The sequence below is a fragment of the Ochlerotatus camptorhynchus genome, unplaced genomic scaffold (assembly GCF_037179485.1).
Source record: "Ochlerotatus camptorhynchus isolate MF236.1 unplaced genomic scaffold, CSIRO-AGI_Acam_v1.1 ptg000423l, whole genome shotgun sequence".
Classification (NCBI taxonomy): Eukaryota; Metazoa; Arthropoda; class Insecta; order Diptera; family Culicidae; genus Ochlerotatus; species Ochlerotatus camptorhynchus.
The window spans coordinates 639692-710143 of record NW_027040909.1 but is presented as its reverse complement, the minus strand read 5'-3'; the positions used below and the strand labels follow the sequence as shown (position 1 = coordinate 710143).

The 70452-nt window shown below is 38.2% G+C and overlaps 3 protein-coding genes and 1 pseudogene across 3 annotated transcripts; 3 read left to right on the top strand and 1 right to left on the bottom strand.

Moving 5' to 3' along the window:
- Window positions 1-25558: 25558 nt before the first annotated feature.
- LOC135711120 (heat shock protein 23-like) lies at window positions 25559-26224 on the top strand. Its single transcript, XM_065233861.1, has one exon. The coding sequence runs from the start codon at window positions 25602-25604 to the stop codon at window positions 26190-26192; it is 591 nt and encodes a 196-aa protein (XP_065089933.1). The 5' UTR covers window positions 25559-25601; the 3' UTR covers window positions 26193-26224.
- Window positions 26225-31547: 5323 nt separating this feature from the next.
- RpS27 (ribosomal protein S27) lies at window positions 31548-32208 on the top strand. Its single transcript, XM_065233892.1, has one exon. It carries the CDS (start codon window positions 31701-31703, stop codon window positions 31953-31955), a length of 255 nt encoding a protein of 84 aa, XP_065089964.1. The 5' UTR covers window positions 31548-31700; the 3' UTR covers window positions 31956-32208.
- Window positions 32209-42341: 10133 nt separating this feature from the next.
- Window positions 42342-45606, bottom strand: LOC135711136 (probable pre-mRNA-splicing factor ATP-dependent RNA helicase mog-4; annotated as a pseudogene).
- A 6722-nt stretch (window positions 45607-52328) lies between these two features.
- Window positions 52329-68034, top strand: LOC135711167 (RNA-binding protein 45). Its single transcript, XM_065233935.1, has 7 exons — window positions 52329-52468; window positions 52542-52918; window positions 52984-53620; window positions 53688-53855; window positions 53906-54195; window positions 54254-54409; window positions 66008-68034. Exons 2-6 carry the CDS (start codon window positions 52619-52621, stop codon window positions 54326-54328), a joined length of 1470 nt encoding a protein of 489 aa, XP_065090007.1. The 5' UTR covers window positions 52329-52468; window positions 52542-52618; the 3' UTR covers window positions 54329-54409; window positions 66008-68034.
- Window positions 68035-70452: the final 2418 nt, after the last annotated feature.

The window sequence follows — 70452 nt, the reverse complement described above, 5'->3', positions numbered from 1 at the left end:
TCATACCAATGCACACAGGAAATCATTTCGGATCTCTAATTTAGCCAATATTTTATTGAAATTTCTTGGATTTTATTCCAAGGCTAATGGCATTTTCGTCATATGGCGACAGAGGACAGCAGGCAAGAAAAACACCAAGCGCAATTTCTTGAAATTTTTAATGCAGAACAGAAAAGCATAATTCATGATTTTATTTCGAGCACTGTTTTCTTTTTACAAGAGCAATTCATTTTTGTTATTAGAGGGTAAACGTATATTTCTATTCTACGGGTGCATCCGATGAATTTTACAAACATTTGGAAAAGTTTTGAATAGTACATTAAACTTTATGAAAAAATATGCGTGATTTCCACTTTTTGTCCTAGAACTGTCAGCATTCTATGTATTTCGACCAAGATTCGACAGTGTCATCCCATGAAAAAAAAAGGAAAGAAAAGGAAAGAAAATTTTCAATGCTGATTGTTGAATTGTTGTGACCATCGACTGTAAATCTGATAAGCAACGCAAGTTGGCATAGGTATCATCCTCCGACTCCAGATAATTATATATTTCCTCTTCATGAGTCATTTTTGGTGTAGCAATGTGTCCATTCGAAGTGAAGATGGTTCAGAATGGTGAGGAGGCACACTCTTTACAGCTTCCTTAGTAACATTAGCAGAAAATGCAGCGACATTTTTTTCTTGGTTGGAGTTATTCACGAAGGTTTGCGGCTGACTGTAGCAAATAAACGGGCTCATGCTAATATTTTTGTTGATTTTCTTTGTGCTCCGCTTGGAAGTACCGGAAAGTTTTGATTCTTTCTATGTTGTAAAAATAACACTTCTGACAAGTTGCAACTGAATGCTTTATAACTGTTTCATGGCCAACTAGTTTTATTGCGCTTACTTATATAGCAATAAAAGGATTTATTTTTGGGTTTTATAAGGGCAATTCATATTGCTTTTTTATACTTCAAGGCAATCATAAAACCTTTCATAAGTGAAAATAGTATAAGCATCAGTTGGTTTTTTTATTAGCTTTATAGGAGTTTTGTAGATAGCTATGAGAATGTTCCATGACTTGCATTGTATATGACCGTCATAGGTAATGATTGCAGCTGCAATAAAACCTTTATAAATTTTGAATATAGCCAAGCCGCTCTGGATTTGTTACTTGGGTTTGCAGAGTTTTCTTCAAATAACGAGCCTATATGTTTTGGAAATCAGATCAAAAATACTTATAATATGGATATATAAACAGTGTAACGTGATAATAAATTTATCCAGATTAGCTTGAAGTTCTACAGGTTCAAACAAGTATTTTATGATGTCTCTAAGTAGTACACAATATCCCGTTCGTATTTTTGATTCTCTAGTGCTTCATTGAGCCCAAACCATCTGTAGAATACATTGTTATGTTGACAAAATATTTCTGGTTCTACAAATCATCCTGAAATCTTAAGGTTCTACAGGCTCAACAATGACTTGTATAATGTAACAACAGATGTTTTTAACACAACCCGCATCATAGAGCCCCGTTACATCATGTGATGCATGCAACGGTGTTATCAAAATATGTTTCATTCTCCAAATTGATCTTAACGTTTTTCGGTTTTAACGCGGTTACTCGACTAAATGTGTGAACCCATAATGCTTTGTGGAGCCAGAATGCAGATTTAGCTGGAAGGATAAGTTTTGAGCCGGAAATTGAAATTTTAGACAAAATGTGTATTTAACACAGTTGTTGCATATAGTTAGGCCCTTATTTTTATGGCAATGAATTCTAGGGTGGTATTTTTTATTATTGAAATCAAAAATCCAATTTTTTTTTTGTAGAAATTAAGGTATACATTTTTCGGTAAAGTTATAGTTGACCTAATTTGAAGCAACTTTGTTATAAACAATACTTTTTTTGTATCTCATGAATTGACCGATTTAGAACAATTTTCCTAAATTGAGTTAGAATGTCTCTAAAAAACAAGTTTTTTTTATCAAGTTATCTATTTCAAATTTCTCAGCAAAGATGTCTGCAAATTACTTTTAGATCTTTATAAGGAGCAAATTTTTGCTGCACATAGCTGTCGATATCTTTCGCCGATCAAGAGTTATTGAAGATTTTGCCCTTTTCAAATGTTATTATCTCTAGTTGGGGCCAGCAAAAAATGTTTTTTACAGCATTTGCAAGGGCGTATGTAATTCTCAATAATATGTAAAATAAGATATATATTAGTTTTTAAACTCGCATAAAATCAATTTGAATTTATTCATATTTTTTACTATAATTGTCTTTGGGCCTCCCTTAGCTCAGTCGGTAAAGGCGCAGCTACAAAGCAAGACCATGCTGGAGGTGACTGGGTTCGATTCTCGGTCCGGTCTAGGAATTTTTCGTGTTGGAAAATTTCTCGACTCCCTGGGCAATAGAGTATGATTGTACTTGCCACACAATTATACTAATGCAAAAATGGTACAGGCATCGAAAGCGCTCAAGTAATAACTGTGGAAGTGCATCTAGAACACTAAGTTGAGAGCACGCAATAAGCTTATATGCCATAAGCAATAAGCTTGAAATGCGAAGAAGAAGAAGACTATAATTGTTGATATCTTTTTTTATTAGAAGAGATACTGACAACAACTTTTCCTATAAAACGTGCGTAATAAAAAGCTTTAAAATTCTCAAAAAGATGACTTCCATGAGAAAATTTGAAATAAAGGAGTTATTGGCAAAAGATGGTTTTCATAGGACCACTCTAATAACAAATTTAAATAAAATGTGCTGGTACATTTTTTCAATATTTGGACATTTAGTGTTTTCGGAGAAGTTTTTGTGCTTAAAAATTCCCTTCTTTTGCTGTTTGCAAACGTCAGGGTTGTCCTCAAATCAGAGGGTTTTTAAAAACTAACTTTTTTATTTTACAAAATACTTGCATGTGTTGTTTAAAAAAGTTGTAGCTGAGTTGAATTCAAGCAACTTTGGAAAGATATTTTTTTTCTATCTCTTAACGTTCTCGTTTTAGAGTAATTTTTTGGAGTTGACTTAGGGTGTTCCTGGAAAAATAGTTTTTTAGTAATAACTTTTTTCTCCGGAGATGAACTAGCCATAGGCTAAAAATCTTCTTAATAAAGAATAAAAAATAAAAACTAACTTTTTTATATCAAATTTCTCATGAAAGTCATCTTCTAGAGACTTTTAAAGCTCTTTAAGACAAATGTTTTATAGCCAAAGTTGTTGTCTGTATCTCTTCTAAAAAATGATACCCCCAATTATAGTAACAAATATTACTAAATTCAAATTGATTTTATGCGAGTTTAATAACTAACATATCTCTTATTTTCTGATTTTATTGAGAACCACATACGTCCTTGCAACTGCTGTAAAAAAACGTTTTTTTTTTGTTCGCCCCAACCAGAGATATTAACATTTGAAAAGGACATATTTTTTTCGTAGAAAAACTTCAATAACTCTTGATCGGCGAAAGATATCGACAAGTTCTGTGCAGCAAAAAATTGTGCCTTCTAAAAATCAGAAAGTAATTTGAAGACATCTTTGCTGAGGAATTTGAAATAAGAAAACTAGAGCAAGACAACTTTTTTTTAGAGGCACCCTAACTCATTTCAAGATACAAAAAAGTATTGTTTTAACAAAGTTGCTTGAAATTAGGTCAGCTATAACTTTGTCCAATAACGTATACCTTAATTTCATCAACCAAAAAAGTTAGATTTTTGATTTCAATGATAATAAGAACCACCCTAGAATTAATTGTCTTAAAAATGAGGGCCTAACTATAAGGAACAACTTTGTATAAGAGACTCTTAGTCTAAAGTTTCAATTTCAGGGTCAAAACATATCCTTCCAGCTAAATCTGCATTCTGGACCACTGTGCGTTGGAACGTGATACCAACAATCAAAACGAAACTACACGCAAACCAAAAATCTATTACAATGAATGTTAGTTCCGTTTCCTATCATCCTCTGTTCATGAACATCGCAGCGAATTATATGCGACAGTTAGAAGATACTGAGAGGTTAGCACATATCATCGGCAAGAGACGTGCGTGTGAGAAAATTTGCGAAAAAATCTAAGGGCACCGGTGGGATTCGAACCCACAATTCCCATTATAGAAGTTAGAAGTTGACCTTACAGGCGATGTAATGGTTTTTTGTCTTTTTCATTTCATGTTCTATCTACGCTTTCGACTATACCAGTAAGCTTGTAGAACGACACACATTGTAGAACATTGTAGAACGACGCACACACTTGCCTCGAATCTCTCCAGCAGAAAAAGCATACGAAGTCGAGTATGCGAGAAAATGAGCGCTTCATATTTGCTTTTAGGCTATCCATATTCAGGAGCATGGAGAGAGCAGTGGAGAAGGCACAGGTCTGACGATCGAACCGTTCTTGGTTCGAGTCCAGTCGATTGGATTCCTATTTTTTTCGACATAACTAATTTAACTCACTAATACACTCTACATTTTTCGGTCTCCAATTTTCTTGCATTGGACCGCAGCTAGGTATATCGCATCCTCGGTTCATGCAGTCTCCAATAAACATCCTCTGATGATGAATCCCACATAATTGTAAGCGAATCTAACATCCCTCGGTTGGGTGTATTGATTTGAAATTGGCTCACTACTTGACTAGCCTATTGGTCCCAAGCAAACTGATTAACGCCCCCCATTCTAGTCGAAATTTCAGTACTACACTATGTTTGTTTTGATTATCTATGAAAGTTTGACAGATAAAATGAGGGGTTCTTGGATTTTCCTATGTTTCGAGGGGTGCATCGATTAGCTTGGGACCGAAGATAGTACCAGAGCTGAGCATGCATAAGAGCGTAAATACGATGATCGATTCTCTTCGTCGATTTTCTCTTTTGTTAATAACTCGCTAGATTTAAAGTTTCTCGGTGCGTTTGCTGTTGATTTTGACTGCCAATACAACCTGTTACAACCCGGCATTGAACAAATTCTAGAAAATTGTTTCACTTAGCTGTAGAAATGCAAAGAGAAAATCGATGAAGAGAATCGATCATCGCGTATACGTCCTTATGCATGCTCATTGTCGAAATGACGTTCTTTGGTTTGCGACGACGTCACGGAGAAGCTACCCACAAGTGCTGATCCTGGAGACTCCTTTAATCACAGATACAGACAGGAAATCCTTCCTGATGAAAAGGAATCACCATGGATCAAGATGTATTCAAGGAGAGGCAGCACCATGCAGAAGGAGAGGACCAGCAGCACATTGACATTGCTCATGGATTTATTTGGTGAGTTCGTTCCTATTTATTAATTAACTTGTGATGATGACCGTCAAAAGCGTTGAACAGCCAAAAACAGGTGCAGAATTAGGTGAGATGGGTTGACAAAATTTCCATTACTGTAAATCATATATTTTAAAACATTATACTATATATTGGGTTGGGGAGGGGCAGCCTAAGGGAATCAAAGGATTTGTTGACTGGACGAGGGTTCGTGGATTTGCCAGTCCCTTGTCACGTGATTACAGATGGCTATCTAGTCGTTTTGTCTTCCAACGGTCTTCAATGAAGCTGATTCACCCTGCTGCAACTTTACAACCGGTAAAGTATCTGCAGACATTGGTAATCCTTGCACTGATGGTGGGTTCCATTCACATCACATCACATCACATCACATCTAGAAAGCCGGAATGAACTTTAATATGTAAAATTGATAAATCTTTGAATTTCATGCATCATCCATCGTTATGCACTGCTATGCTTCAATACGCTTCTGCTTCTAGTATGCGGAGATGAGTTGAGATGGTCACGCACACTACTATATGTTCTTAATGATACACTAAAATTCGAAAAAACGACTTCCGTGAGACTGTAAGACTGTAGGTCTGTAGAGCTTCTTGATGTGAAATTGATTTGGATGATTTGGAGGATTCGAGTAATTTTGTCATTTCAACTATATATACTACATGATTGAAAGCGAAGATGAACCAGCGTTTCGCTGAAAATCTCCTTAATAAAGACAACCAACCAACCAACCATGATATAAAGGAGCTACACGAGACTCTACAAATGCCAAAATTAAGTCTGAGCATCGTATAAAATCTCGTTGAGTCTATAGAACATCAATATTTGAACTTCAAGATGATTTGGAGGATCTTAGATATTTTGTTAACACAAATATATATATATCTCCCCTGATGTAATGAGTTATTTCAAAGCTCTATGAAGTGATACATTTAGTCGGAACATCTGGAAAAACTTAATTGAACGTGTAGAACTTCAAGATCAATTCTTCATGATGTTTTGAAGATCTTACAGTTCCTCGTATATGATGTTTTTGATATCATATGGTGTGTTCAGGTTCTGCGAGGTTTTTTGAACACATGTTTCCTTTGAGTCTCTGTTGATCCTTTAAATATAATGGTCTAAACTTCAGAATAATTTGTATGCCTAGATCATCCTTGTTTTTTTTTGTATATTTCATTATGAAGTAATAAAATTGGGTTGTTAGTGGAATGTTTTGAATAAAACAGCATAAAAGGATATCTTCCATTTAAATCCACTTAATTAATTTTGGTATCCATGACAGATACGTATTTCAACTACTTCATCAGTGTCACTCCCACTCAAGAACTTATCAAAAACCTAACTCCCTTAAGTACTTATCCCATAGGTACCTAACTAATAAAAACCAAAGATTAAGTAAACTAAAGGAGAAAAATCGATAGAAATCTCTAATAAGGAAAATTCCCAAAGGCTTGGTAGCCGTCATAATGAAGTTATTAAATTGGGTTTTTAGTGGAATACTTTGAATAAAACAGCAAAAAAGGTTATCTTCCATTTAATGCCACTTAATTAACTTTGGTATATTTCAATGTTTTTGTACTATTATAGCTGAATTCTACTAAAAAGCAAAAAAAAGTTTCTTATAATAAGGCTAAGAAAAAAATGAGATTGAAACGGTTATATCTGCATAATTTACGTTTGTTGCGTTAATAGGGGTAGGAGTGTATAAAACGCCCGCCTGGGGCAAAAGGTCCTCCTTGCATTTCTATGAATATAACGTTTATTTAAATTTTTATAATGCAACAATGATGGACAATCCAAGTAACTAGTGAGAGCACTCTACTATGCAAGCTGTCAATGTCAAGTTTCGAGAATCAACAATAAAAACAAAATTCTGAAAAGATTCCTTCTGTTGTAATGTTTTGCGTCATTACGATAAGCATTCAAGTGATAAAATAAACTAGTCAGACTAGGTTGTTCTGTTGTTATGCATAAAGTGAAGTTTTAAAAGTCAGTGTCATTTGAAAAAAATGCATGAAATGTTAAATTGGTTGTAAAATGATTAAATTATTTTGCTTCGGTTCACCCACGGGTAATATGCCCTACTTTCAACGAGGCGATATGCTCCATTGTTTATCATCGAATCTAGGATAAACATAAATGCATAATTGATTGGCAATCCAAGTATTCAATGGGAACACTCTACTATTAAAGTTTGACAGCTGTCAAGTGCCGCATATAAATATTGGAAAGAAAATTCTGAATTACATGCTTTTGATGTAATTCTTTACGTCATTCTGGTAAGCATTAAAAAAAATATTTATTCCATCGTTGTGCAGTCTGAAACATCTAATATTGACGCTCTGGGTGTGTCACAACTTCGTTTTGCGGGATACTATACTTTTAGTATAGAGCATACGGTCATTTTGTTGTTGAAGCAAATTATAGAATAGGGGAAAGCCTAGTAATTCCAAACCGCGGTCCATAACTTTTAATGGCACATTAGAACAGTCAGAACAAGTAATTGCAGATAAGTTTAATTATTATTTTGTAGACAGTGTTTCATTGATTAATCAATCCATTGAATTGGTCGATGAACCTGACGAAATTCGAAGAATAAACTTTCAGAACCTATTTCGGTCACCTCTGGGGTGCCCCAGGGCTCTCATTTAGGCCCAATTCTTTTTATTTTGTACGTAAACGACATTTCCTACATACTTAAAAAAAAATAAAAGTTCTTATATATGCAGACGACATGAAGCTCTTCATGGAAATAAGTAATTCTAGCGACACAGAAGAATTCCAGAATGAAATCAATTTATTCAACACTTAGTGTTCTAAAAGCCTACTCCAACTCAATGTAAAAAAATGCAACGCAATTGTATTTAGCAGAAAAGTAGAAACACCTCTTTTTGAAATATTTTTAGGCAACCAAGGGACCTAGGTGTGATCCTAGACTCCAAACTCACTTTTGTAGAACATTAAAATACAATTATAACGAAAGCTAATAGTATGTTGGGCTTCATTGAGAGGTTCAGCTATAATTTTCAAGACCCATACACTATCAAATTATTATATATTACATACGTAAGACCTATTCTGGAATACTGTAGCCTGGTATGGAATCCGTACATTGTCATACACGAGGAACGTATAGAATCCGTCTAAAAACAATTCCTTTTATAAGCTCTTCGGAAATTGAATTGGACCGCATTTCCTCTTCCATCATATGAAGCACGCTGTATGCTCATCAACTTACAAACACTCAAAGAACGCCGCGAATTTGCAATGCTTTTCTTCATTAATGACATTATTTCACATCGCATAGAATCATCAGAAATACTTTCACAATTAAACTTCTGCACACCCTGTCGGCATCTAAGAACATGAAAATTATTCTCAGAAAAATCACACAGAACAAATTACGCAAAAATGGCCCCTTCAATCGAATGATGCGACAGTATAATCTACACTGTGAAGTCATTAGCATCACTATGTCAAAAAAAGAAATTAAAGCCCAACTAAAACATTATAGAAATAATGCATAGTATGTAAGTAAAACATTGTAACCATTGTATGTAGTCTACTTTGCTTGACGAAATAAATAAATAAATAAATAAAAATAAAACAGCCAGTTAATAGTAGTTGTAGATTTAAAGGTTTTCACCCAATGACATTAGATGAACTTAGAGTTATTTGTTTTTCATAAGGAAAATCGGCTGGAGTAGATAATGTTAATGCTAGAGTTATTCAAGATTGCTTTCATGTCATTGGCCACATCTTGCTGGACCTTATTAATGAATCATTGCAAACTGGACATGTGCCACAAATTTGGAAGGAATCCTTAGTGGTTCCTATTGAAAAAGTTGCCGGAACGATTAAAGCCGACGAGTTTTGTCCTAACAACATGTTGCACACATTAGATAAAAATTTTAGAACTTGTTGTTAAAGGCCAGCTGTTGGAGTATTTAAATAGTAATAGTTTGTTGATACCAGAACAATTGGGATATCGGGAAGATCATTCTTGTGAAACCGCGTTGAATTTAGTATTAGCGAAGCGGAAAAATAACTGGGAGTGTAAAGAGACTGTTTTTTGGATCTTAAACGCGCTTTTGAAACAATTTCTAGGTCCTTATTGTCAAGATCAATCAAGCGCTTTGGAATTACGAGTACTGCATATAAATGGTTTGAAAGCTATTTGTCTGACAGAACTCAACGGACTGTTTTTAATGATTCTGTTTCCAGTCCCGTAGGGAATAACCTTGGAGTGCCCAAGGGAAGTGTATTAGGGCCCCTGTTATTTATTATGTATATTAATGACTTGCGACGTGTTTTACGATTTTGCGACATTAATCTTTTTGCAGATGATACTGTGTTATTCGTTGCTGCTAAGGATTTAGATGATGCCGTTTTACACTTGAATGAAGATTTGCGTTCTCTAAGTAGATGGTTGAAGTATAAGCAGTTGAAATTGAATACAAGTAAAACTAAATTTATTGTAATTTCGCGGAATCGAGTAAATGAGAACGTCTCTGTTGTAATTGATGATGAGACTATTGATCACGTTCGCGAGATTAAATATCTTGGCGTGATTATTGATGACAAACTTAAGTTCAACTCTCACATTGACAATGTCATCAAGAAAATTGCCAAGAAGTATGGAATTCTATTTCGACTGAAAAACGATTGAACTATTGCTAGTAAAATACAGCTATACAAATCAATCATCTCTCCTCATCTAGATTTTTGCCCTTCTATTTTATTTTTGGCCAATGCAACACAAATATCGAGATTACAGCGCTTGCAGAATAAAATAATGCGTTTGATTTTGAGATGTAAGAGATTCACTTCCTCAACTTTGATGATAGACGCCTTACAATGGTTGTCGGTGAAGCAAAGTATTGTATATTTGATTATGGTGTTCAATTTTTAAAGTAGTTAACGGTTTGCTGCCTCAATATTTGTGTGATCGAATTGAAAGAGTGAGTGACTTTCATAGATACAATACTAGAAACGCGGATGAAATAAGAACACCACATTTCTTGACTTGTGCTTCACAAAATTTACTATAGTATAAAGGAATAAATGTTTTCAATTCGTTGCCTAGACATATAAAACGTTCAGCAACACTTACAGAATTTAAAAGACACTGCATTTCACACGTTAAAACTGTCTTTTGATCTGTTATGCAGTGATTTTTTATGAATTGACAAATTATGTATCTTGACGAAGTTATCTCTAACTGATTATGTTATATGGATGGCTGTCATAACGACTTTTTAATCATTATTGTAGCACTGCAAAAAACTATTTCTGTTCGCCACGAGGGTTATGATGGATTTTTAATATTTGATTTAATAGTAGTAGATTTAAAAAAAGTAGTCTACAAACTTTTACGCACGAGGCGCGTAAAGGGTGATACGGTCAAAATTTGGTCAATATCAACTTGACGTATTTCTTTCAATTTTGCATTTAAAAAACCTGAACACCCCTCATTTTGAAGGTGTGTGTGTGTAGAATGTTGCTCCTATTTTGATTTTGGAATTCACTCTTCAGTTGTCAAAATGCCGTCCAAGCAAGAAGAGCAGCGTATCAAAATTTTCTCGCGCATCGCAAAAATCCGAGCTACTCGCACGCAAAGTTGGCAAAATCGCTAAAAGTTGCCAAATCACCCGTTACAAATGTAATTAAAGTGTTTGGGGAACGTTTGTCGACAGCCAGGAAGTCTGGATCGGGGGGAAATCGAAAACCGGAAGCCGCTGAGACGACAAAGAGAGTTGCCGGTAGTTTCAAGCGAAACCCTAACCTCTCTCTCCGAGATGCCGCAAATAAGCTGGGTGTATCGTCTACAACCGTGCATCGAGCCAAAAAACGAGCCGGACTATCGACTTACAAGAAGGTAGTGACTCCAAATCGCGATGATAAACAAAATACGACGGCCAAAGCGCGATCCCGGAGGCTGTGACGATGCTGACGAAGTTTGACTGCGTGGTAATGGACGACGAAACCTACGTCAAAGCCGACTACAAGCAGCTTCCGGGACAGGAGTTTTATACGGCAAAAGGAAGGGGAAAGGTAGCAGATGTTTTCAAGCACATGAAACTGTCAAAGTACGCAAAGAAATATCTGGTTTGGCAAGCCATCTGTACCTGTGGCTTGAAAAGCAGCATTTTCATAGCTTCCGGGACTGTCAACCAAGAAATTTACGTGAAAGAGTGTTTGAATAAACGTCTGCTGCCTTTCCTGAAGAAACACGGTTGTTCCGTACTGTTTTGGCCGGATTTGGCATCTTGCCATTACGGTAAAAAGGCCATGGAGTGGTACGCCGCCAACAACGTGCAGGTGGTTCCCAAGGACAAGAACCCTCCCAACACGCCAGAGCTCCGCCCAATTGAGAAATACTGGGCTATTGTCAAGCGGAACCTAAAGAAGACCAAAAAAACTGCTAAGGGCGAGCAGCAGTTCAAGGCAAACTGGCTTTCTGCGGCGAAGAAGGTGGACAAGGTGGCTGTACAAAATCTGATGGCAGGGGTCAAGCGTAAGGCCCGGCAATTCGGATTTGGAAAAGCGGAAGCCTAACTGAATATTTTTCCTGAATTTTATACTAATTGAACTTGAAAAAGAAATTTAATTTGATTTTTTAAATAAACAATTTCACCGATTTACACGCGTTTTCCCTTGACCAAATTTTGACCGTATCACCCTTTATTACGGATATAGAGGACTGAATTTAAAATTTGATAAAAAAAATGCAATTTTGAAGCTTGTTTGGACGATACCTTGAGTTAGTAATAAGTTTTCCGGAAAATGTTGGGGGTTCGTGAGCATTCCTGACATTGCTGAAAATTATGATAGCATCAGATTGCGGGGTTGCTAGTGTAATAGGATGCTTTGTTGATTGTTCATTAACTCTTGATTGCTTGTAATACTTATGAATATTTTAGGCAAACTAAGAGGTGGACGACTGAGCTTTTCCACATTTATATCGCTGTGAAGCAACTGTAAACTCTAGAGGGAATTTATATCTGTAACTGAAACCAGTTCGATTTTGTTTGCCAACCTGGTTAAATTTTTTTTTTTTTTCTTTATTAACGAGACTTTCAGCCTTAGGCTGGTTCATCTCTAAACCTCCAGAGGGGAGGCTCTCAAAAAAGGTAGGGATGGATGTTCCAGATGGGAACTCCAGAAATCATATTTTTACAGAGTATTTTTAAACAGAGTTTTTTGTTTTGTTCCTGTCTCGTTTCAGTTAAGGGGTTTCTGATTCCGGTTGGTTCGTTTACGTTGCGTTAGGTCTGGTGTATAAAGGGTTTGTGTTCGTTCGGGTCGTGGTGATATTTTCGTTCCTTAGCTTTCCTTTTTCGTTACGGTTGGTCATGATAGGGATTTTAAGAGTTATATCTGGTTGAAGAGTCCGGCTTCACGTAAAAAGGCGAGTAGGGCCGCTATTCTTGTTGGCTCATTACCTAGAGCATCGCGGATATTCTCAGGAATGTCGTAGCATGTTCTAGCTCCTTCATACTTTGGACAATGCCAAATGAAGTGTTACACAGTTTGCGGCGTGAGGCATATTTAGATCGCATATCCTTCTAAAAGGCCCATCTCCCTTGTAGTTGTGGGAGATGTTTGTATGGCCAGTTCGGAGACGGTATATCACGACCTGCTCTCGGTGCAGTGATGGATCGTCCCATCTAGTAATATTCTCTTTTAATTTTCTAATAGCTGGTGTTCTAGCTGCTATCCAGTCGCGGCTCCAGGAATCCTCGATAATTTTGGTTACCCATTTTTTTAGATCTGGTCCTGGTACCTCTCGCGTATATTTGGCCATGTGCCGACCAGAGGCTGCTAGATGGTCCGCCTCTACATTCCCCCGAACACCACAGTGCCCTGGGATCCAAACGAATGTTGTGTTATTTGGTGCATGTTCCTGGATCGCCTGGATCCAGGGGTGTCTACTCGTTTCGGACTCAAGGGCAGCAACCACGCTGGCGGAGTCGGTGAAAATGTGTATCGGTCGTTCATCGGAGGTGGTGGCAGCGATGAAAGCCCCTGGTTAAAATGTCATATTTAATTATCTTAAAGATAAATCGTCCAGCTCAAACCTTTGTAGGGGTAAGAGGTGGGACCATCATCATCAAATGGCTCAAATCTTGGCCTATGGATCTAAGATTGGGCCCATCGCTAAAAACCTGCTATTTATCAATTTTATCTAGATGAACGCGTCATTGGGACGGTACTATTGGATATTTTTGGTCGCTATTGAAAATGTAGTCGATTTCTGAATTTATGTATGGGCCCAAATAAGGGGCATTCAGTCCGACATTACATCCATTACCCCTATATGAGGCATATTTCCCCGAGTAGTTGAAGAACCTACACGGCGAATGAGAACAACCCAAATTTGAGTTTTGTTCACTCATTACATACATACATACATTTATTTGTACAACATCACATTTAAGATAAGACATAATCAACAATAGTACGCCACAATACTCGGTTTGCGGCTGCCGCTCTCCATCCTCGGTCATGCCCAATGCTCGCTAGATCACGCTCTACCTGTTCCGCCCATCGTGCTCTCTGCGCTCCACGCCTTCTTGTGCCAACCGGATCAGTAGCGAACACCAACTTTGCAGGGTTGTTGTCCGGCATTCTTGCAACATGCCCTGCCCACCGCATCCTTCCGGCTTTGGCCACCTTCTGGATGCTGGGTTCGCCGTAGAGTGCAGCGAGCTCGTGGTTCATTCTTCGCCGCCACTCACCGTTCTCCTGCACACCGCCGAAGATCGTCCTTAGCACACGTCGCTCGAAAACTCCGAGTGCTTGTAGGTCCTCCTCGAGCATAGTCCATGTCTCGTGTCCATAGAGGACCACCGGTCTTATTAGCGTTCTGTACATGGTACATTTGGTGCGGGGGTGAATCTTTTTTGACCGTAGTTTCTTCTGGAGCCCGTAGTAGGTACGACTTCCACTGATGATGCGCCTTCGTATTTCACGACTCACATTGTTGTCAGCCGTCATTAAGGATCCAAGGTAAACGAATTCCTCCACTACCTCGAAAGTATCCCCGTCTATCGTGACATTACTTCCTAGACGAATCCTGTCATGTTCGGTTCCGCCTACTAGCATGTACTTTGTTTTTGACGCACTCACCACCAGTCCGACCTTTGCTGCTTCGTGTTTCAGGCGGGTGTATAGTTCTGCCACCGTTCCAAATGTTCTTGCGATAATGTCCATGTCGTCCGCAAAGCATACAAATTGACCGGATTTCGTGAAAATCGTACCCCGGCTGTTGAGCCCGGCTCGTCGCATTACACCTTCTAGAGCAATGTTGAAGAGTAGGCATGAGAGTCCGTCACCTTGTCGCAGTCCCCGGCGAGATTCGAATGAACTGGATAGTTCACCCGAAACCCTTACGCAGTTTTGCACACCGTCCATCGTTGCTTTGATCAGTCTGATCAGCTTCCCAGGAAAGCCGTTCTCGTCCATGATTTTCCATAGCTCTGTGCGGTCGATACTGTCGTATGCCGCCTTAAAGTCGATGAACAAATGATGCGTTGGGACCTGGTATTCACGGCATTTCTGGAGGATTTGCCGTACGGTGAAGATCTGGTCCGTTGTCGATCGGCCGTCAATGAAGCCGGCTTGATAACTTCCCACGAACTCGGTCATTTTAGGTGATAGACGACAAAAGATGATCTGGGATAGCACTTTGTAGGCGGCATTCAAAATGGTGATCGCTCTGAAGTTCTCACATTCCAAATGGTCGCCTTTCTTGTGAATGGGGCAGATTACCCCCTCCTTCCACTCCTCCGGTAGCTGTTCTGTTTCCCAGATCCTGACTATCATCCGGTGCAGGCAGGTGGCCAACTTTTCTGGGCCCATCTTGATGAGTTCGGCTGCGACACCATCCTTACCAGCTGCTTTGTTGTTTTTGAGCTGCTGAATGGAGTCCTTAACTTCCCTCAGCGTGGGAGTTGGATCAGTTCTGTCCTCTGCTGCACTGACGTAGTCGTTTCCTCCATTGCGCTGGTCTCCCGTGCCTACGTTCTCCTCGCCATTCAGGTGCGCATCGAAGTGCTGTTTCCACCTTTCAATCACCTCACGTCCGTCCGTCAAGAGGCTCCCGTCCTTATCCTACCACATTTCGGCTCGCGGCACGAAGCCGTGGCGGATGCGTTGAGCTTCTGGTAGAACTTCCGTGTTTCTTGGGAACGGCACAGCAGTTCCATTTCCTCGCACTCCGCTTCTTCCAGACGGCGTTTTTTCTCCCAAAAGAAGCAGGTCTGCTGTTTCCGCTTCTGTTTATACCGTTCCACGTTCTGTCGGGTTCCATGCTGCATGCTTCTCCTCCAAAATCGCTCTGCACTTCTCGTCGAACCATTCATTCCGTCGACTTCTTTCCACGTACCCGATGGTGCTCTCGGCTGCGTCGGTGATGACTGCTTTTACTGTACTCCAGCAGTCCTCTAGAGGGGGCACATCGAGCTCGCCCTCCTCTGGCAACGCTGCTAACGCTGCCAACGCTGATTCTGCGCGTATGCTAAGGCGACATCCGGTTGCTTCAGTCGCTCTAGGTTGTACCGTGGCAGGCGTCGGTACCGTACATTGTTGATGACGGAAAGTTTTGGGCGCAGTTTGACCAGGTAGTGGTCAGAGTCGATGTTAGCGCCACGATAGGTCCTGACGTCGATAATGTCGGAGAAGTGCCGTCCATCAATCAGAACGTGGTCGATTTGTGATTCCGTCTGCTGTGGTGATCTCCAGGTGTAACGATAGGGGAGGTGGTGTTGGAAGAAGGCGCTATTTACGTATGGCCATGTTCTTGGAGGCGGCGAAATCGATGAGTCGTAGGCCGTTCCCGTTCGTCAGCTGGTGGGCGCTGAATTCCTCCTCCTGGCCTACCTGAGCGTTTAGATCTCCTATGATGATCTTGACGTCGTGGCTTGGGCAGCAATCGTACTCGCGGTCGAGCTGCGCGTAAAATGCGTCCTTGTGATCATCAGTGCTTCCGGAGTGAGGGCTGTGCACGTTGATTATGCTAAAGTTGAAGAATCGGCCCTTGATCCTCAACCTGCACATTCTTTCGTCGATCGGCCACCAACCGATCACGCGCTTCTGCATTTCGCCCATCACGATGAAAGCTGTGCCCAGCTCGCGTGTGTTGCCGCAACTCTGGTAGATGGTATGATTACCTCTGAACGTTCGCACCATGGATCCTGTCCAACACACCTCCTGCAGCGCTACGATGCCGAATCCGCGGTCCTTCAGTAGATTGGCGAGTATTCGGGTGCTCCCGATGAAATTGAGAGATCGACAGTTCCACGTGCCGAGTTTCCAATCGCAAGTCCTATTTCGTCGCTGGGGTCGTTGCCGTTGGTCTCGGTTCGTATTCCTCTGTTGCTGATTTTCCGTTGCAATGCTTTTTTACGGCTGGCTCGCAGGGCCTGACACCAACCCCCTAACTTTCCGGAGGACCAGGGTGCACAGTTGTGCTTAGAGTCCTTCACTGGCACTCGGACGTAGATCAGCCACCCCTAACATGGGAACAGACGCTGTTGTGAGCCGCTCCTCCTGGAGAACAGACGCTCAGGCTTGCCGAAGCAAACCCCCCCCCCTTCCCTGTCAGCCTATGACCAAAGTTCCCACCGGTTTGGTTACCCGATCTTCCCTAAGGTTGCTCACAGTTCCCGGCCGGTACCACGAGGAGGTAGGGATAGGAGTTGCTGGGAAGAGGCTAGTGATCTCAATGGGATCTGTATTGCGCATTACCCAGCATTAACCAACCGCGCATTACCCAGCATTCCTGCACTTTTGGCGATTTTGAGTGAACTAAACTCAAATTTGGGTTGTTCTCATTCGCCGTGTAGAATTTTAGGTATTGTCGAAATATGTTTCCTAACTTCTGTGCTAACTGCCACCAAAGGAAAAAAAATGGTTACAAGTTATTCCTAACATCCTAGCTCCCAAAACTATACGGATCGTCGTGATTACTCCGTTATTTGAAGTGAAAACGGTACAAATATAACCGTTTTTCCTTAAGGAGGCTTATTTATGAATTACTAGCTGAGTGTGCCCGGTCTTGCTCGGGATTCAATATTAGCTTGAGTTTATGCGCCGATTTAAAAAAAAGCATGCCCCCCCCCCTATTATCTAAGGGGCTACCCCCTATGATTATCTCCTTATACCCCCACACTCGCCCCCACATGCCTAATTTGGTTCCATTTGCTTGATTAGTTCTCGAGTTATGCAGAAATTTCTGTTTCATTTGTATGGGAGCCCCCCCCCCCTTACAGAAGGGGGAGGGGTCTCGAACCATCATAAGAACCTTCCACGGCCCCAAAAACCCCTGTATACAAATTTTCACGCCAATCGGTTCAGTAGTTTCCGAGTCTATAAGGGTCAGACAGACAGACAGACAGACAGACAGAAATTCATTTTTATATATATAGATAGATTTATTTGTCGTCAATCAGATGTAGACCATTTTTTACAAGTTACAAGTCATGTGTTAAAATTACGAATAGAATTAAAGTACTGCTTTAATCTGGTTTTTGTCATTATAAAATCAATAGCTTCACTATGTTTATTGTAAGCAGTCATAATTTGATTTAGTGGACCAAATTTGGCATAATTTGTGCGATAATCACTATCACTTGTAGTAAATATATTTCGAGTTCGCAGTTGCCGAGAAGGTATGTAAAAATTAAGCTTTGATACCAGTTCTACTGAGTCAATTCGATGCGATACTATATCGTTCACAAACGAAACGATTGCAAATTCACGACGCACTTTCAATGTTTGAATGTTGATGAGCATGCAGCGTGCTTCATAAGATGGAAGAGGAAATCTTGTCCAACCTAATTTACGAAGAGCAAATAGTAAGAATTGCTTTTGCACTGATTCTAATCGTTCCTCATGCGTGAATGAAAAAGGTGACCAAACTATGCTGCAATATTCAAGTATTGATCTTACATATGAAATGTACAGTGATTTTATTGTATACGGGTCATGAAAATTGTAACTGAATCGTTTGATAAAGCCAAGCATATTATTTGCTTTGTTGATAGTTGTATTATAATGATCAGTGAATGCTAGTTTTGAATCAATTATAACTCCTAAATCCCGAACTCGTTCACACTTTTCTACTGCCTGATTTCCTAATACAATTGTATTTTCTGGTTTGTTTCTTTTTCTACTAATAGCTATTGATTTACATTTTTGAACGTTTAGTTGCAGGAGGCTTTTGTTGCACCAAACATAGAATAAGTTTATTTCAATCTGGTATGTCTGTATATCTTCGTTATTTCTTATTTCTAGAAAGAGCTTCATGTCATCCGCTTAGATTAAAACTTTTATGTTTTTAAGAATAAAGGAGATGTCGTTTACAAATAAAATAAACAAAAGAGGGCCTAGATGCGAGCCTTGGGGGACTCCAGAAGTAACAGTAATAGGGTTTGATTTTTCACCTTTGAATCTAACTATTTGTTGGCGATTAGTTAAATATGACTCAAGCCATTTGAGAAGTCCAGGTTCAATTCCTATTTTTTTGTAATTTGAAAAGAAGCATGGGTACCGTGCGGGACCGAAATCCGTACACCTAAGCACGAGAGAATCATTAACGGTCAATACTAAATAATGCTATCACATTATGCTCTGTATCACATCTTTTTCCTTTACATTTATCTTTATTTTTCCAATATTTGCAAACACCAGGTCTTAAAATTACCTTTAATTATTAGAAAAAAGGATTTAAATTGCACATATCTTGAATCAAAATCCGTACAGCGTTTTACGATTGAATCAAAATCCGTACAGTTTTGAATCGAAATCCGTACACTGTGTTGAGGATGAATCAAAATCCGTACAGTCATGAATCAAAATCCGTACATGAATGTAAATCGATCCAAATCAATGAAAAAAAAACGTGTTGCTATCTTGAATAAAGATTTTTTTTTTGTAGTTGCTTGGCTAAGAGTCCAAAACAGCTATATTCGTTTAAATACACTAGTTTACAGCATATTTGAACTTTGTACGCTGATGGTCATTTCCCATGTAAAATCGTGCGCTGAATCCAAAAATGTAGTCCAAAAAAATCTCGGTAGGTTAGTTTTGGATATATAGAGGTAAGAGAGGCTTAGTGAACAGGTGGGGCATAGTGAGCATCGCGCGTGCTCCAGCTTGGACTTCCGGCCGTTCAGAACAAATTTGTTGGCTGTAGGATCAATATCTTAATGATATTGATCCTACTACCAGTTGATTTGTTTCATGCAGTTGGAGATCCAGAGCCAAAGTACGGGATGCTCACTATGCCCCGCCTGTTCACTATGCCCCTCCTTCCCCTAGCTAAAAAATGAAATCTCACGTTAAAAAAAAACTAAACCACAAATATCTCTGGCTGCAATGAAGTGATATTAATTATTTTAACGCCAAATTAAAGGTGATAAAATTTTATTTCGATCGTTATGACACTATTTTTCCGTGAGAGTAATGGTAGAACCACCATAAACATTTTAATTTACATTGCTTAAAAACTTAGCAGAAATTCAATTTTTCTTAGGAAAACTTAAAAAACAAACTATTAACTAACAACAATACCATCAATCTCACTGACAATTGATGTTCAATTGATCGAAGGAAAAAATTTCTAACCTCTAATTTAGCGTTAAAATAATTGATATAATCTCATTACAACCGGAGATATTTGTATTATAGTAATCAAACTTGTTAAAAGTGAATTTTAATTTTTAGCTGTATCCCAAAAACTATCCTACTGACATTTGTTGAATTCAGTGCACGATTTTACATAAGAATCATTCGTCAAAGGATCAAGTTCATTTTTTTTACTTTTACTTTTTTAACTAATGATATCTTCGTTAGATTAATTGATGCTCCAACCGATTCAAAGGAGAGGTAACTGCATTCTTTTTATTTAAGAAGGTAACTGTTCTGGATTTTTATGCTAACTAATATCATGTTTAAGGATTAATTTCTTCCAAATTTTATTCTATACCAGTGCTTTGGGTTAAATATTCTTACTGGAGTTTTCCTCCGATCACAACTTCGAGGTTTTTGAAATTTGAAATGTGATAACGTGCAAGATGCGCCATACTTTGGAACTCCACCAACCCACTGGCATCAAGCGATAAATTAACCGGTTCCTAAGATGGTAGCCCTATAATGGCGGATAAGTAAAAGAAAAATACAACCATCTTAGAAACCAACAAAAAAAAAACAATGAACTGACATCAAGGATTAGTTTTTCGTTTTGTGCATGAAAATTAAAATTGGTAAAATAACGACTATAACTTAATTTAATTTAATACGTCAAAAGAGTAATAATCATAAAAATACAGATCTTTTATTGCTTCTTTTCCACAGCTTTCTTCTGCTTCTTCTCCATTGTTACCATTGCCTTTTCAAGTTATAATGCTTTCTTGCTTCCAACCCTAATAAAAATAACCACAATAGAGAGCTTAACGACGTGTTTGGGGTATCATCCAAACCATTTGTGGGAAAGTTTACCCATCCGGGATAAAGTTCGTTCATGGTATTTGTTTATTAGGGAACTTTCTTTGCTCTTCTTCCTTTTCTTCCTCGTCTTCCTCTCTCGCTCAACCTTTTTCTTTTGTCGTTCCTCAATCCTTTGTTTCTTTGCGTTCTCTTTATCAATTTTCGCCCGCACTACTTTCATGTGTATTTCCGGTCATTCCTCGCTGGTAGACTACTGCTGGGAATGCTCTCTGGCCCATTTCTGTCTGCTCTCTGTAAGGGAGCATCCAAAAATGACGTAGCATATTTTTGATCAATTTTATACTCCTCCCCCCCCCTCGTAGCGTATTTGGCTTTATCCAATACATGGCCGGTCACAAATTCTGAAACCTTCACCTCCCCCCTCAAATGCTACGTCATTTATGCATGGTCCCTAATTTGTATATGCGTGTTGGTGATATCCTGTAGGGGAGCTGCGTTGTTTTACTTTCCGGCTGGTTCTTGACGCTCTTCATTAAAAGATATTAATAATATAACGTTTACAATACGAATAAAATAAGAGTGTAGCGATTCAATACGGCATCTCTTATGGTGGTGAATTGAACGGCAAAATCCCTGGATGCTTCTCGGTAAGATTTCTCCGCACGCATCATTGCCACAGTCTTCTCCAAATCCTCCGGCGTGTATTTAGTTTCCATAATCTGCTGAAAAACATTGGATAAAGTAGAATCGTCATTAGTGATGCACAAGTGTACGGATTTAGAATCAGCTGTTATATATGGATCGAAATCCGTACAGTACTAATTTTGATAAATAAATACCATATGAACGATCCATTGCTTAGAATTGAGATATAAAACGATAAACACTAACCTTTTCGATCGACCTTCAGGAAACTACTTGCAAACATCACTGAAATACGCTTAACAAACTGAAGTAAATCCGAGAGATTTTCTTAGAAAATCGTTAAGAACGCAACCGATTGACAGAAATGCCCGACACGTGTTAAGGTTTTTATTTTTCTTATTTTAATTGCATGACATTCTGCTTAATTGTTGACGTAAACATTAAGCTAATGCATGAATGAACATGTATATGTATTCATGTATAATATTTACATTGATATGATGCATATAAATAAACAAATTCAACAGGGTGTACGGATTTCGGTGCTGTACGGATTTCGGTCCCGCACGGTATATCAATACGATCAAATGCTTTGCTAAAATCGGTATAGAGTGCTTCTACATGGTTTCCATTATCCATTGCAACCAAAGAATAGTTGACGAATTCAAGTAAATTTGTATTAGTTGATCGTCTTTTGAAGAAACCATGTTGCATGTTAGTGATTCTGTTTTTGATCTGATCGAATAGTTTTTCTTTGACGATCGCTTCGAAAAGCTTTGGGATACAGGAAATAATAGCAATTCCTCGGTAATTTTGTATGTCAGATTTTTTGCCACTTTTGAAAATAGGCACTAGAAAAGAGCTTTTCCATGTTTTTGGGAAGATTCTAGAATTATACCTGTTTACCCTACATTCGTATTTTGGTGCGTTCTAGGATATTACGGTTGCGCTATTGATATATTTTTCGAGTCTGGATCTCCCTCTTAGATTTTCACCAGTAGGTGAACTAATCGTGGTTTATTTTTTCAAGTTCACCGATAGGAATATTCCATGTTCAAAAATGTATTCGAAAAGAAAACCAATCTGGCTCGCCTATTTACATATGCTCCAGCCAGGTATACAGAAGCCTTTGCCTGCATTCCATCTGCTTGAATGTCTTTATTAGGGTGGCCCAACTGTACAGCCCACGGTTCCCTACTGCCTTTTAGACAATTATGCCAAATTTCATCGGATTTGGTTGCAATATGTAAAATATTAATTTGACTGTCAAAAATTCACACATTGCTCATTATTGTTGATACTTGAGAATTATATATTCTTTCGACAAAGTTTTGGAAGTTGTTTTATGTTTACAATTGAAACTGTGAAACTGCGAAATACGCCGCCGAAAAGCTTACAGAATTCTGTATACTTTGACAACTTACCAGACAAACCTAACAGAAACTGAGAGCTCGGTAGTATCAACTTTTAGCCGAGATGATCGCTGAGTGCTCTGTTGTTATAATCTCGGTTATTTCATTACCGACTGGGTTGAATGTGATAGGCAAACTGAATAAGCAGAACAAATATGTCCAAGACTTATTCGAATCCTTTGCAAAAAGTTACTTGCAGTCGTCGATACGAAAGCGAATTGCGCTTTTTTTACATTTTGATTTGCAGAATTTGTCCAAGAGAAGTCTCATGTATGGGTATTACCCATTGGGTAATATTGATGAATGTGTGACTTTTTGACAAGCGTTTTTTTTTTTAATTTGCGTTATATCGATGACTATTTGTAGTCTTCGGTTATATACAGCCATTCCATAGCAAAACGATAAAGTGGTTCTCAGAATTACGTAAAAATTGGTATTTTTGTGCCTTATCGCAAAATATTGGCCGAGTATATTTTTATTATTTTGTCATTAGGGTTACCATTTACATGTTAGGGTAGTTTAATTCATTCAAATATGGCACAGTTGTTGGAGGCCTCAATACAGATCGAAAGCCATGAACGTTACCCACCCTAGTGTATTTATTATGGAGAGAAATGGTACATACAAAAAAATGCAGCTTATCTTTTTGAGCATACACCGGTTTACCTGACATGGCAGAGGCAGCAGCTGGAGACGTTTCTAGTTCAGAATCATATGGTTGCCACATGATTGTCGCATGATTACCGCATGATGGCCACATGATGTACCTGGTATGCATTTCCGAAAAGGACAAACTATAACAAAACAAAGGTTGGTGAAGGATCTCAAAGGATGAATTTTCCAAGCGGGATTCCTAAATGAAGCTCTAAAACTTGCGACAGGAAACAAGCGTCTAAAATTAAACAAAATGTTGCCACCATGAAGAAAAACTGGGTCGGATATTTTGTGGTCCCTCCATATTTGTGGTAGACTTGTTGCATCTTTATCACAGTTTATGCGTATTAAATATTGATGTATTGCAATTTAAACATAATGTTAATAAACGTACGCTTTTACCAGATATAAGTGTGCGAAGGACATCAAAACGATTAAACGTAGTAAAAGCGTGCTAACTCAACATCAGTACTTACTGATCGTAAATCGATGATTGTAACTCTCAGAGATCTAAATTGGCAGATTGTATGTGTCAAACACATACTTTAAAACGTCTTCTTGTAACTAACAAGTTAAAAATAACATCTAATGATTTCATAATAAATTCTCAAATACATTTTAATAGCGAAATGAGTGGAAGCAACCTTGCTTCTGATAGTCTTAACACATCCGAATCTCACCAGCATTATAATAAAATTGATTGCAATACTTTCCAGTAAAGCTACATAATAACCATTGACTTGCACTGTTGATGTAGACGTTGGAACGCCTGATTTATAAAATGCAACCTTAATGTTTAATATTTATTCATGGAACCTATGTACGTATGGGGAAACTCATTCAGTTCTATCCTTAATATGTAAAATGAATACCCTCATTTTCTAAGCGCTTTTGAACTCAACTTTTATCAGAGATCTCAACAGACGAAGCATACAGAAATATTCTCTCCCAAACTAAACCAATTTCCTCGCGCATTTCGCTCTCTGCACCAGCGATGCCAACATTCCAGTTTTAACTGGAAGCATCCAGCCAATCTTTGAAATCTCCAAGTTTTTTTTTTTTAATTCATCCAGATTTTTCCAATTACTTTCAATATTGTTTTAAAACATGTGCTGAAATGTGATTGACGATACAGAATAGTTAAGAAGCCGAATTTGACATTTGGAAGCGGAATAATTTTTAATCACATTCAAAACTACAACTCTTTGGTAAAATTATTTTAATGTTTGCTATAGACAAATGGTTCAATATCATATAAATTGCTATAACCATTAGAACGTTGTAGAATTTTTCACCAGTCGTTGATGTAGTTTAGTTATTCAGTCTATGCAATTTTAAACATTTTTTCCATAACCTGACGTAAAGTTCAGCCATAGTGGTTGGTTAAACTAAATATCGTATGATTACGTAAATTACGGTCGTCGTACAATTATTACATTACAAATTAATGTGTTGAACAGTTTCAAGGTCGAGATTTTAAGAAAACGGAGTAATAAATTGTAGATTTTTTAGGGAGAGGTTAAATATAACCATCTTTTCTCGAAACTCTAGAAGAAAGAATCTCATAGTATACATTTTAATTCTACTACTGTTGTATCACTTTTACTTTCACTAATTTACTTTCACTAATTTACTTTCACTATCACTTTAAACTATAACAGATACGTATTTCGTTTACTGACTTGAAAATTTCTTCAGTGTCTAGTAATAGACTAAGTCTAAGTCTATGACTAGACACTGAAGAAGTTTGTAAGTAGTAAACGGAATACGATCCTGTTATAGTTTAAAGTGATAGTAAAAGTAAATAGTGAAAATATTTTTTTCACCTAAATCGTTGAAGGTGCGCTAGTAATGACAAACGATTTTCTTAAGCATAATGAAATGCATATATTCGTAAGAAAATGCAAATTTGATGAGGATCCAGTTTTTTTTGGGTAGCATTTGTCCAGTTATTTTAAGAAAACTGTTTGCAACACTGCTCTGCGCACTGCTCCTGCTCATGCTCTGTCGAATGAACTCGAGTACAGTATTTATCAGTGCTGGCGGGTAAAACTCACCGTATATGCGATCATTCCAGTACCTGGCTAGCAACCGTATGGAACGAAGTGACCGAGAGTGATCGAATTTATTTCAATCAATCAGTGCAGCAACTATAAAATCGATAACAACAATGTCTAACGTCCCAACAAGACTTCGTGATTTGTTGACCGATGCCATGGCCACTCCTCAACGTCTATCCCATCTGTTGGTGAAAGCTTTGGGCGGTAGCGTCCTTCCGGAGGATCATCCTCTGGGGTTGGGCCATCGCTATCGTACAGACTATAATCACCCACTGCAGGAAATAATCAAAAGCAAGGACGAAGTAAACGAACAGGACCTACACCAGCTGGTGAAGCTTAGCAAGGATGGCTTCCTGGCCAATGTTGACGTTTCGCATTTCATTCCGGAAGAGATCACTGTGAAGCATGACGACGGTTGGATTACGGTCGAGGGAAAGCATGAGGAGCGTCCTGACGATCATGGTACCGTGTCGCGACATTTCGTTCGAAAGTATCGACTGTCGGAGGGACACGACACGGATAAGGTGCTCTCGACGATTTCATCCGACGGAGTGCTAACAATCAGGGCACCCCGATTGGCCATGAAAGGATCGGGAAAGGAGTGCAAGGTTTCAGTGGTGCAGCCGGGCAAACGTGCCAAAGCCGATGGGGAACAGGACGAAGCCATACAGCGGAACGATGCCAAGAAGGTTAAGCAGTGAAGTAAGCCGTCATTTCTTTAATGTGGTTTAGACAACTCAGCGTTTGGGTGTGCATTCTTTTAATAAAAATTGACTGATTGAATAATTTGTCCCTGGATTTTTGCATTAAATTGATCCGAAAAACAAACAAAAGCAGAATTGCTCTTGTTAGATAATTTTTATGCCGTTGTTTATGGGTTCTTCCAGCAAGCATTTATATTTATGTTCATAGCCTTTTTTAGATGAAAAAATCTGAATAATTCAGTGCCAACATTTCATTTCGGTGAATCTGCTTTTGTAAATAATGACTTTAAGCGTCTATTTCTCGCAAATTAAAGCAAACTGCTGCAAATTAACGATTTCAGCTGGAAAAGCTACATGATGATCAATCCAAGTAACCATAGATACACAGGAGTGGAACTTCGGATCAGAAAAAGGCTCCATCTGTCATTTGCGAACACTATTTCACCTAGCGGTAGAAGGCATCTTCTGCCTGCAGTTAAGATAGGCAGCATGCTATGATAGTGTGAGTGCACATAGAAAGCCCGTGTTGAACGCTACCACAACACATTGCTTGTTCCACTTTACATTATGAAATTAGTTCAAAATTATTTAACTGACAGAACTCTGCAGGTAAATTATCAAAATTCCACATCTAATCGACTACCTGTTAGAGCAGGAGTTCCTCAGGGTAGCATTCTTGGGCCTATATTGTATAACATTTTCACTTCGGACCTCCCTGATTTGCCTCAGGGTTGCCACAAATCTTTGTTCGCTGATGACACAGGCATTTCCGCTAAAGGAAGAAGTCTCCGTGTTATTTGCAGCAGACTTCAGAAAAGTTTAGATATTTTCTCTTCTTATTTACAAAAATGGAAGATTTCTCCCAACGCTTCCAAAACTCAACTTATAATATTTCCACACAAGCCTAGAGCTTCGTTTTTGAAACCTAGTAGTAGTCACATAGTCACTATGAACGGAGTTCCAATTTCCTGGTCAACCCAAGTGAAATATCTTGGATTAATACTTGACCATAAATTAACTTTTAAAGATCACATTGAGGGCATTCAAGCCAAATGTAACAAATATATAAAATGTTTGTATCCTCTTATAAACAGGAAATCCAAACTTTGCCTGACGAATAAACTTCTAATATTTAAACAAGTTTTTAGACCGGCCATGCTTTACGCTGTGCCAATATGGTCTTGTTGTTGCACTACCAGGAAAAAAGCACTTCAAAGGATTCAGAACAAAATTCTGAAGATGATTTTGAAGTTGCCTCCCTGGTACAGTACTACCGAAGTACATAGAATTTCGAATGTTGAGACTTTAGCACAAATGTCCAACAAAATAATTAATAATTTCCGGCAAAAATCGTTACACTCCTCAATTGCAACGATTAATTCCCTTTATACTTAGATAAGATTTAGTTTTAGTTATTTAGTTTTAAGCTATCAATTGTTATACTGACATGCAGGTTTAAAAAACCTGTTTAAAATACTGAATTGCCAAAACAGGAACAATGTAAAAATACTTAGATATATATCATAACAATTAAGGCTGGTAAGTTACTGTAGTAACTGGAGCACCTAGGTTAAAAATGAAATGTAATTTATTTTGAATTTGGAATAAATAAAGAGTTAAAAAAAAAAACACATTGCTTGTTGAGCAGAAAAACGAACTACTTTTTGATTTATTGATTTGTTTGCACCTCCCCTTCTGTTCTGTGACAGATAAACATGTTATTTTAATTGTAAACCAATATAAAGAAATTTGAGCATTTTTGTTTGATATCAAAACGATTGTTTAGAATATAAAATGAAATATGATGTAATTTTGTTAAAAATCTTCGTTATCAATTTCAAAATATTGTCTTTTTCTATTCAAAATAGCACTTATCGTTTTAATTATATCTCAAGTTCAATCCAAAGGTTTGTTTTGAAATGACTTAAATTCTTGCGTCACTTTTGAAAATTTCCTAATTAACAAATGTAAATAAATCGAGTCAAGTGATACAAACTATTGTTCTTCTATCATTGTATGTGATGCAAAAATACCCATAAAAATATTCTTTCATTTATTTAATATAATCATAGGTAAAAAATTGTCCAATGTACAGGTTGAAATGATAGGTATACCGAACGTAAATAATCATTTAAGAGTGCTCCAACAGCTTTTAAAACTTTTAATCAAATGGCAATACAACTACATTCTTGTTCAACTCTGGAAGCTATTATTCAACGTTTGATCAACTCAGGTGTTTTATAAGAGCTCTCAATTGTTTGTTGGGTACATGATTGTTACTTCGGTCATTCGGACTGCCTGACATGATTGGTGCACATTTTCTAAAGGCGGGGCCAATCTAGAGTTAAGTGCTCAACTCTGAAATCTGTGAAAGGGAATCTAGTATGATGTAGAAGAAAACGTCCAATGTAACACTCATAGATTATGTCATTGTGAAAAATCGTCCAATGTAACATGTCCGATGTACAACTTGACTAGTCAAATCGTCCTTTGTGGTTTTTTTTTCTATATTGTAGCTTGAAATTGAAAGCAAAATTGTGATTTTACCGTTTCTACTGAATTTTCAACGATATTATTCACGGACTACATTAAAAATAGTATTGTAAAATGTATTGTCTCTAAACAGTTAAAATAATAATCTGTCGAACTTCAACTTCAATTTTCAAAATGGTGGATATGTTACATTGGTCTACATGGAGGCCAAAGACTAGAAGGTCCCGAAATAACGTGCTCAACTTTTTGGCTCAGCTCTGGTACTCTCTTCGGTCCCAAGCTAATCGATTGACCCCTCGAAACATAGGAAAAACCAATAACCCCTCCTTTTATCTGTCAAACTTTCATAGCGAATCAAAACAAAAATTGCGTAGTAATAGAATTTCGACTAGAATAGGGTACGTTAATCGTTTGCTTGGGACCAATAGGCTACTAAAATGGTGAGCCAATTTAAAATCGTTAGTTTCGTATTGATTGTTGGTATAACCATAGAGGTAACTCTAAGACTAGAAGGTCGCGAAGAAACGTGTTCAAATTTTTGGCTCACCTCTGGTACTTTCTTCGGTCCCAAGCTAATCGATTCATCCCTCGAAACATAGGAAAATCCACTAACCCCTCATTTTATCTGTCAAACTTTCATAGCGAATCAAAACAAACATTGTGTAGTACTAGAATGTTGATTAGAATGGTGTACGTTAATCATTTGCTTGGGACTAATTGGCTACTCAAGTAGTGAGCCAATTTAAAATCGTTAGTTTCGTATTGATTGTTGGTATAACTTATAAATACCACAATGTATTAAATAAAGCGAAGAAATGTTTTTAATCTAAACTTACTAAAATATTGTCAGTAATGAATGCAATACTTGTAGTTCACTGGCTGTGGGAACAATAATGTTTATTTACTTTGCTTGTTTGGTACACTCAAAAATATGACTAATCTAAAATAGATTAAAATTTAATCTTTATTTTATTTAGCTTTGTTTATTCATAGCTTTGATTAAAAAGTAATCTATTCCACGTTTGTTTTATGCATGAGTATGAATAACATGTCATATTTCATGATTATGCATAAAAATTTGTTTCTCTGTTTAGCTCTTGCCAATAATCGACATAAACCGCCTCAAACAAATATTGTTTGCCATCTGAGCTTCAAGTGAAAAAAAAACTGCAGTAGGTGTTTATAAAACATTAATTAAATTAATTTATCCACAGCAAAAGATCATCGAAGGTATTAGGTACGAGTTTTTTTTTTATAGAACATTGGTCATTCATCATTGCTTTGGAGTGAATCACTGTCGCTGTGAGATTCCATGCTTTTGCCGCTGATCATGGGGATATCAAGAACAAAAAAGAGTTCCGGTGCGGGAATCGAGAAAGGTGAGAATATTCTGTGGTAAGGTGGTGAGTCTGATTCAACATGTTTAATTATTATCAGGTATTTTTGGACTTCTATCGACATCCACCAGCTGCGATCATACTGGAGGGAACCGAATTGCCGTCGCCACAAAATCGATGAAGCGAAAAATACTGAACCGGATGATCTGTGTAAAATAAAAACGTATCTTCATACGGTTCTCTCTCTCCATTTTTTTGTTTATGTTTTTCAATCATAACAAACCACATGAAACTGAAAAATAATCGGATCTGGCGAATAATCGCATAATATACATATGAGGAATACCTCAATTTTATACTATCCAATGTATTAGCCAGTTTTATACTAAGTTAGTATATTCTCTCTCTTTATACCAAGCTATGCGTCAGTAAGGAGAGTTACGATTTAGCGTAACTTTTAATCTATTTAGATTTGAAAATCCTTTGAGTGTAGATTTTAATATTTTTTGAGTGTAAATTGGGTTCTTTAGGGGTATTGAGGTAATTGGGTTGTTTAACTTCGAAAAATATACCGATTTTTGTACATTATCTGATAGAGCTTTGTTTTCTGAGCACAACGATATTTTTAACGATCCCGTAGACATTTCTCTCGTTTTTTAAATCAAGATTTAATTTTTTAATCGTTGACACTAAATCTATTCGTTGACAGGTCGCTCCCATACAAAGTCCCACCAAGGGGCGCTAAGATGGTGATTTTTGCTAATGTAATCGTACTTATTTAAAATAGTTCCAGTGTACCAAAATTGATGAAATTTTGGATTTCGGATCCATTTTTAATGAAGATAACAAATATGTATTTATCTCAACATCCCTAAACAACCCAATTGCTAGGGTAATTGCATATTCGTAATCTGCATTACAATGGAATCGAAATCCAAAATTTCATCAATTTTGGAGCACTGGAACTATTTTAAATAAGTGTGATTACATTAGCAAAAATCACCATCTTAGCACCCCTCGATGGTACTTCGTATGGGAACGAGCTGTCAGTTTGTTAGCTTTGTGAAGTGATTATTTTGCTATAAATCTTGATTTGAAAATTGAGATGGAAGTAAGTGGGATCGAAAAAAATATCGTTGTGCTCAGAAAACGACGCCCTTTCAGATGATGTATGAAAACCGACATATTTTTCAAAATTAAAGAACCCAATTACACACGCATGCCACCACCTCGGCCACCACAGAAGTCCCTCGATCGATTCGAACTTTGTGACAGATCAGCGTTACGCTGTCAAAACAAACTGTCAATTTCGCTCGAACTCACCTCGGAATGCTAAACTTTGCTCCCAAACGTCACACGTTTTGCGTCAGTGTGCATGCAATTCGATGGATGTTTTTGCTAGTGTACGTGAAATCGCTAACCCTGCCAGAACGGAAAGGCACTACCTTCAAATACCAGCCCTCACTAGCCAGAGCGAGACGACCCGCTGCGCGCCACGTAAACTAACCTGAGAAAAAGTAACCCTCGACTCGGCCTTAGTCCCGGATTATACGTCGTACAGTGTAGTACGTACAGCTTGCGAAAGCTCGTATAACCATTATTAAAGTTGAGTGAATTTTTCCTCAATCCTTCAAAACACGTGTTTCGCTGAAAGTGTAGAAAACAAGTAATCAGAATGCCGCTCGCCAAGGATTTCCTGCACCCGCTTCCGGCCGAGGAGAAGCGCAAGCACAAGCTGAAGCGCCTGGTGCCACATCCTAACTCTTACTTCATGGACGTCAAGTGCCCCGGATGCTACAAAATTACGACCGTCTTCAGCCATGCCCAGAGCGTCGTAGTATGCACCGGTTGTTCGACAATCCTGTGCCAGCCCACCGGTGGCAAGGCCCGACTCACGGAGGGATGCTCGTTCCGCAAGAAGCCCTATTAAATTTAAGGTGCCGAAGATCTGGAATCTACCGCTATTCCTTCGATTTCTGCTAGAGGATTAAGTTACTGTCAGTGCGGGGGAATTATGGCCGCAGTTTTCGCGTTCGGCTGAGAACAACGGCGAATCTGTCGCTAAGTGCAGTGCATAACGTGATTTAATTATTTGTTGATTTTTTAGTAGGATATTGTACCCGGAATCGTTGAGATCGAAAGAATAAAGGAAGATTTTGGAAAATCGGAAGGAGCTACAGAAACGTTTTGTGCTGCATTTGAGGTTATGTGCGTCATATCACAATCCATCCAATGGGGACCCCACTGCCACTGCTGGCGGAAGGAGCAGAGAGGGCGTTCCGTTTCGTCAATGTGTGTCGGTCGGCGACCAGTGTATGTGTCTGCGGAGGGTGATGGTAGTGTTGTGCATCGATTTCGAGTTTTTGTTTGGGTGGATGGATGCAGTTGGAAGCGCTGGTCGGTGATTTTCCAAGATAAATAATACGTGTTTCGATATGGAACACATTTCACAACATTGTATTTACTCGGCTGTTCTTGTGTTTTCATGTCCAATCGGGATCGAACATGAGAAAAATATTGATTTGCAGAGAGAAAAGAATGTTTATAAGCTGCAATTACGGTTTATTGACTTTAAGGGATAAGTCGGAGAACAATTTCAAATCGTTTAGATGTATTTTTATTAAAATATGAACCAGGCAACGAATCTCCTCTTAGCGATTTTCTTAGTAAGGCTTTTGTGAATTTTTATAAAACATGACCTAAGAAAACAAACTTGAAAATAACTATATTTTAACTATTTAACATGCTTCTCGTTGTTCAATAGCCAAAATTTGAATAATTTTCAATTTAGACATTTCAAATACCAAATTACCATTATTGCCTAGCAGTGTTCAGTATTTTGTTTCAGGACCGATTTCTCTACCTGCTGCTAAATCTTAAACTATATTTACCCCTATGGCCAAACCTGCTATAAAACTTAAGGACAAGTGGTGTAATCCTTCAATTTCGCATTTTCAGAAGCACTAATCCAAAAATCTAGAAGTTGTGCAGTTCTGAAAATAAACTTGGTGCATGCTTCACTGTTTCCAATTTGCCTGTGTAAAATATAATTTCTTAAAACATGAACTAGAACTCCAATGATGCATTAATAACCTGCCAAGAAAAAATAAATAGCGCGAGGATATCAAATGCCAGCTTTAAGGATGAATTCAAGAAGGAGTTAATTAAATACAATCCAAAGAACAGAGTTCTGACTCATAAATACAGAAAAAGCAGCAGACAAGGCCATAAGACTCTAAAGCCTAAAAAAGTTTAAATGACAATTAAAGGCCAACAGGTAAAATTTGAGACCTATCATGATAGCTTCACCATCAAAATTTTTCAATTTTCGCTTTCAGTGTTGGGGTATTCAAACCGATTTTTGCAACCATCTGATTTGCACGAACAGTAACATATGACCAGTGAAGAGTCTCACAATTCGCAGAACCGATAGCTCTAGCTTCTCTAATTAGCAGGGCATCCACTACCGGTAAAAACTGGGATCTTCAGAGAATTTCTTTTTGTCGGGAAAAACCTAAAATTCCCAGGGAGCTTTGAAATTCTCGCATCGTAGCATCAAGCAATTCTTCAAAATTAGAATAGAATATGGGTTGAAGTAGGTACGCCGAGGAACCTTCTAAAGAGTTTCAAATCATTTTAAAATACAATCAACTTTATTTACTTTATTTTATTTTTGCATATACTTTTTGTTACAGTCTATTAGCTTACGATACAAGATATTCAATATTCGTTTGGAAGCTACGCATGTCCACACGGCGAATGAGAACGACCCAAATTTGAGTTTACTGCCGTTGTACGGATAAGAGTCCCACGGTGCATAAGGATTGCATAGAACATGGGACAGTTATGCGTATAACGGCAGTTTAGTTCACTTATATTCGCCAAAAGTGCAGGAACTTAGCGATGAATAAATTTGCCTCGTGTTTTCCCAGGATTTTCCAGGGAAAAATACCCGAATTTGAGAAAAGTAAAGATTGGATTCACTCAGTCTATTGGTACTACTCCGAGACTGAATAAAATTTTCGTCAATTTCCTCATTTTCCGGCAGATTTTTTAGGTTTTCCACAGGAAACCACGAGACGAATTTTACTCATCGCTGAGATCCTGCACTTTTGGCGATTATGAGTGAACTAAACTCAAATTTGGGTCGTTCTCATTCGCCGTGCATAGGCCTAATAGAATGATAGGTAGAAAAAAGTGTATCCTGAAGAATAGCTGCGTGAAATACTGTTGTGAGAATATCTTGTTGATACCATGATTAATACTTGTAGAATGCTTTAAAACCTCCATAAAACTTCCATTGTTCCTTGGGTGTAGTCACGTTTTGTTTGCATTTAATATGTTTTATGTTTTCCTGTAATTATCGTAAATAATAGTTATTCAATAATAGATAATTCAGCCATACATAGGAGTAAACTCGATCATTCGGGTAAGACCCTTCATTTTTGTTTGTTTACATTTTATTTTAAACAGGATTGGAATTAAAATTGAGGATCTCGGTTAGCTTGACGGCTACCGCTTTTGCTTACTGAGTAGAAGATCGTGGGTTTATCCCCAAGCTCCTCCAAAACAAAACAATTACTCTGGTCGCATCGCCTCTTTAAGCGAATCCTGACCCATCTCCTATCCAACTCCGTAGTCGGTGAGTCACTGTCCTCCCGATAAGTAGATGTTACATCAACAATATCCTTCCTTTCCCCGTAACGGAGAAGATGGACGTGGCCGGCAATGGTAATTGTCATGCTTTTCTTATTCTGAATTCTGATTAGAGAGCTATTCATTCACAAATACTTTCCCTAATCAATTAGAATAAGAAAGTTAAAGTAGATACGTGACAGTTGCCAGTATGCGAGCAAAGTAAAACATCAAAATGACAGCAAATTGAAATCAAGTTTTGATATCAACATCAAACTGAAATCCTAATTTGATTTCAGTTTATGCAATTGACAAATTTTGTTATCATTTTGCTGTACATTTGCTCTTCAAAAATATTTTGTTGCGGGTTTGTTTTCATTGCCTTAGCATAACATCAAATTGAATACTTGTTTTGTTATCAACAGGAAAAATTGATATCAAATTGAGTTTTCAGTTTGCTCTCACTGATAGCAGAAATAGTTTTCAATGTGATGTCACACGAAGAATTTTTTGCTCTCAATTTTGATATTTTAACCGTTAAAACGACCAAAACGACAGCAACCTGAGTAATCATTATCAGCAAAATCACAACATCAAATTTAGATTTCAATTTGATCTCAGACTTTGCTCGGGCAACCATTGAACATACTAATTTTGGAATGGATTTATGGATTTATCATCAACATACATTCTGAAACAAGAATTGTTTTTTTTTATGGTGCTAAAGCATGGTTAATGTCTACAAATTTCACACATTTACATTTTTTTTTAACTTTGGACCTAATAGAAGATTTGGACAAATTTTGAAGAATCTTGAACGAAAATAAATATTCAAGACGTCGGACATTGAATATTTCCCAAGAACACAGAATTTAAAAAATAACGCAAATTTTTACAGCTTATGCACTATTATGAATGAATTTGATGTGCGTTCTTCAAGGATTCAAGGAATAATTTCAAGAGAAGAATTTTTAGGAAAACTTGGTTCATGGGTTCATGGCTTAGCAACATATTTCCCGTGAACACGGAGTCAGATGTCAGTAGTGTGCTTTGGTCAGAATTCTGACAAGGATTCCAAGGGGAGTCCTGAGAATTCCACGAAATTTATAAGGAATGGTACTTGTGAGTATAATGCCAAGAGGACAAGGAAAATCGAAACGGATTGTTTTTAATGTTTTAGTAAATATCTCGTGATGTAGGTACCGTAAAACGGGGTAACATTGATAGTTTTTAAAGTATATTCTAAATATTTTTTACAGCAATGAATGTTTTTCAAATTTTAAATTTTTAATACAAGTACTGAGAATCCAAGAGTTAATTCGTTAGTAATATGTTGAACGAAAATTAAAGCATTTGCACTATTTTTTTAGTTTTGTGACCGAACTTCAGTATTTTGATTTGGGGTTACTTTGATAATGCTCGATGAATGTAGATAAAAATGAGTGAAACTCAAACAATTTAGTTCTTTAAATATGAAACTTTGAATGAGTAGGGGAAATGCAGGTAATGTCGGCCTAAGTGTCCCTAATTCAGGCCCATACATTAATTCAGCAATCGACTAAATTTTAAATAGCAACCAAAAATATCCATTAGTAACGTCCCAATAACGCGTTCATCTAGATAAAATTGGTAAATAGCAGATTTTTAGCGATAGGCCCAATCTTAGATCCATAGGCCAACATTAGAGACATGTCCCCTATATAGAAAACTTCATAAGCAATAAGAAAAGAACATTGAATTTGTGATGGCTGTATCGGAAATACATTTCATACGTGATGGATTTCAAAAAGGTGAAAAACACGAAAATGGTTTGTCGCGCACGGACAGAACTTCCCTACGTTGTGTATTACGGATGGTTAGAAATAATAAAACACGATCGAATTACTGACCTTCCTGCCATGGCAGAGGTAGAACTACTATTATTTATTGATAATGTATAGGACACAATACAACACACAGCTGGTAGGGTAGTACCACACGTAGTGGACGTTTGCACAAACATACTCCCCCCCCGAAACCAACGGTTTTATTTCACACAAGACATAGACAACTACAACTATTCTATACATGTGGTGAATCGATTGCCGGTCACAATAGTCGTATCGTATCGATGAATCAGTGCTGTAGCGCATGCAAGATGGGTTGAAATGGTTTCTGCTGTTATCATTCTGTTGTAGATCCGATGTATTGTTCTCCCGTACAATAAGCTGATAGCACTATAAATAGTGATCACGAAAACTACGCGAGAATCTGGTAAACGCACGTTTGTTGCACTCTTTTATGACTCCTAAATAATCATTGTACAGCAAGCGGTGAAAAGCGTTTATAGCACTTTTCAATGACTCCTTAACAACCGGATAGAAGCGACTTTTATACAACGTTTATAGATACATATTTAAACTCAAGCTTTATTGTTTTGGTGAAAGCTCTAATACAACGTTTGTAGACACCTCCTAACAGCTGCTTCGAAATGTTTTAGAGAGTGAACCTGAGAGGCGTTTGTTACACTCTTTTATGACTCCTAAATAATCACTATACAGCAAGCGGTGAAAAGCGTTTATAGCACTTTTTAATGACTCCTTAATAACCGTTGTGTAAGTACTCACAATATTCACAGATTAAAATTAGTTTAACAATTGTCGTGGTACGCCAAAATAATTGCTTGTACAGTTTTTATTAATTTAATTTATTTGTGCACATTGAAAAAATATGTAATTATGCCATAATTCACATTCTGTGTTCATGGAGGAAGTAGTAAAACAAGCATCTGTTTAATCTTTGATTGATATTCTTTCAATTAATCTCTCTAATCATTAATTGAGAGAATTTATCTAGAAATGTTATCGTTGATTATATGATATATGTCTTAAATTAATGTTTGCATTTATTAATAACACCTATATATAATTTACCTCTACTCCACCGAGGGTTTCTCGAAGCAAGATTCGAACTCATGATCCCGGATTGCCAGCCGCTTCTGTTTCCATCTGCTCTGTTCTTGAATACATATTTTGATCATATGAGAGAAGTATATCAAGCTCATCTTGAGTGACTTCTCTTGCAGTCGAATAATCATTGCCTTAGGCCGTTCGCAATGCTGTTGTATTTTATAAGGACTGTTTCAATTTGAAACTAGAACAGAAACGCACCTCTCGCAATGCTGAGTTGCAGTTTCATTATTCGAGCACTATTTTGCACCAGATTTGCAACTGCTCGACTATTCTGTTTTATTTCTGAGCGAGTTTGAAACACGAATGGAACTCTGTTTCAAATTTCTTTGGATTTATTTAAAGATGTTTCGAAGAGCTTCACAAAAAAAAAACGGAGAACTTCATAGAGAATAGTAAAGTTTATGGAACATGATGATTACAAACATCTTTTAGAACTGTGCGTTGCGCTGATCGTGTTGTAGTTTTATTTTTGACAGTTTCAAATTATAGAATTGTCGCGTAGTTTAAAACAATTTTGAAACTCAGCATTGCGAACGGCCTTAGGCCGTTCGCAATGCTGTTGTATTTTATAAGGACTGTTTCAATTTGAAACTAGAACAGAAACGCACCTCTCGCAATGCTGAGTTGCAGTTTCATTATTCGAGCACTATTTTGCACCAGATTTGCAACTGCTCGACTATTCTGTTTTATTTCTGAGCGAGTTTGAAACACGAATGGAACTCTGTTTCAAATTTCTTTGGATTTATTTAAAGATGTTTCGAAGAGCTTCACAAAAAAAAAACGGAGAACTTCATAGAGAATAGTAAAGTTTATGGAACATGATGATTACAAACATCTTTTAGAACTGTGCGTTGCGCTGATCGTGTTGTAGTTTTATTTTTGACAGTTTCAAATTATAGAATTGTCGCGTAGTTTAAAACAATTTTGAAACTCAGCATTGCGAACGGCCTTATAGATCAATGCACGGTCCCTAACCTCACTTTTTGCTCCCTATCATTTTGCTTCTGAGTAAAAGAGATAGCAACGAATGGGAGCCAAAACAAACCACCCAAAACTGTCAAAACTTACGGGTGAGAGAAGAGTGCGGCAAATCTTCGTGAACTGATCAATGGTTATATAAACATGCACGGAAATAGAAAACTACCCAAATTTGAGTTCTTTTCACTCAACTTCGAACTTCCGTGCAAGAAGGTATTTTTGGGTAAACACTAAAATACCCAATTTTGGGTAAATAGCCCAATATGACCCAATGGGTAAATTTTAACGCCAGAAAATAACCTACCATTGGGTTAAAATTACTCAACAGGCAGAACTGCTTTGGTGGAACTTTTGATGAGGGAAAAGATAATTAATAATAGGATAGTGTGATATGTAAATGGTAATAAAACCGTGCCAGGAAACGATCTTTTATTGTTTTATTCAAAACACAAACGTAGCAACACGTCGATTAACGATGACTGCTTCGGATCCTGTTATCCACCGATGTCAGTACATACACGACCCAACGAATTTGCCAGCAAACTCGCCTGTAATCGATGCTGGAATGGCGGGATGAAAACCTAAAAGCAAATACATTAATTTAGTTATCAAAGTTTATGAGAAATAAAAGTTCACGCTTTAATTACCAGGAATTCCTTCCGAGCACAGAATCCAAATTCGGAAAAGTCGTAATTGTAGCGGGTTGCTAGCCAGGCTCCAATTATTCAGATCCTAACTGATTTCTCGCAACTCGCGCACTGAATCCGTGAATTAAAGACATATTTAACTAAAGAAAATTTACATTCGAAAGTGTAGAACAACGCAGACATTGGTTTTCGTACGAAATGCAAATTAGAAATGGCGTCACTGAAGCCAAATCGACAGGGATTTTTTTTACCCATCTTTGGGTTATTTTTACTCAACGACAACTTCAAAGTTACTCAGCGTTGAGTAAATTGAAGTCGATTTTGCGGTTATGATTTATAAACTAAATTAAATGGTGAATTTGTCTGAAAAAATTACGTTGCTGTTAATAATAAGTCAAATTATGAAAATATATCGTGATAATCAAACATTTAATTGAAATAATGATACAATATACAAAATTTACAAGTTTTTTTCTACCTAACTTTAGGTAATCTACACATTACTTATCCGTTGGGTAAAAATGAATCAACGCGTCATTTGATTTTTACCCAACTTGATACTTTAACGGATGTACTTATTTTTGGGTTCTTTTAACCTAAATTTTGGGTAGTTTTTTATTTCTGTGTGCCTATCACTTGTGCTATTTTTAGCTACAAAATTGTGGTTGGTCGAACGTAAACAATCATTTAAGAGTGCTCCAAGCAGCTTTTGAAGCTTCTAACCAAAAAGGCAATACAACTACATTCTTGTACAACTGTGGAAGCTATTATTCAACGTTTGATCAACTCAGGTGTTGTACAAGAGCTCTCAATGGTTTGTTTTGATGCGTTTATTTCACGTTCTATATAGCTCTTGTCAATCAGTTTAACAAAGGTGCTATAAAAGTTATCGTAGGTCTTATAAAGCATATAGTTAAACCGAACGTAAACAATCATTTAAGAGTGCTCCAACAGCTCTTAAAACTTTTAATCAAATGGCAATACAACTACATTGTTGTTCAACTCTGGAAGCTATTATTCAACGTTTGATCAACTCAGGTGTTTTATAAGAGCTCTCAATTGTTTGTTGGGTAGTCATGCGTGCTTAAATTTGTAATAATAACGTGTGATTAAAATTTATCTATTCAAAAATAAATTTTATTCTTTAGGAATATTAATATATAATCAAAAATGATTAAACTTAGACAAAAAAAAAAGATTAAAATTCAATCAAAAATGATTAAAATTTAATCGCAAATGCAAAAAAAAAAAATATTCAAATAAGATAACTTTCAATTTAATCAACCATGATTAAACCACCGACAAACCGACATGACACTTAGTTCTGACTTATATCCGAAAATCATAAACGGCTGATTTAATTGTGCAGTGATCCGAACTTTTTTATCTAGATAAAAATAATTTGTCCAGAATAGATCAGACACGAACCAATTCATAACTTTCGGATGCGGGTTCACGGCTTAGCTAAATATTTCCCGTGAACACGGAGTCAGATGTCAGTAGTGTGCTTTGGTCAGAAATTTAATTGATTTTGCTATGGTCATTCATGTCGGTTTGTCGGTGATTAAACCACAATTAAACTGGGTTTAATATCAGCTGATTATTTTTTAGCAATAGATAATCAATTTGTTGTTGTTGTTTGTTGAATTTATCAATGTTGATATTGGTGGATTTTTATCCGTTAGGAACTTGACCGTGTTACCACAGACAACAGACATAAAACTCACAAGTTGTACATCGAACTAAATGCTTGGTGCTACGATACCTTCTGCACAGCAAAAAAAAGTGATATGCCTCAACGTAATACCACAAACGAAGTGACAGACGGAGCGGCTCGAAAACTTTGGTGACTAACCTGCTATTGCAATTTTTCAGTGTACCACATGGAAACACCACTACTACTGGATTGTACCACATGGCAACACTACTACCACAAACGAAGTTACAGACGACTTTCTCCGAAGAAATTAATTAAAATAAGGTGGTTCTCTGTAATAGAATTTTAGACCACTTTCCGCCGCTCACCGCCAGGTTCGCTAGTATTTTTGATTTGAATTAATTCAAGTTGGTTTTGTGTGCAATGATCTGGCAACTCGCGTTCTCACTCGCGTTGACGGGGTGCTGTTTTCTCACTCATCGAAGGAAATTTTGATTAGAGTGAGAAAGTAAGGAACAGTCAGCGCGGGAACCGTGTGCGGTACTATAGGTGCGGCAGAAAGAATGTAGTCGACTCCTTCGTTCTCACGGTGTTCTTACGCATGATCCAACGTTACGTCACACTAGATTATGCATAAGAACGTCGTGATAATGAAAGAGCAAAGTTTGTATGTTTGGGAGCCTCTCGCATTCAACTCGCATTCGTCCTCGAGTTCGTGTGGAAGCCATTCAGAGCGGAGGTGGCCAGGAGCGTGGCATTCGAAGTGGAAGCCTGTGAAATCGCTAGCCGTGAAATGGAGTACGATCACAAATGGATGGAGTTCCTCTCGAAACGCCTGATGGACCAAATCTTCGCATCGCTACCGAAAGTCATCCGTAATGGCGATCCAGTTCATTCTTATCCCGGATGTATCAATCTGTCGTTTGCATACGTTGAGGGTGAATCGCTGTTGATGGCGCTGAAAGACGTTGCCCTCTCGAGTGGGTCGGCTTGCACTTCGGCTTCGCTGGAACCGTCGTATCTGCTGCGTGCGATTGGTGCCGACGAAGATCTGGCTCACAGCTCGATTCACTTTGGCATCGGAGGGTTTACCACCATCGAGGAAATCGACTACATAGCTGAAAAGTGCATCAAGCACGTGACTCGACTCCGAGAGATGTCCCCGCTGTGGGAGATGGTCCAGGAAGGTATCGACATCAAGTCGATCCAGTGGTCGCAGCATTAGAGCGGACGGGTCGGGGCATATTTTAAAGAGAGATTTTATTTTGTATGTTCTGCTGTGTATGGTTGAATTCAGTGAGGGTTTTTTTTTTAATTGTTAATCATTGATTGTGTTATTAACACATCCACTTTTGGTAGTAAGTAGGTATTGAGACGAGAGAAAAATAATGTATAGCTTTGCTACATATGCTATTAAAGACAGCAATAAATCTTAGACAGTGAAATCATTGTGAGTATTTCATCATTCACTTGGCGAAAAAACTTCCTATCAGCGATTGTTTGAAATAGTATAAACTTTGTTAGTTCCCGTCAAGGACGGCGTTGTTACGACTACGCTAAATTCGCAAATCTGAGGTATTCGTGGACTGCCATCTCAGATTTGCTTTGGCGCGGATTAGTTCCACTTAGGGTTAATTCAACTAAGTTTCGATTCTAATTATTTGAAGACTCCAGGAAAATCTACGTTTAGAAAGACCTTCTATTATTTAATAAAGAAGTAAAGCAGTAAAGTTATTAATAGTTGGTTGGGCAAGCTAAAATATCATTTAAAAAAATGTGTTCAATGTCGATAAGCTTTCCGCAAAATCCGCACTTCAAAAGCTATAAAACCGCACAAAATTTGCGACACTTGTAACAGCCCTGCAGTTGGCTTCGGCGTGCCAGAGAATACCTAATCCACCTAACCGGACCTGAAGAAACGGAAAGGAGCGCGACTGGGATTAGACGGGCTAGCCTTATGAAGCTCTCTACTGACATACAATATAGCATGGTTGCAGCAACCTTATATTTCACCTATTTGTCCCTAAAGATCACTAATTTACACCCGACACCCTAGGTAGGATAATGTCATCGCAAATAACAACAATTCCCGTTGAATACATAGTGCGAAAAATGCTCTTGAACTACCCCAAACCGTCTCATCACAACCTACGCCTCGGTCAGCGTGGCCCGACCGATCGTTTTCGGCATCTTTTTATTGGTGGAATCCTCGAGCTCCTTCGGTTTGTAGTAATGCGGTGCCGCCTCCAGCAGCCACTTGCTTTCGATTTCAATCACCGACCGCATGTACTCCTTCGTCGTAAACACCACCTCGTGGTACAGCACCCAACGAGGCAGTTCTTCGAACAGTGCCGAATTCGGATGGATCATCACCGTCTGATTGTGCTTGGCCGTTTTGTAGTGACCCCCCCTTGGAGAGCCGAGCGACGTGATAAAAGTACCCGGCTGTAATAGCCTTCCGGATGTTGGTCGTTTCCGGCAGACTGGAAACCATTTCGATTTCGACTCGCTGCATTAACCCAACCAGCTGCTCCCGGACATCGCGAGCTCGTTTCATCGAACGGAACTGAATGAAATTTTCGTAACACCACTGAGTGCTGTAGTCCGATTCGGACCATTGGTTGTAGACCTGCAGCAAACTCAAGTGGTCCCCGTGCATGTGGTTGAAGTTCTTCCGGGCCGTATCTGTGTGGATGATTTTATCTTTCGGTCGGTAGAAGATGGCTCCATTCACCGATAGCATTGCAGCGATGGCCACCACCTCCTCGGAACATTTGTACTTTTCACTAGCAAGCAGCATTTTTGCCATCATGGGATCGACCGGAAATTCCGCCATCCGTCGTCCAAGTTTGGTCAGTTCACCGTGGTGATTCAATGCCCCTAGGGCGTAAAGTTGCTCCAATGCCAAAACCAACGTTTCATGTGGTGGAGGATCGAGGAAATCGAAATGAAGCAAATCGTTGATTCCAAGAGCTTTGAGCATTAGCACGGCATTGCCCAGGTTTATGCGCTGAATTTCCGGGACGGTGTTGTCTTCCAGCTCGTGTTTGTATGCCCAGGCTGTGTACAGACGAAAGCACTTGCCAGGGGCAACGCGCCCTGCTCGACCTGCACGTTGATTGGCAGACGCTTTCGAAATGGGCACGACCATCAGGGTCTCCATCCCGGTTCTGGAGTTAAAATTATTTTGCTTTGCAAAGCCCGGATCGATCACGTACATTATGTTATCGATGGTTAGTGATATCTCGGCGATGTTGGTGGCTTTCCGGGCGTTCGGTGGAGTTGGATCGAAAAATTTCGCCTGCATGTCCGACGGCAGATTGGCATAAATGGGAAGGATGAGTAGTTCCTTGAGTTTGGAACCCAACCGCTTGACGCGATCCTGGAGCATCTCCTGGCAGGCTTCGATTTCCTCTTGTCCTGGAACGAAAAAAAAATGTAATTTTTTAACATCGCATAGAAATAGACCCACTTACCAGTTAAAAATACAAGAATGTCTCCAAGAGGCTGAGTGGCATGAATCTGTAGAACCGACACCACACATGCATCGATATAATCTGCTTCCGGTGCTTTGGTGTAGAAGACATCAACCTAGAAGAGAAAAAGTTAGATTTTACAGCAAAACACAAAGCAAGTCAAATCTAACTACGTACCGGAAAACGACGACCAGGAATACGGAATATGTTCGCATCATCGAAGAAATCCGAAAACTTTTCCGCATCCAACGTGGCACTGGAAATCAGTAGTTTCAAATCCAACCGAAACCGCGCAATGTCCTTCACCAATCCAAACAGAATGTCCGTGTGCAACGTACGCTCGTGAGCTTCATCGATAATCATCACACTATACGAAGCTAGGTCCGGTTCCGAAAGAAACTCCCTGTGCAACGTACCATCTGTCATGTATTTAATGACAGTCCGCTCGGATGTGCAATCCTCGAAACGAATACTATAACCAACTTCGTTGCCCAACTTGACGCCCATTTCCTGTGCAACACGTGCCGCCACGGACATCGCTGCCACGCGACGAGGCTGAGTACATCCAATCTTCTTGCCGTCGTTTGTAAACCCAGCCGAGGGGCGATCAACTTCATAAATCAGGTGAATTGTAAATACACACTTCGGAAAATACATAAAAAAATACGTAAATGCGTACACACTGAAACTAAAATACCCTAATAAAAATACTCAAAAATACCTTGAAAATAATTTGTACACGAAAAATACATTTCATAATGAATTTAATACACTTAAATACAAAAATATACAAAAGTTAAAAATACATAAATACGAAAAAATACAAAATACACCTTTTCAAGTCGGGTAGATGAATCGAAAATACTCAAGTTTACAGCCCCTCGAACCCAGCTTCATAGAGATACTGTGGAATCTGTGTCGTTTTTCGCGAACCCGTTTCTCCTTCGATAATAAGAATCTGGTGTTCTTTTATAGCGGCTATGAGATCCTCCTTGAATGGAAAAACTGGAAGTGATTTCTTCGTTTCCTCAATGTCCATCTTCTTCCTTTCCGCCTCAGATACCGGTGCTTTCCGGTCCTTTTCTTTAGTTCCATCCAGTCGGAGTGCCTGGACGAAATCAATCTGATCATCCAACAGCAGTTCATACTCTTCAGCACCAGCACCACTTGCGAACCTCTTCGTTTTTTTAAAGTAAATTTCACGCACAGTCTGACGTTTGCTTACGGATTTTACCATAGGAGTAAAGAGCTATAGATTCGCCGTCAAGGCCAATAGCATCAACTATATACTTTAAGCTAGTACATATGAGTAGATAGTGTTGCCGTGAGGTACACTCGAAAATTTCAAACGTAAGTGCGTCAAATCAAATTTTGAGCCGCTCCGTCTGTCACTTCGTTTGTGCTACTACTAGATTGAACTAGCATTTTCACCAAATGTACTAGAATGTTTTGGTTCTATCTCTTTCACCCTACCTACTCAAAACTGAAATGCATGAAAAAATGACAAAATGATACGCACTCTTTGCACACTGTCAAAGAATCATTGTACACAAAATCAACTTTGTTCAAATCAAAACAAAAAAACTAATCCATCTGGTGGATGATGGCACAAGCTTCCAACAAAATTCTTTTACAGTGAACCACATTATTTAAATGGATTTCTTCGCCAGTTAGTCGTCTGTCACTTCGTTTGTGGTAATACCAACAATCAATACGAAACTAACGTTTTTAAATTGGTTCACTACTTGACTCGCCTATTGGTCCCAATTTTCAGTGTACCACATGGCAACACCACTAATACTGGATTGTACCACATGGCAACACTACTAATGGATTGTACCACATGGCAACACTAAATGTACTAGAATGTTTTGGTTCTATCTTTTTCACTCTACTCTAAACTGAAATGCATAAAAAATGACAAAATGATACACTCTTTGCACCACAAACTTCGTTTGTGGTATTACCAACAATCAATACGAAACTAACGATTATAAATTGGCTCACTACTTGACTAGCCTATTGGTCCCAAGTAAACGATTAACGTACCCTATTCTAGTCGAAATTCTACTACTACACAATGTTTGTTTTGATTCGCTATGAAAGTTTGACAGATAAAATGAGGGGTTATTGGTTTTTCTTATGTTTCAAGGGGTGAATCGATTAGCTTGGGACCGAAGATAGTACCAGAGCTGAGCCAAAATGTTGAGCACGTTTCTTCGGGACCTTCTGGTCTTAGAGTTACCTCTATGCTGCTACTACTACCACAAACGAAGTGACAGACGACTTACTGGCGAAGAAATCCATTTAAATAATGTGGTTCACTGTAATAGAATTTTCTTGGAAGCTTGTGCCATCATCCATCAGATGGGTTAGTTTTTTTGTTTTGATTTGAACAAAGTTGATTTTGTGTACAATGATTCTTTGACAGTGTGCAAAGAGTGCGTATCATTTTGTCATTTTTTTATGCATTTCAGTTTTGAGTAGAGTGAAAGAGATAGAACCAAAACATTCTAGTACATTTGGTGAAAATGCTAGTTCAATATAGTAGTAGCATAGAGGTAACTCTAAGACAAGTAGGTCCCGAAGAAACGTGCTCAACTTTTTGGCTCACCTCTGGTACTATCTTCGGTCCCAAGCTTGTCGAATCATCCATCGAAACATAGGAAAAACCAATAACCCCTCATTTTATCTGTCAAACTTTCATAGCGAATCAAAACAAACATTGCGTAGTAGTAGAATTTCGACTAGAATAGAGTACGTTAATCGTTTGCTTGGGACCAATAGGCTACTAAAGTGGTGAGCCAATTTAAAATCGTTAGTTTCGTATTGATTGTTGGTAGTAGTGTTGCCATGTGGTACAATCCAGTAGTAATGGTGTTGCCATGTGGTACACTGAAAAATTGCAATAGCAGGTTAGTCACCAAAGTTTTCGAGCCGCTCCGTCTGTCACTTCGTTTGTGCTACTACCAACAATACGATTAAATATCTATTAAAGAGAACAGACAGACCAAAATGCAGCATCATACCACAGACAAACAGACGTAACTCTTTGAAAAAGTTTTTCTTGAAAACATAGTATCTTAAAACATATGACCTCAGTAACGACATCTCTCGGGCTTCTCGCGGAAAACAAGCTTGCTCGCTAGCTCGCAAACAATATTGCATAAAAGTTCTATAGAATGTATAGAAACGTCAAAGTGATCCGATGCCAGCGCTGCGGCGAGTAGTTCGCGGAACTGGTAATATTCAAATCAACCGTTAAATCCATGAACGAAGATACACAATGAAGAGTTACGTCTGTTTGTCTGTGATCATACGGTCTACATTCTCTAATGATGTGGTCAGCTGTTAGCCAAGTGTTGCAGTGTCTGCATTTTGGTCTGTCTGTTCTCTTTAATAGATAACTATCTGATATCCATGTTTTTCCTTGTCTTACTCTAGTAAGTACTCTTTGTTCTGAGACTTTTTTCCTGTCATTGTATGGTAGTGTTGTTGGTTTGGTTTGTCTTAGAAATGATTTATTTGTGTTTAACCATTCCTCTTCATTTGTCCGTATTGTTTGTTGCTTGTACCATTTTATCGCATCTTGTGCAGGTACTTTCATAAAGTTCCCTCCCGCTTGTCCAGATAGTCGCCTCGTACGACAGGGAAGGACGGCCCGTGGATCTATTCTTATTCTACCCGGAGTCCACACGGGGAACAAAAACAACAGTGACCAAACGGGCACCATAGCCTAGGAACATCTGTGTGTTGATTTAAAATAGAGGCTCATAGAAGCAAAATTTATCAATAAAAGGGGTCCAGTGTAGAGTTTAAGCAAGTGCTGCCACTGTGATCACCACAAAAAAAAAACTTCACCCTCAAACAACACCATGATGGCGTCATGCTCGTTTGGTTACACTAACTGACAGTTCGTTTGGCTACATTATACCACAGACAAACAGACATAACACATTGAATACTTTTCAATTTAAAACATCGTTGCTAAAACACTACCGCCATCTGTTGAGCATACTGTGATGGGTAGTACGCTGAACAGATGGCGGTAGTGTGTAAACGTCAAACGCAAGGGTTATTGACTATGCGCGCCACAGGTGGCGGTATTACCATAGAGGTAACTCTAAGACCACTGGGTCCCGAAGAAAATCATTATTATTTTTGGCTCACTCAGTACCAGAACAACGGTCCCAAGCAGTCCCAAGCTATTTCACTCACCCCTGCATGTTCTGCATGAATCCACACACCCCTGATGTTATCTGTCAAACTTTCATAGCGAATCAAAACAAACATAGTGTAGTAATAGAATTTCAACTAGAATAGGGTACGTTAATCGTTTGCTTGGGACCAATAGGCTACTAAAGTGGTGAGCCAATTTAAAATCGTTAGTTTCGTATTGATTGTTGGTATTACCAACTAAAAACATTTAAATTGACCGTTAAATGCGTGTTCGATGAACAAATTGCCAGTGTTATGTCTGTTTGTCTGTGATTATACCATAGAGGTAACTCTAAGACCACTGGGTCCCGAAGAAAATCATTTTTATTTTTGGCTCACTCAGTACCAGAACAACGGTCCCAAGCAGTCCCAAGTTATTTCACTCACCCCTGCATGTTCTGCATGAATCCACACACCCCTGATGTTATCTGTCAAACTTTCATAGCGAATCAAAACAAACATAGTGTAGTAATAGAATTTCAACTAGAATAGGGTACGTTAATCGTTTGCTTGGGACCAATAGGCTACTAAAGTGGTGAGCCAATTTAAAATCGTTAGTTTCGTATTGATTGTTGATTATACTTTGCCTCTGCTTATCTATGGAATTTATAGTGTCTATAGTTGGTACACTACTTCAAAACGCATTAATTACTTTGAGTACTTTTGATTGCATTTTAACTTCTTTGTATTGCGTGCCCCTCGATCCCTGCTAAACTTTAACTAAAATGGTTATGGAACTTTACATGAACGTTTATGTGATAAAGTTTTCTTTATCACGTTATTTTCATCACGAGTAACCTTATGTATTATAACGGCGCCGGTGGTGTAGTGGTAAGCGTGATTACCTCTCACCCCAGAAGGCCTGGGTTCAATCCCAGTCGGCGCCGCCGGGATGTTCTGAGGCATAACATCTTTGATCACGCCTTCCTTCGGATGGGAAGTAAAGCCGTTGGTCCCCGGTTCATGAGTTGATGGGTCGATAGGTAGGGTCCAGGTGTGGGAGCTGCCTTCCTGGCACGTCGGTAGTATTGGTGCTCAGCACGGAAAACAAGATCGACGAAAAAAACAAACCAAAGGAAAAAAAAAAAAAAACCTTATGTATTATGGTTTTTTGAAAGTTTTTTTTTTTTTTTTTTCCTTTATTTTAGAGATTTTTAGCCTGAGGCTACCCGAAAAAAAATAACAACAAAAATACATTAAAAAACAATGTAACAATAAGACGAAAATTATTGTCTTAACAATGATTTATATTGTTACGTCTACAATAAATTTACCTTGATTTATGTTGTACAAAACAATAAATTTCATGGTAAATGGAAAATTTACAATAAAAAAGGGGGGTTGTTAAGTATCTTAACAATGAAATTTTCGTGATTTTCCCATACAATTTTTTTTCAATAACATTATATATTATTGTTATTTTACTGTTGGTTGGCGAATTTATTGATTAAAAAAATAACAGTGTACTTTAGAGTGTATGTGTTGGTTTGACAGATCTACTTTATCGACTTTAAAAATAAATCGAAATAATAAAACATTGCCCCGGGAAGGGAAGGGGGTGGTATGTCTGTTACGGGTGGTCCTTTTTTTACTGGTTATGGATCGAGATTCGATCCGGAACTTGTGAGAAATGCAGGCCAACTCCCCTGCGCTCGATATCCCTAGGTCACGTCTCCTTGGTGGTTGAGCGTCGTTGATAAGTTAATGCATTCGACTGGAGAGAATCGCCCATGAAATATGCTTCCACATGAGAGTTCCTTCTTGACATCTTCAAGTGGTGGAATTTTTTATTATTATTGTATGATTATTGACTGCACGGAAAAGGTATCCATTAAGCTTTAGAGAGGGTCTAGGATAAGATATGAGCGGACGCAGACTGCCTGGTTTTGAGCCAAACGAACTGTCAAAGCCAGAGCCATACGAGCAGCGCCTATCTTAATAGAGCATTTTATGAGAAGTTTCTGGTTCAACTCATGAATGAACTGCAGGAGGCGGTTACCTAACGGCTGCACGGAACCAAATTTTGTTCATTTAAGTTAAAAATATATATGTTTATTAAATAAAAATATGAATAGTTCAAAGTAAATTACAAACATGTTCTCAACAAAAATATGTATGTTTAGAATAAATTCAAAAGCATGTTTATTTCAACAATACATAACCTGGGTAATCAATTTTTAGCGTGTCCTTTTTTCCTTCTTGTTTACATTCGGCAAACTTAACCGAAAACGGCCTGCAAGCGGCGAAACCGAAGTAGAGGGTCCGGAAACCCACGCAATGTTCCAAGCTCGACAAAACCGGTGGAACATCACAATATTAACGGCAATCCGTCGTTTCTGATACCGATCCCCATATCATCCTCACCCCCCACCCGACGTCGAAAGAAAAACAGATCATCCCCGAACACTAAACGTAGAAAGAGGCCGGTATGAGGACCAGCGTCATAAACGACAAAATGACGCTAATATCACAAAGTTTCACCAGTTTTACTGAACTGGATCGGATCGGACACCCACCCCGACGGCCCCCCGGATCCAAACATCCACAGACTTTCCATAATCGCAGGAATTTCCATTAATTTGCTATCCATTTTATTTTGATTTATTCAGCATTCAAATGCTAAAATAATTTCAAAATATGTTTGTTTATTTTAAACATGAAAAGCATGTTTAAAATAAACATATTAATTTTTGATTGCATATAGTTTTCAAATAAATCAAAAATATTCACGTTTATTTTCAACACGAATATTTTTAAAATAAACGTAACATTATTTTTGTTTTAAACATTATTATCAATGGATTCAAACGTAGAATACGTTTGAAATCAACCTAGTTTATGTTTGTGGCCAGAACAAACTGAATTTACGTTTAAATTTACCTCAAATATTTTTGTTTCGACGGTAATTTTTTCTGCGTGTGTGAGAAGCAATATCAATATCATCAAATTCTGGCATGCAAACCAGCTAATGTCATTTCATAAAATGGACTATTACATTGGCAGTGTTGCTGACAATCAGTTTTATTTTTATTGTTCGTGAAGAGTTGTTCATTAATGTTCATGATCGAATCATGTTAACAATAAAATAAATGAAAAATACGATAAAAATCATTGTAACAACATTTTATTATGTACATTCATTGTACAGCTAGGTAGCAGTTTTGCCGTTTTCGGAAGAGTACAACATTATAACAATCATTTTTATTGTCGACAATAAATATTAATGTTAGAGCATTGTTTCCACTGAAAATTTCACTGTAATTTTTTTTTCGGGTAGTTCATCTCTTAAAGTTTTTTGAAAGTGAACTTTACAAATAATGGGTTGTTAAGAACCATTACCATACTAGTTACCATACAAATTTATTGTTTTCTTCAGCCCAGTGGCCTGTCGCGTAGGCGAGCGCGTAGGCAACATGGTATACAGTGACAGCGGGCCCAGCACAGCAAAATAAATGATTTGAGCCCGGGACATGCTTCCTACTGTCAAACGCTGCTGTTGGTATAGGCCTTGTCACTGGCCTGGTTTTTTTTTTCATCGTCGAATATACTCATTGATTAGTAAACTCGGTTTTACTTATTTAATGAGTTGTCACTTTTCTTCAAAATGGGTAGTTTTATACTCATTAATGGGTACTTTCAAGTTTGCGTGTGCTTTAGTAGATCCTACTCAAATTTGGGTAGTTCTGAAATAGCGTGAGCATTCATTCAAACATCTGTCATTCATGAACTTTTCATTTTCATCATCATCATTTTTCGTACAGTCTGTGTCACAAATTGTGAAAGGTGCAAAAATTTACGTCTGTTCGTTTTGTGTAGTTTTTTCGTATGAAATCTGTGTTTTCAGTGCCAAAAAGCACTGCTTATCCGTAGACCCGCGTCAGGTGAGTATTTTGCGCTAATGTTCCTTCCGGTACATCGGGCTTCAAGGTGTTTTTATTGGTGTGAAAATTATAGAGCACGATCCCGTTCCTGTCTTGTTCTACCTGCCAGTATCGAAAACGAAAGGCTTCGAAAGCAAATCAAAATACAACATGGCTGACCGAAGATCTGGCGGATCGAGTCGTAACAATTTCAACGATGAAAAAAGTCCTGCCGATATCCCGCCTATGTCGCGGTTGTTCATCATCTGCAGTAAAACCGTCACGGAGGACATTCTGCGTGAGCAGTTTTCCAAATTCGGTGAAATTGAGGAGATTTGGATCGTCAAGGACAGGCAATCCGGTGACGCCAAGGGGGTGGCATATATAAAATTTTCCAAAACATCGGAAGCAGCCAGGGCACTAGAGGATATGAACGGAAAAACGATCGGAGATAATTCACGACCAATTAAGGTGAGAGGATTTTTGTTTGTTTCTTTTATGGCCAGAAGAATAATTGTAAAATTCTTTGGATTTAGGTTTTGGTGGCAGCCAATCGACAGCAGGGCTCCCGGAAGCAAACCGATAACGAGGAAGAAAAATACCTTCGATTGTTTGTTTTGATTCCGAAGGAGATGACCGAGGAATCGCTTCGGGACGAGTTCGGTCAGCATGGTACGATCGACAACATTACCATCATCCGGGACAAGGTGACCAAGGAAGGCAAGGGATTTGCGTATGTGAAGTTCAGTCGCTTTACGCATGCAGCGCGAGCTTTTGAGGAATGTGATGCCAAATACAAGGCAGTATTTGCCGAACCGAAGCCATCCAGAAATGCATCCGTGTCCTCCAGTGATAACTTTGTAAGATTTGAAAGTGGTAGTGCTCCGAATGGATTCATGGACGACCGTCGGGGTGGTAGTTCGGGAATGGGAAATTCGGGTCCGATGATGGGATTCGGAGCAATGGGTGGAAACGATCGTCGGGGACCCGGTATGAATAACGACCGGGGAGCGAATTTCGGTTTCACCAGCAGTGGATACTCGGGACAGACTGCGAATCCCAGCGAAACGTCACTCACAGTGCTGTGCAGTCCTTCTTTGAATCAGGATCAGCTTTGGAGACTTTTTGATATTATTCCGGGATTGGATTACTGTCAAATCAATAACGACTTTAGTATGTATCTTACGGTACTAGTTTTTAAAAAATTGAATGATTATATTTCTCGGGTCTTTCTTGTCAGATAATCGCAACGTTACGGCTACGGTAGTGTACAACAATGCCCAGTCTGCGATGTACGCTCGCGACAAAATCCACGGCTTAGAATATCCACCCGGAGAACGTCTCATAATACGTCTTGGTCATGAAACGGTCAGCATGATGGCCAACAATGATCCTTTTAACGGAGGCGGTAAGCTCAAATTAACATTATAATTTCAATTTCACCAATGCTGTTGATAGGCGCAAAAATTTCAGATCGAGACGCCTCGTTCTGCAGCGTGCCCCTGCCGCAGCCATTGCCGATGGCCAACCCGAACGCAGAAGTTGCCCAGCGGTGCTTCATCGTGTGCATTCCGAAGGCCCTGCCGACCAGTGTTCTTAAGCAGACGTTCTGTCGATTTGGGGATTTGATCGATGTTTACCTGTTGCCAAACAAAAACTGCGGCTATGCAAAGTTTGCTAGCGAGAAGAGTGCCAAGAAGGCGATGGAAACCTTGCATGGGGCTGAGATTCTGAATGTTCGGCTGAAGGTAAAGTTTCGATCTTACTAAAATCGTTCGGAAATTTCTAACCATTTCACCCGCGCAGGTTCTGGAAGCCGAAGAGCCAAATAATGATCGGAGAAAGCGCATGCGACATGAAGAACGCATGGAGAATGAGTAAACAAGGATACTACGAGGTTTAGCAGTATTCTGGAAATAACATAAATCATCATCAACCGGGGAAATCTACAAGAAGGATAAGGTAAATTTCGCAGCCCGTGGGCTGAATGTTGATGCCGTAGATATTTGCCGTTTCGTCCCTCTACTCTAGGTTTGGTTCATGTGGAATGTGGCGCCGAACTGAGGTACTGGGGTCTCCTAGCATCGAGAAAATGACTTTAAGACGTTGCTTAAGGTATAGCGTTGTTAGCGAAATTGCAAAGCAATTAGTGCACATGCAGTGTTGTATGCGCATAACGCGATGGCATGACGATGTCTGTTGGTTAGGAAACAACAGGGGAACATCGATTAAGTACGTCACGCATTAAGAAGGAAGGGAGAGAGCTTAGCGTTTGCGACGAGCAATGTAAATAGTTGAGGAAAAACGTGACAAAAGATGGAAGGAGGTGGAGTTTTTTCTCCTAATTTTGTATTACGTCCAAAAACGAAAGTATCTTGCATTTTGCCTTGCTGGTTTCATGTTCGAGTTGTGCGATCGGGCGAGCAGTGGGTGGACTGAATATTAGGGATTATTCAAAAACAAATGGACCTTTCATGGGAAAATGAAATCATTATAACAACATTTTTTTAAAATAATTTGTTTATTATTCCAGGCTCATTTGTTGTAGCTTTAGGGAGCCGATATTTATTGTTTAGATAACAACATTACTTAAAACTAACGTTAGTAAAGCAGGGGCCGATTACTCGCGGCAATCTCGAGGTCAGGGGTAACAAATGGATGGCATGGCAGGGATTGAGAACACAAGGTTTGGAGACCAATGTGCTCTTGATCTCGAACTAAGCGACATACTGATGAAAAAGACAAACATGGGGGTACACCGATGGACAGCTAACAACTTGGGAGAACTCAAGATGACACTAACTACTATATCCTCAGATCTATCTGTTTTGAAAACACATAAATTAAATTCAAATAGTCGAAATCGCGGCTAGCCAAGACATCTCTAACGGGTAGCGCGGGTTGTTTTCCTCGGGCCCTGAGGGATGTGGATAACTCAGATCTGACAGATTATAACAACATAACATTTCTCAAATTTCAGTTAAAGTAGAAACACTTGTTAAATGCAATATTGTTTATTAAATTTCGTAAAAGATATTTAATTGGTCTCGAATTGCAATGCAGTATCTATTATTTTTTGGAATAATACTCACTGAATGTAGATTCAATGATCATACAAGTGAAGTTCAGAAGCTTTTAGAGGAACTTGAAAAGTAAGCAAAAAATAAAACAAATATTTCTTGAAGTAAATTTATAACTTTCTGCGGACTATGTAAAGGACGTGGAAGGACCCCGAATATCAGTTCCCTGAATGGCTTTATCCCGAACGAGATTCTGCCTTCTTTTGATTGCTGCTCGTTCTTTTCACATTCGGAGTGATTGCGTTCGGGGTATGTAGAATAATCATGTTAAAAAAAATCATAAAATACATGGATGCATAAAGGATGAAGATCAGAGAAACTTTCTGAAGGCTGATGACTTCAAGGGAAAGGTTTTTGGGCTTTGATGAGGATGAAAAGTTCCATTTCTTCAAGTAGGATTTTTTTATGTATAATTCAGACAACTGAGTTTTAAACGACTTCGTATGCAGTTTAGGAGATTTCCGGAGCAATTTTGAGAGATCTTTTATAAGTTCAATGGATTTGCTTTTTATGCGGCTAAAATTTATTTTCCGTGGTTTTTGATCTGCAATGTACTAAGTGGATAATTGCATAAAACTTATTGTGCGATTTCAGTTAGCTTTCGTATAGTTCAACTACACAGCGACTTATGAGGTGAGTTCAGCCTATATGGGCTGAGTCTAGAGATGGGTTAGAAGTAATTTGATCAGCCTTGTACTCAAATTCTAGTATTTCCAGGTAAAATTAGCATTCACGTATACAGGGTGGCAAGTGAACCAGGAAAATCGGGAAAAAGTCGGGAATTTATTTTCACAAGGAAAAACCGGGAAAAACCAGGAATTTCATAAGTCCACCAGGAAAATAATCTTGTTTGTATAATTTAAATAGGTTTTAAATTTTATGTATGTCAAAGTTTCTTTTTTTAATCAGGTCAAAACTAACCATTTTGTTCAAGCTAAATCTTTCACACAACTAAACAATGATGAACAAAATTTACCCTAAGAATTTAGTAAATATATTTTCTATTTATTTTTAATTTAATTTTTTTTTAGGATCAATTGCATGTATGATTTGTGCTTAATTGATAGCAGACTTAAGCAGTGTCAACGCGTTACTACTTTGAAGTACCTGTTCAACATGTTCCATAAAAAAGTTCTATTTCTAAAAACTTCAGATAAAGCATTCGAACTTCATGCAAGTTTTACAAAATTCGGGAAAGTCTTACAAGTTTCAGGAAAATCCTGTGAACTACTGTGATGACCTACGCGGTCAGGAAATCTCTCCGAACCTTCAGAGAAGTTCTACAAATTTCAGAGAAGTTTTACGAACTTCAGGAAAGTCCTTAAATCTTTGGGGAATAACTACGAATTTTACAGAATTTTCTACAGATTTAATGTAACTTCTACGACATTTAGTCATTGCTTAAAACTTAAGGATAATCCTATGACACTTATGGATTGTTGCCGAGCTTCAGAGAAGTCTTCAATACTCTTGGGAAGTCCTCTGAACTTAACATAGTTCTCCAAGCTCAAAAAAGTTCCTAGATCTTCCGAGAAGTCGATTGAACTACAGGTAGTCCTACGAAATTCATGGGAGCTCTCCAAACTTCAGGGAATTTCCAAGAAATTAAGGAAAGACCCACAAACTTTTGAAAAAAAACCCTTCGATATTTAAAGCCTTATGAACTTCAGGGAAGCTCTTCTAAATTTAGGGTCCTCATATATTCAGTTAAGTCCTTCAAACTTCAGGGAAGTCCTCAGATCTTCGAGAAAGTTCTTCGAACTTGAAGGAAGTCTTACGAACTTCTGAGAATTTCTACGAACTTCGTGGTACTTCTACGATATTTAAGAAATTCCTATGAATTTCAAAAAACTCCGAACTTCAGGGAAGTCCAAAGATCTTTAAAAAAGTCCTTCGAACTTCGGGGAAGTCCCATGAAATTCAGGCAATACAAACTTCAATGAACCCTTCAGGAAAGACCTTAACGCTTCAGGGAAGTTCTACGAACATTAGAGAGTTTGTATGAACTTCAGCAGTCAGTCTTTTTAATAATAAGAGTTATTAAAGCAGCATTGTTTATGAAATCTTTTAATCATATGATTTTGAAATCATGTTGTAATCAAAATTCCGCTAAATAAGATCCTTAATCGTTGACAATTTGCGGAAAATTTAAACAAACTGGAAATCCGTAAAATTGTTAGAAGCAAAGGTTTGTTTAAAGAGTCTTCATTCATACCACACTTAGCAATTTCACCTTGAGATAAACTAGCCCGTTGGCTAAAAATCTCAATATTAGAGTTAAAAAAATCGCAAGTTCAAAAACAGAAATCTCAAGATTAAGGAGCTTATAGATCTCTAAATTTCAGACATTAGATAGGGCTCCGCGGTGGTCCGTCGTATCTCAGCTTTTCTTCGTCATACACCCCTAAAATCGCTCATTTTACGGGTTATCGCAAATGTTTCAGTGTCAACCGTAATTAATCTTGTAAGCAAAGATGTTTTTGCAAAAACAATAGTGAAAACGCTTTGCTATTATAGTTTTAGCACATAGAACGGAAATAGGCGCCATGATACGACGAAGTAGCGCGGCTCCCTACTAGCTTCTTTACAGTAAACAATCAGATAAAGATTTCACGGGCATTCATAAGAACCTTAATACCTATTTTGGTTTGTGAAATTCCGCATTGCGCGAAGAATGATGGTACAAGGATTCACCTTTTTTTTTTTATTAAAAATTGTTTTATAAATACCTGGTTTTTAAAACCAGGAAATTTTTAAATCATTGACCAGGAAAACCAGGAAAAAACCATGAATTTCTAAATGGAAATTCACTTATCACCCTGCATATAGCAATGACCAAATTGCACACATTCGTAGGATGCACGAGTCCTAGATAATGGGTACGAGTGAGTGATGTAGATATTCAGCCGTTACCTCATAGGCAGCAATTGGAGATTAATCTCTTCGATTGAAGTGCCCTAACCTCCAATAGTTGTCCAGGACAGGTCCTCGCAACTGGTGAGGATATGTAGATGTAATGGTAATCTGTAAGGAACCGTTTTTGGGATATTGGCCAACTTTATGTGGAATATTTCGCGTATTGTTAACCATTAAATAATGATCGCATAATCGTAAAACTTTATGGGAAATGATGAATAATTATGTTGCCGTTCTACGCATATCTGTCCCATGTTACTTTTGGACGTTTTTCACTTTTGTTCATGCAATTTGTTCTGGGCTTTTATAAAAACAACATCAATTCTTATTGTTCCATGTTGAAATTCTACGTATAACTGTCCCACAAAGATTGTCTTTACTGGAATCGATTTGAGTACACGAATGATTGAAACAGGATTTATATGATCAAAAGAAACGGTATGAGCCATTTCGGGAAGTAGAAGTTTTATTTTATGTTGAAAAATATTGAGATAAACGGGAATTCATATTTACTCTGCGTGTTTATGAAGGACCGGAACAACCGTAAATGTGGTAGTGCCAATTTTAAGTATGTCTCTGATCTTTCGGGGGATCATTCTATAACGTATTTGTATTTGAACGTAAATTTTCTTAAGAATCGCAGGAAAAAACTGATGTTGTTAGATTTTGATATCTTTCTGCAATAATTAAAAAAAATCAAAATGTGCCAGAACACACAAAATATTTTCGCGGTGGTACGTTTCGCGTTAAGGAAGAAAATATTGAATCCCCAACTTGCCATATTCATGTCACAACTTGAAATTCATTCTTACAACACATCAAAAAATGCTTTTGCAAAAAACCGCGAAGCTCTAAGACCAATTTCATGAATTGACCACTTTTACGGTTGTTCCCAAGGGGTAATTCGTACAGCACATTGGGCCGAAATTAGATTCGACACAGCTTGGGCACATCCATCGGCACACCTTCGGCATATTATCGTAGGCACACATAGGTTTCTGTTCTGCCTTTCAGGGCATTATAAAACCCTAAAACACAGGACTTTTATTCTCCTATGAACACAAAACACCAAAATTTCGCACACCCGCCACATCCCGTGTCATTCTCAATCCGATTTATCCTTGCGATTTCAAACCAAAACATTCAAGCTGTCAGAAGTATAGGTTTACCGGGATTTACAAACAACCGCAGCTTGCTCTATGACCGGCACAATCGGCAGTTCTGCGGCACACTGACAAAAAAGAAAACCCAAGATTAGTGTGCGGAGTGACCTACCCCTTGGTTGTTCCGGATCTTCCGAACATAATTCTCGATGAATGAGTTCAGCAATCAATAAAATACCATCAACGAGTGTAGAAAACAGTTCACCTCAAACGAAATTAATTGAATCCTACAGGTTGACAAAATTGAGGGTAGACGAAATCGGGTCACCACTGTGTTAAAATTATGAATGAATATAAAATAAATATATTCATTTGTGTTAATGAATTTGATATACACTGCGGATAACCGAGTTTCAATATACAAAACAACCCTTCTTTCAGCCCCCTCATCCTACCTACGGCCAATATTGTTAGCATCATACACTCAGGTCCTTTTTTACACGGGGGATATGTACCATGTAAAAAAAACCTACCGAGATTTTGATTTTTCACATGCTAAAAAAAATCGGATTTTGATGCCATTTGTAATTATAGGAGGCTTGGTCCATGTAGAGATATTTAAAAAATTACTGTATTTACAAACAAAAATTGTAATTTTTTTTTAAGTATGCCATTCGATTACCTATAGCTTGAAACGGATAATGTGATTAGAATCAAGTTGATCGGTTGTATCGTTGTCGAGAAATCGTTAAAAACGTACCGTGTTAATCGCGAAAAACCGTGTAAAAAAAGACTTCAGTGTATTGTATTATATAATAATCGGATAATCGAACCCCGGATAATCGAGTCTCTTGATAATCGAGTCCGACATGTAGTTGGAAAATATTTTGAAATATCAGTACAGATGATTCAGATGCTAACACTTCAAACTTTTATATTGGAATTGAAATATGGAAATTGCAATATTTAATTGAAATGCAATATTGCAATTGAAATCTGCAAAAGGCGTGGCGATGATAAGATCAAGCACGCTTCACGGAAATGGGACAGGCGTGCTGTGACACAGCATTAATAAGTATTGGTTTGGTATTATAGCAGTTAACTTAACTTTATGTCAAAGTTAGCCTAACTGATGTTGAGAACTTGTAACAAATCAGTAAATTTCAGAACAATCGAACCATCTTAAATATTGCCGTCTCTATAAATGAAGTATCTATGTTGTTGATCTACCAATATTAATTGAAATTATCGGAGTTTCTTATGCTTTCGTCATCTTCTCTTGTGAATGCATTTAATGCAATTGACTCTATCCAAGATGCAGGAAAATTTTGCTTTGCTTTTGTGATATGCACTCACTTCTATTGGATAGGAATACGATTGATGAAAAAAGATGGAGACCGATGCGAGTAGAAGAATTTAGAAGCGAAAGATTAAAAAAGATTTGTGGTAGAATGATTCGCTAGCATCAGATTTTTCGACCATCTAAAATTTAGATTGAGATGTGTCGCACCCCTCGAATTGAAGTAAAATTTTAGCTGATTGTCTACTTATTTGGCTAAATAAAACTTCCTGAGCTGTCCTCGTTTTTCCAAAACTTTTCGGATAATTTTCATGTTTTATAAGAAGAAAGCTATTTTCGGATTGCGTTAAAACATTTGTTATTTTTGGCAAAACAACAACTTTATTTCTACAAACGATGTCCAGATATAACAGTTTTACAATCAAAACCATTAAAAATTGAAGTTTAACATTTACTTACGTCTAAGATCTCATAAAATATCAAAGCCTTCAAGTTTCGAACTCCAAGTCCAAGATCTATAAACTTTTCAAAGTGCCAAAATCCCAGAATTAGAAGAATGAAGTGTCAGCCATTTAGTTTTTATTTCAAAGTTCGGTTTTTCAATTATTTTTTTGCTAGTTTTGGAACGTACTCTAATCTTCTCCGTAAACGTATCCGAATTATCGTAGGAATTCCTTTTTTAGTTCTGCTCAGAATTCCCATTAATTCTATGAAATGCTACTTATAGCTTCCTTGTAACTCTCTTTTCAATTTCCAAAACAAAATATTACCGTAATAACCTTCAAATACTCCTCAGATTTTTTATTAAACTTTCCTCAAAATTTAGTTGAAACTATCCTCGAACTTCGGAATGCAATTCCATTGGAATTTTCATTGGAATTCCATTAAAATTTCCCTGTTGTTTTGAAATCCTCCAAGAAGAATTACTTTTGGTTGTCAATAATTTCAAGTTAATTCAAGGCGCGCAACTACGAAGCAAGTTTATGTTGGAGGCGGCTTGTTCCGATTCCCGTTCGGTCCATTATATTATTTGGTTTGGAAATTTAGTCGACTTCATGGGCATAGGGTAGTACACTGCCCATAAAAGCATAACAGTCCCATATGGATTTTTATCAGAAATGAGTTACTCATTAGAATCGATTGTAATTCACACTGTGTACTAAAATATGGTGAAAAATACCAAAATTTGTTTGTCCAATCTATAAGAGTCTTCGGAGAAATACATTTTCAGCAGCGTTTTTCTCGGCTTGCTATTTTCCAGATGGGACTGATATGCTTTTATGGGCAGTACAGGCAAGCTCTCAATTAAAATGTGGAAGTGCTACAAAGAACACTATGTTGAGAGCAGGCAAAAAGCTAATATGATATACATTGATAGGCAACATAAAGTGCCCACTTCAGTTTGGCTCCAGAAAAGGTAAATTAAAGTAAAAGAAAAGCTTTTTTATAGTTAATGTGTCCTCCTTTGACCTTCAGGACCGGATGCAGGCGCTTCGGTATGCTCTCCACTAGGTTCTTTAGGTGCTGTGGATCTAGCTCTTCCCAGACGCGCTCCAGAGCTTCAAAACAGTTATTTTTATTGGTAACACCAGTTTTGTCAACCCTGGCATCGAGAATCGCCCACAAATTCTAGATGGGGTTGAGGTCCGGGTTTTGTGGGGCCATTTCAGCGATTTGATCCGACAATACCGGAAGAAAGACTTAAGGTCGGCGAACGATGGATAAGTTTTCTGGAAACTTATGCATTGTGCGCCAGCCTTTAGTCCTCTTGGCAGTATGCTTCGGGTCGTTGTCCTACTGAAATACGAACTTCTCTTCAAGACCCGTCTGGATCAGCGAAACCTTCAGCTTTTCCTCACAGGATGTTGATGTAGGAATCGGCCGTCATTATCCCGTCGATTTTAACGAGGCTTCCCACTCAACAAAAAACATCCCCAGACAATCACATTTCCTCCTCCATGCTTCACCGTACCTTGGATGTGGTGCTCCTGAAGCTCTTCATTCGAGCTGCACCACAAACGAACCCGCCGCTTTCGGTCAAACAGCTTGAATTTTGATTCGTCCGTCCAAAGAACCGTATTCCAGAACTCCAGGTGCTTATCAATATGCTCCTTAGCAAACTTAAGCGATTCGGCTTTGATTGTTTGCTGATAAATGGGCGCTTTCGGGCAACTTTGCTATTCAACCCCTATTCAACAGTTACCTTCGGGTTCCTCTTGACTTCTCGCCTGATCTTGGTGTCCGTTCTCACGTCCGTCTTGCGCTTCCTGCCTCTGGCAGGGCGATCCGCCACTGATCCTAACGTTTTTAGCTTCAGAAGAATTTTCCCTACCGCTGTCTTGCTGATACTGTACTTCCTAGTGACAGCCCCGGGGCGATTCACATCACCAGCTACCAATTTTCGGATACACAAGGAAATTGCTTTCGAAATCACTGTGAGTTCTCCATTTTTTTCATTTGATTCAAATGCGATCACGTGTACAACTGCACCGGTTCGAGCCGTTTGCTTTAAAACATGTTTAACAAAACAATCGAGGGGTTTTCCGATGGAAACTTATCGATAACATATCTATTTTTGGAGTGGGCACTTTTTGAATATTTTTTTTTCTTTAAGTAAAACTCTTTTTTTTTCAGTATTCCGTAAATGAAACTTTAAAAAAAATATTAAAAATAAGATATCAAAAAAGGCTACAGTGTGTTTAATTTAATTTGAACCAAATAATGAGAGAAATTCAAAAAATGATGAGGTTGACACCTTATTTTGCCTATCAGGTACGTAATAAGCATGAAATGCCATGTAGTAGTAATACTAATGGTCTTTTTAAGCATTGAAAACAGTTTTTTTTTATCTGTCGGGGATTTCTTTTGAGAAATCAAGGATTTCGCGTATTAAATTTTGAGAATCTTGTAACAGCATTGCATTTATGCATCTACCCTAAGAATAATTCCTACGCTGTGAGCAGAATTCCAAGGCAACGAATTTAATGAAAATTCTGAGGATCATACCAATTGAATTCTTATGAGTATTTGAAAGGAATTCTGAGGAGAGTATGAAGGACACTGACCAACCAACATGAATGACCATATCAGCAAATATATTACATTAACAATATGATCCATTATTTCGTTTAGTTGGCGAACCGAATTTTTAGCGATGAAAGCGCCTCTGTGGCCAAAAAGGCTACCAATGTATTTGTTTATCTTAACGAGGGGTAAACCAAATGAAAATTTGTATAATATTTCAAATGTATGTATTTAAAGGGTGCCCCACATCAAATTGCATCACGGAAAAAAAACGCTGTAGAAAATTTCCTAGTTGACCGACCCTTTTCAAACCTTCAGATAATAAAATATTAGTAAAATTTTGGCATATTTATTCAACTTCAATACCATAACCGTACGCTCGCTTACGATTAACTCCACTCATTAGGTTCTTTACAACATCTGGCTGCAGCTTTTTCTTCATGTCTTCCTCAGATTTGACCTCCTTGGGATTTCTCCCGTAGTGCCTGCTTCATAATAGTCCAGTATTTTTCGATATGCCTTAGTTCCGGTGAGTTGGGGGGTTAATGTCCTTGGGTACGAAAGTGACCCCGTTGGCTTTGTACCACTCCAGGACAACATTTGAATAGTGACACGAAGCTAGATACGGCCAGAAGATCGTGGGGTCCTCGCGTTGCTTCAACAGAGAAAGCAGACGCTTCTGTAGACACCCCTTGAGGTAGATCTCCCCATGTACAGTCCCGGTAGTCACGATCGGCGCACTCCGTTTGCCACATGAGCAGATCGCTTGCCAAATCATGTATATCTTGGCAAACTTGGAAAGTTTCTGCTTCCTTACTTCCTCCGGAACATCAAACTTGTGCTGGGCGGTGAAGAACAGTAGCTCCCGGAAGTCCGCCATGACGTAAGTCTCATCATCCATGATGCGACAATGAGGCTTCGTCAGCATCTGGGTGTACAGTTTCCGGGCCCGTGACTTCCCCACTGTATCTTGCCGTTCGTCACGATTTGGAGCATTCTGCACTTTGTACGCATGCAGTCCTTCCCGGTCCTTGGCTCTCTGAATGAAAGACTTGGACAGATTCATCGTTTTGGCCACATCCCTGACCGAAGCATTGGGATTCCGCTTAAACGCTTTCACGACACGCTTGTGATCCTAATCACTAACAGAACATCCATTCTGACCGCATTTCTCCTTCCGTTAGATGCTCAGAGTTTCGTAGTAACATTTAATCAGACGACTCACCCTTCTACACGATTCCGAGTTGTTTTCCAATGTAATTTTATCCAACTTTCGAAAAGCTGACAGCGATAAAAATACAGTGTAAACTAAACACTCTAAACTACTTCTACCCAAATTTTCAAGAGAAAACACCCAATGGGTAATTTTCTACACCGTTTTTCCCGTAATGCAATTTGATGAAAGACACCCTTTAAGCATATTATTTATTTATTTTATTTATTGGAAAACTCAGGGAATTATATTTATTAAAATAAGTAGACACTAGACTGATGCAAAATTTAAAATGATTGCTCTGCAGTGCTTATTAGCCTTCCAAAACTTTTTTTTGGTAAGCAACTGACTGTGTTCAAGTCATTTGCTTTCCCAGCTACCGTAAAGTTGGAAGGCAGTTGGCCATGTTGACATCCAATGATTTAGTCTTGTTACCTTTGGTGGTAAAACCTGCCGTGTAGGAGCGTTCAACTAAATCCTCGAGGTTACCCTGCATATCAGAGCGTCATTGCGCTGGATAACCTCCAGAGAAATGTATTTATTTAGTTGGTATTAGATTTGTAGAAAATCCCATGATCAGAAATAGTAACTACATGAGAAAATATCAACAGACAATTATTATAATTGTGTAATTTTCACCTATCCGTTTACGTGCACTTCAATACTTTAGACAGCTTTTACTACAGAGCTATATACGTTATTTTGGACGCTACTGAACTCCTCTAACTCGTAATTCAAAGCTTAACTATGGTATACCATTTTCCCGTTTTGATTTAGATCACACACACATACCCACACACACACCTACTATTTCGTACTTTACTAGCCTAGGCAATGTCATTTATATGTTTTCAAATATTCATATTCATAAGCTTTCGTTCTCCTACCTAACAAACCACCAATATAACGAATTTATTTTTGCAGAACTATTTTACCACTTTAACGCTAGAGACGAACGAACAAACCCTACTACAAACAGTACTCCCACTACATAAAATACAAGTACCTAGCCCCCAGATCGTTTCTGAAGAACTGTCAGAAAGAAGACCGCTTGGACTGTGCAAAATAACCTACAACCACAAGAACAACAACAAAAAATCAAAGACTTTGCTTCAAAAATGCATCGATCGAAACGAAAACGTAAGAAAACGCTATGGACCTGTCTGGACGTCAAATTTCAACTGCACTCAACAACAACTACTAGAACTACACGAAAAAATAATAAGAAGCATTGAACATCGCCTGATGACTTCCAGACTTTCAAGTTACCACTTTTCGGGACAAAGCTATGCAATGGGAAAACATACTTTCCCGACGAGACTGGAAGATGGTACAAACGAACGTGAAAACTGAGAATACTGAGTTGAAGGAGAGTGAAGAGACGACCAACGGGACTGGAAAAAAAAAACTGTGAACGTTTAGAACACTTGCTGATTCACGCTAGAAAAAAAAACGTACGCACCCTCAGTAACTAGGTGTGCCGCATTTCCTGATTACTTTCTTGCGTTTTCTCATACGGCAGTTTTTTTACTTGACCCCGCTAGAACTTCTGTCTACCTATCAATTAGCCTTTTTATTGTGTTTGTTTCGTTCCAAACTCTATCTAGGATTTGTTTTGTTAATGTTAATCAAAACTTTGAAATCTATTCCCTTTGTGCACCGTCAACTAATCGTGTAGGAACCATTTGATTCGAATATTATTCTTAAGATGCACTAATATGTTTTATTTAATTGAGGTTTGCTCCAAATTTATTTGCCTGTTTGAATCACAAGAAAAACAATGAGATTATTTTTTTTTAAAATGGCGGAGGCGAAGACGTTTTAACGACACTATTGAACAGAAACGATAAATTCACTTTACTAGAAGTATACTATACCCTTCAGAAATACAATTCGACATTATCCTTCGCACCCTACCAAAAGGAAACATTCACATTCGTCATACAACAAACAAACATCATTCAAGACTTTTACTACCTACAGAAATAAGTATATAACAAACAAACGATTCATGTCAGAGAGTACATTTTAACTTTACAACCTATGTTTTTATTTATTTACAAGCTAAGAGAGGTAACTGATTTTATATACCAAGATTGAAACGACAAAGATTTCTTTTATTTTTTGTACATTTTTAGCTGCTGCAAATCATCCATTTTTTTACTATAATGTTAGTTAGTCTTACAGATATCACCCGTAAAGATTTTTTTAACAGCTGCTTTTTACAAAAAAAAATACCCTTGGACTTTGAACAATCTTTAGCAGTTAAGCGTTAGAGTAACATTTTCCCATCATACTAATTCTCCCACACCGTATTCAATCAAGCAAGACAACAATCCCTAATTAAATTGATACCGTAAAACTTTTTCATTGGAATGCAGACAGCAAACCGGGTAAGATCGCTTGCTATAAAAGCGGATTTTTTTTTAAGTTTTCGTAACGAGTTGCACTTTGTAGCTTTGTTTTATTTTGTCTCATCTTGAACATAATTCCTTCCACGACAAACGGGACAGTCTTACCCAAATGTGGTCCAATTGAATAATACAAACAAAAAGTATAATCTAGAGGTTTAACCATATTCATATATTTACTACCAGTAAGATCTAAACTGTAAGCTTAATCACATATTTCATTCATCAAAAAGTATGGTGAAAAAGTGCTGTGTCGAGTCTGCCATTATGGTGGTTTCGAAGCCGCACCCAAAACTCAAAACATGGGCGTCGACAAGCGCCAGAGACATCAACACTCTACTGCATAATTCATTGAAGTGTAATTCAGCTTTCTTCCTCTGGGTATCCTGAATCATTTTGGTCTGTGCGAAAGTGTATTATGATATAGCTACTTATATACTATTACTACTATTACTTTTACCGCTTAGTATGCGTAAGAGGGTAATAGACAACAGCAACATTTCAGAATAAATAAAGGGAATACCACAACCGTTTTTAATAGATGAGTGTTTACATCACTGTAGAAAGGATAGAGAAAGCATTTGATGTTATTTTTTCCTTGCTTTGTTTTCCGTACTGAGTACCAATGCTAACGACACCAGGAAGGCAGCTCTCACACCTGCACCCTACCTATAGACCCATCAACTCATGGACCGGGGATCAACGGCTTTACTTCCCTTCCGAAGGAACACGTCATCAGAAATTTAATGCATCAGGAAATCCCGACGGCGCTGACTGAGGTTGAACCCAGGCCCTTTGGAGTGAGGGGCAGTCACGCTTACCACTACACCACCGGCGCTGCTGTTGAAACCTTTGGTAAAAGTTGCTTTACGTTCGATAAAAGTTGTATTACGCAATTCTATCTGGTTTTCAACAGTCTCTTCTCCCACTAAAAACCCCAAGAATTTTAAACTCACGTAAAGCCCGCTTGAAGAGTAACGGAAAAAACCACATGTTTCCAACATCGAGATTAAACTGTACCACTCAAACTATCCGGAATACTGAAATATCCTTATGGCAAAATTAATCATATTTTTATGACGTAGGACTGCGTCTGTGATTTCTATATGGGGGTACTGTACACTTGTGTAACACTTTGTGAAAGCCGAAAATGGAACATGTAACAAAGTTATGAAAGATTTTCAACATTAATAACTAAGCTGCTCCTGGACCAATTTCAATAATTTTATCACCAATCGATCAGAAATATTTCGACGCATCAAAAACAATGCTTCCGACTGATGATTTAAAACAAGAATCTATTGAAAAAGTGGTAATGTCAAGCATTGTCCAATGTACAAATAAAAAGTGATAATTTTATCACTGTTTTCATGAAATAAACGTTCTTCCCAAACCCAGTCGTCATAATCGACCACTTGGTTACACATAATTCTGCTTTAACCTGATAAAATATAAAAGAGCGCTGCTGCCTCAACTCATTTTCGCTTCGGACGGCGTGGTGAACAGGCAGCAGAAGCATCAATAGCAGCAGTAGGAAGGTGGTTACAGACTAGGTAGTCCACTCTTCTACCCAACAAGCAACAATGACTGGTCGTGGCAAAGGAGGAAAATGTCTTGGTAAAGAAAGCGTTAAGCGTCATCGCAAGGTTCTTCGTAATAACCGCCACTCGTCATCTGGCTCGTCGTGGCTGTGTCAAACGTATCTCCGGTCTGATCTACGAGAAAACACGAGGTGTGCTGTGTCCTGGAAATTCTGATCCGTGATGCTGTCACGGCCATGGATGTCGTCTACGCTTTGAAGCGACAGACGCACTCTGTTCACCAACTTTGGCAACAAAACGGCCCTTTTCAGGGCCAACAAGCTTATTACAGTAAAGAGTTGGAATAGAATTTATCTGTGCCTGTTTGTCTATGTTCAGAAACATACGCCCCCCCCCCACGACCACACAAAATGCTCTCCAGAGTTGTAATATTGTAACCAAACTTGGAAGCAGGGATGCAAGTGATTTTGATCAATTCTCTTCATCAACTTTCTGTTTGAAAAAAAAAAAAATACTACAGATTTTGTACGCCTACAATTCAAAAACGGAAAGAGTTAAGATAATAAATGATTGATCAATTAAAAGAACTAAATGCTCTTCACATTTGTTCCGTGCACTCAAGCTACATCAAGCTTCCGTTCGTGCCCCTAGGCACAGACCCTTCTACTTTTTTCCTCTGTTCGGGACCTAACAACACTGCGACCAGTAATTTGATCTATTGTCGTTTTACTCCACAACTATTGAGAAATGATAAAGTATTCGATTTTTTTTACAGTTGCCATTCTTGCATTTATGGCAAGGATCCGACTCTAATTGAAAAGTCCCGCTATTTATACCTTTCGGAGTGTTAAAACACCCTCCAGAGGTGCGCCTCTTTGTCAGTCAAAATTGGATTCCTTAGCAATAAAATTAAGAAATAACATTGATAATGACCCTGCATCAGAAACCTAATCTTAACCACTACAAACTAGGGAACAACGAATAGAAGATTAGGAATCACATAGATGTTTCAAGACTATCCTCGGTGGACTAAGCCGACTCTTGTCACTATCAACAAGGCCTAAAAAGTAAAGGACTAAGGACTGAAAAATCCTGATCCCCTAATTTGAAGTAGTCAGGACTAGGAATCCGTGGTAGATCTTACATCCCGTAACGTACCACGAAAAAGTGATCTACCCACGTTACGGGGTTAATTAATCATATAGTCGAACAGTTTTGGGACGACCTTCTACCATAGTTACAACAGTTTGCAGAATTTTTGGAGAGAACATAAGTAAGACCATATTTTCTCGAGGTCTAGAAGAAAAGAAAATCAAAATATTTTATTTCACGGCAAAGTTCGAGTGGTAGGAAATGTCAAAATTAAGCTGCTCGAATGATATGATCCATTTGAAATTCGATATTGTAGGATCTTAGT

Coding starts and splice junctions, on each gene's coding strand:
- LOC135711120 (XM_065233861.1), top strand. CDS start 25,602: ATGTCTAACGTCCCAACAAGACTTCGTGATTTGTTGACCGATGCCATG.
- RpS27 (XM_065233892.1), top strand. CDS start 31,701: ATGCCGCTCGCCAAGGATTTCCTGCACCCGCTTCCGGCCGAGGAGAAG.
- LOC135711167 (XM_065233935.1), top strand. CDS start 52,619: ATGGCTGACCGAAGATCTGGCGGATCGAGTCGTAACAATTTCAACGAT. Junction 52,919..52,983: donor ATAATTCACGACCAATTAAG/GTGAGAGGATTT, acceptor CTTTGGATTTAG/GTTTTGGTGGCAGCCAATCG. Junction 54,196..54,253: donor TTCTGAATGTTCGGCTGAAG/GTAAAGTTTCGA, acceptor TCACCCGCGCAG/GTTCTGGAAGCCGAAGAGCC.